The sequence below is a fragment of the Leucopleurus acutus genome, assembly GCF_964270905.1.
Source record: "Leucopleurus acutus genome assembly, chromosome: 9".
Lineage (NCBI taxonomy): Eukaryota > Metazoa > Chordata > Mammalia > Artiodactyla > Delphinidae > Leucopleurus > Leucopleurus acutus.
Genome location: NC_139144.1, coordinates 102476368 through 102537006, shown reverse-complemented (window position 1 = coordinate 102537006; position 60639 = coordinate 102476368). Strand labels below are relative to the sequence as shown.

Here is a 60639-nt window from a genome sequence, read left to right as displayed (position 1 = left end):
CCTTCTCACGCCGGAGCCCACCCCCACGCAGACTCCCTGCATCCTACTGCCCCTCTCAGCTCTATCCTCCGGGGCCTCTTCTCAGCCAGGCTCACCTTTTGAAGGAGTTGATGAGTTGTCAAGTTTTCTCCAAAGAAGCTGTTTGAGCCGGTGCTTTTGCTTTAACTATGAGGGGGAAATGTTTGCACCCTCTGAAACCTCTGATCCGGGAAGCAGATTGGGTGGGGCTAGTGAAGGAACTGTTTGCCTTTAAAGAGACAGAAATATTGCGCCGTAACTTGGTGGGTGCTTCAGCTTTGACAAGTTGAAAGCTTTTTCTCCGTGTGCCTGGTATCACACCAACATTTCCAAAGTTATACTTGTTGTTTGGAGTTATTGTGGTGGATCCAAAAGGCCCTTAGTAAATGACCTAAATCTTGCCCTGAAAGCCAGTCACAGCGTCTGATCATCTCTCCTGGGTGCAGTGGGAGACTGCAGGGCTCTTCGGGGAAGAAAGAAGTCAGACACGTGGCTTGGTGTATCCTCGGGGTAGCGCCAGTCTATTGCTGGGTGGAGAGTAGAACTTGTAAGTGATGAACTTGAATATTTAGCTGAAGAGATTTCTAAGTACAGTGTGGAAGGTGCAGCCTGGTTTCTCCTTACTGCTTATAGTAATATGCAAGAGGAAAGAGACTGGAGTGATGCAGCTACAAGCCAGGGAATGCCAAGGATTGCCAGCAACCACCAGCAGCTGGGAACACACAAGGGACGCGCTCCCCCTGGAGCCTTCAGAGAGCATGGCTTTGCCAACATTTTCAGTGTGAACTCCCAGAACTATGCAGCAATAAATGTCTCTGCTTTGAACCTTCATAGTTTGTAATAATCTGTTAGAGCAGCTCTAGGAATCTAGTCCATCACCTTTCTCTTTTCCTCTACCTTTTCCCCTGCCAGGTTTCTGTTCCTCCTAACGACCCAAAGACTCCCCTCCTGCATTACATGGTCTGAGCGGTGCAAATTTACTAGAATGCGCTCTTCTGCATTCTCTACCCACACGTCTGGCCCAGATGGACCGTGGGAGTCTCAGTGATGGGAGAAGTTGTAGCTTTCTCAGGAGTTTAGCTTTGAAATTCTCTGGAGACTCTAGCTTTTGTCAACAATTTACACAACACTGTCAACTGAAAAAAGTGCACAACCGGAAAGTTGAGAATTCTGTTTTATTCAGCAGACTTTCTGAGGACCTGAGGCCCGGGAGGCAGCCTCTCAGCTAGCTCTGAGGGACCACTCCCAAGACATAAGAGAGGAGCCTGGTACTGGCATCTTTACAATCGACACGGCGCTTTTCTCCACCACAATCCAGTGTCAGTAGATCGGCTTCACTGTGTGCGAGTGAGTGGACGCAAGTTTGCTTCAGTGATAGAAATCGTCTGTCACATAAATGCTATTAAAAATGCATTTGCATAACTGTATTTTCTTTAATTTGCTTTTCTATATCAGTGAGAAGATTTTCAACAAAACTGAAATTTAAGAGTTCTGTGTTTTAGAACTTTAGGGTTTCATTTATCATGCCTTCAAAAGCTTGCCTACGGTAGGTACTCAGTAAAGACCCTCTTTTAAGTGCACAGGTTAGACCAAGAGCAAATCTCTATTGTCACTTTTATTAGCCCCTGAATATTAGTTCTTAGTTTTCCTTTATATTGTACGGTCCCAGGTAACACTATCAGTTTCCTTTAGTTTGTTTAATAAATATTTCCTGAGGGGCAGGTCTATAAGTCCTGTCTTATAATGCCACACAGGGGAAGTAATCCCCAGTGAAACATGTCTATCCTACAATATAATTAAGCAAAAGAGATGTAACCATCTTATATAAAGCCTATTTACATATACCAATATTTATTAACTTTCATCTCAATGTTATGATTTTATACCTTTACCTTTAGTTTCCATTAGGAGGCAATCAGCAGGTCTCCTCCTCTCTGCGCTCAGACCTAGGTGGCGGCGACATGGCTAAATGCACCAAGAAGGTCAGAATGGTGGGTAAATACGGGACCCATTATGGTGCCTCCCTCCGGAAAATGGTGAAGACAATTGAAATCAGCCAGCACGCCAAGCACACTTGCTCCTTCTGTGGCAAAACCAAGTTGAAGAGACGAGCCGTGGGCATTTCGCACTGTGGTTCCCGCATGAAAACGGTAGCTGGTGGTGCCGGGACCTACGACACCACTTCTGCCGCCACAGTAAAGTCAGCCGTCAGAAGACGGAAGGAACTGAAGGACCAGTAGAAGGGCCACCATTTGAAACATTGCTAGCCTACAATAAATGGGTTAATTTAGGTAACAACAGCAACAAAATCAGAAAACAAAGCTTGTTCTTACAGGGACTCCTAGAAGTTTTTGTTTTCTTTTTATCCCCAACCATTTAATCTATTTTGTATAACAGACTCTGGGTTCCCAGGGACTTCCCTGGTGGCGCAGTGGTTAAGAATCTGCCTGCCAACTCAGGGGACACAGGTTCGAGCCCCGGTCCGGGAAGATCCCACATGCCACAGAGCAACTAAGCCCGTGTGCCACAACTACTGCACCGCGTGCGCCTAGAGCCCGCGAGCCACAACAAAAGAAGCCACCGCAATGAGAAGCCTGAGCACCGCAACGAAGAGCAGCCCCTGCTCACCACAACTAGAGAAAGCCCGCGCGCAGCAATGAAGAACCAATACAACCAAAAATTAATTAATTAAAAAAAAAAAAAAGGCTCTGGGTCCCCAGAGAGGAGTTGAGCCAAGGGACCCAGGCCCTGTCGTCAATCTTTAAACTTGACTAACTGGCCTAACCGCTGCCTCAGGTAATCGTTGTTCAGGTATCTCAGTGTAATTTTCCTTCTGCCCTTTACATATATAGATTATTATAGATATACATATTTATTTATTTTAAACTGGGATAAATAGAGTAGACTTGATTGGGGCCTTTTAATGTTGGGGACCAGTTGGGGGGTCCTTTGGGACCATCCAACCTCAGGTCATGTTCTATCAAAACCTTTTCCTTTAATCTTATTAACATTCATTTTACTTACCCATTTTTAAATACCAGTGATAGGGATAGAGTAGGATAGTTGCACAGGTAGTTTTAGAAATCCCACTAGGGGATTATAGTTAGAGAGGGAACTTTGGGAGACCACTCTAAGTTAAAGATCACTCAGGAAAGCTATTGGAACATCATGAAACAAAGCAGGCTTGCTTAACAATAAAGCCATATATAAAAGCACAAGATATTCAAGGTCAGCAAGATACTGATTCTTAGGACCAAGTGGAACGGAGCAGAACACAGAACCCTGAAGTGCCCCCCGTCCCCAACCAGACTGTAGCCATGACATGAGCTGCTCCATCTTGAGCAGTACTGAATCTAGGGGCACAATTCCAGGAACTGGCCTCAAGAGAATGGGATTAACATTATTGCTCATAATAATCTATATCTTTGTGGGCAGCCAAAGAATTGTAGCTTTTCTGCTCATATATGTAAACAGGCAACTAAAATTGTCAGCAAAGAGGTGCTCCAGACCCATCATGTCAACATCTTCCACTCTGAGAAGATGGCATCCTATGTCAGCGTGAAGTTACAGGAGCTGAATCTTTGCCCCTAATCCCACAGAATGGAATGGTCTTTGACAGCGGGGAACTGAAAACAGCTTTTGCTACTTTCCTGTTTGCCCATTTCTGTTCCCCTCTAACCGTAAAATAACCTAATTATAGGAATGAGATCACTAGGCAATTTAACCTAACTCCTGACTTGAGCTCTCCTGAATGCACACCATGCCTCATCTAACCTGTTGATCCTCTTCCTAGATTAAATGAAGAATGAAGAATGAAGTGGTTAAGGAATGACCAGCTCTCTGCCCCCAATAGCCCCCTTGGCAATCCTGCAGGCAGATCACACAGGCAAGATAATATCTGAAGAGATGGGCTTCCCTGGTGGCACAGTGGTTGAGAATCTGCCTGCCAATGCAGGGGACACGAGTTCGAGCCCTGGTCTTGGAAGATCCCACATGCCGTGGAGCAACTAGGCCCGTGAGCCACAACTACTGAGCCTGCGCATCTGGAGCCTGTGCTCCGCAACAAGAGAGGCCGCAATAGTGAGAGGCCCACGCACTGCAATGAAGAGTGGCCCCCGCTTGCCACAACTAGAGAAAGCCCTCGCACAGAAACGAAGACCCAACACGGCCATAAATCAATCAATCAATCAATCAATAAAATCTAAAGAGAGAGCCAGCCAGCCTGCACGCAATGGAGAAGGATGCAGAATCCAACTTCTTGCTTTGACGATTCACTGAGATTCTTGTCCCCCATTTTTCCCTTTAAAAACTGTCATGGCTGAGCAGAGTCTTCAGAATTGGTTTCTGGACATGAGTCCACCTTCTCTCCAGATTGCCAGTTCTTCTGATTAAAACACTTTTCCTTTCTACTAACACTTGCCTTTTAAATTATTGACTTCTGAGCGGCTAGCAGCTGAACCTGGGTTTGGTAACACAAGGACAGGAATATTAAGGGAAAGGTGACATTCCAAAGTACAAGACCCTCATTATACCGAAACCTGAGATGACTTAACGTATTTGAGTATATGTTACCACACTTCTGCTGATCTGAATAGCGCCAGGACGTTCCTAGTTTGATCATACAGGGTCAAAAACTCCCCGCCCTACGTGAAAGAGGAGCTAATGACGTAAGCATGACATCTACTCAAAGAATAAGGAAGAAGGTGGTCTTCTCTCCCTCCCCACTTGTCCTTGGGTTATAAAAATGTAGCCCATTTAGTTCTCGAGGCAGAGCCCTCTTGCTTGCCTACTTGTAACCTTAGTGAGGGTCCTATATTAATAAATCTAGTTCTTACCTGTCATATTGCTTCTTGCTGAATTCCTTCTGCACCAAGACATGAAGAACCTGAGCTTCATTAAGTCCTGAGATGAGTTGTGCAGTTTCAGTTGGAAGATTGTGGGTTCGAGTCCCAATTGAGGTGTGTGGTTTCACCAATGAAACATCTGTTTATAATGAGAGCTTTCTAAAAATTTACCAATTTAGAAGTTTTTCCAATTTCAAAGATCCATCATCTGGCCATTAATGAGATATAATATTAATAGTGATTCAAACCAATAAGATGCAAGAGGCTTCCCCACAAGAGCGTGCAAAGGATGCCCCTAAAAGAGATCCAGAGGGTTTATTCCCCAAAATAGTCTAAGAAAGTACAGGCTGAGGCAACACATGTTAAGATGGCAAAAAAAACAAACAAAAACCCTGAAAGTTGACACAGCCAAAAGACTGCTCAGAATCCGAGTCTATTTGATTGGCTGCTCAGTGTGCACCTATGGGTACCTTTTGGATGGCAGAGACTGTAACAGGAAAGGGCCAATTCTGACTCCATGTTGGATTTGTTTCTTTGACTTTAGTCTTTGCTTTTCGTTGCTTTTGTGATTATAATCACACATAATGGCCTGCTTCAGGGAACCCTACCCACCTGTGAAGGGCTGCAAGACAGAAGAAATGAATACATGCCCTCCCCGAAGCTGGCCATTCCAGGAGATGTTTTGCAAGACTGACGGCCCTTTTTACTTTCTTTCCTCCCCACCTCTCCCTCTCTATTCTGCCTTTCTACTTTACTTCCCTCTCTGATTCTATAAAAGAAACTGGCATCCAGACCCCAATAAGATGGTTATTTTGAGACACTAGTCTGCCATCTTCTCAGTCTGCCGGCTCTCTGAATAAAGTCATATTCCTGGCCTCGACACCTCGTCTCAGATTTATTGGCCTGTCATGCAGCGAGCAGAGCGAGCTTGGACTCAGTAACAAGACCAAGTTTTCAAAACACAGGCGCACACACCGAAAAGCCCAAAGAAGATCAGGTAGAACATTTACATTTCAAAGGCACAGGAAGAGAAATGCCAGTCCCCCCTTGAAGGGCTTTTGTTTCTTTAAGAACAGAATACTGAAAAGATGTTTTTATTAAGCCGGCTTTTCTAATTCCACTGCATAGGTAATAAAAGAGCCCCATCTTAGCCATTTTAAGGGTGAGAGTTCCTTTAATTTCCAATTAAGTAGGTACTTATAAGTATGAGCTCTGTACATACATGAAGCTGGCTGGAGTTTTAGTCGGAGGTTGGCTTTCTGATGTCCCTCATTTTTGTCTGAGAGAATCTATTTCCCATTTTAAAGTTGAATTTATTGGGGATAAAATTTACTAGTGTCCTTTTATCCTGACAAATTCTTGCGAAGATAGCCAATTTGAGGAAAGGTGTCAGGTCAGCCTCTTACCTAACCATTCATCTTAGACCACTCAGTATCCTTCCAACTGAGCAAATCCCAGTGTTTTTCAACCAGGCTGCCCTAGTATCTTTCAACTAGAAGGGGTCACTCCCCAATATCTTTGAACTGGGGAGCCAGGTAAAGACACTGCCAAATAAAACTCAAGATCATCAATCAATAATTGGGAGACCCGAGAACCACGAGGGACTCACGCAAATTTGTCTGGACCCTCCGAGGAGGCAGATGGGCACAAGTGGCCTCTGTTGGTACCGAGGCTCTGGTTCCTCGTAGAGTTCAGATGGAGAGAAATTTGCTCTGGGGCACTTTGTGATTGGTTACCAAAACTGTCAACCGGAAAAAAAAAAAAAACCACAACCTAAAAGTTGAGAATTCTGTTTTATCCGGTCGACTTTCTGAGCACTTCAAGCCCAGGAGGCAGCCTCTTGGCTGTGAGGGGATGGAGTAGGATGGTTGAGGATGGAGTAGGATGGTTACACAGGGAGCTTTAGAAATTCCACTAGGGGATTAAGGATGGAGAGGGAACGTTGGGAGACAACTGTAAGTTAACTATCACTCAAAAAAGCAATGAAAACATCATGGAACAAAGCAGGCTTGCTTAACAATAAAGTCGTAAATAAAAGCACGAGATATGTCCCAGGCCATTAAGTGAAAAAATGAGGCCTGCATCCTGCTGGTCGACATAATGATCCTTAGGACATGTACCTCTGCACATACCAAGGACAGAAATATAAGGGAAAGGTGACATTCCAAAGGGGAAGACCCTCACTATATTGAAATCTGAGCTGATTTAACATATTTGAGTATATGTTACCACCCTTCTGCTGATTTGAAGAGCGCCATGACAGTCCCAGTTGGACCATATAGGGTCAAAAACTCCCCCACATGGTGCAAAGGAGGAGCTAATGATGTAAGCCTGCCATCTACTCAAAGAATGAGGAAGAAAGTGGTCTTCTCCCTCTCCCCACTTATCCACTGATGATAAAAATGTAGCCCACTTAGTTCTCGGGGCAGGCCCCTCTTGCCTCACCTTGTATCCTTCACAGGCATCCTATACTAATAAATCCACTCCTTACCCATCACTTTGTCCCTCACCGAATTATTTCTGTGCCAAGACATAAAGAACCTGAGCTTCATTAAGCTCTGAGATGAGTTGTGTGGTTTGACTCCCAACAGGTAAGAGAGGAGCCAGGATGTATAGGAATTTTGCAAAAAAAAAACCCAGGTGGTCAGAACTTGAAAAGATTACTGTTAACTCAAAAAAAAAAAAAAAAAAAAAAATCAGACAACAAGTCAATGAATTGAGTGCTTTTCTCTATCTGGTAAGATGCAAGAGTCTGGCTCATGGAAATCATGCCTTTGATATGCACCTTAGCTGTCTAGGGCCAGTATCCTGCTCTCTCCCATCCTGAGTCCCCTCAGGGGACCCGGTTGGGGGTCTGCAGTGGCTGGGGGCGTGGCAGCAGGCGGCCTGTTTATCTCCATCCTGAGTTCCCTCAGACTCACCGTGGGGGTGGGGAGGGCGGTGGTAGGGGCTGCTCGCCTGATGGCCGTGGTATCCATTGTTTGCTGATAGGGCAAGCAATATTTTTCTTTCACAACACCAAAATAAAAACCAAAAAATTGTTGTGTTTTTTTTAAAGAGAAGCTGAAGGAATCAAGGCCTGGGAGTGCCATTTAAGGTCTCCTCGGCTCCGGACGCGCAGGCTCAGCGGCCATGGCTCACGGGCCCAGCCGCTCCGCGGCATGTGGGATCTTCCCAGACCGGGGCACGAACCCACGTCCCGTGCATCGGCAGGTAGACTTTCAACCACTGCGCCACCGGGGAAGCCCTAAGGTCTCCTAAACTCTTAAGGGGAACAGGCTGACTGCCAGGATATTATGAGCTCAGTGAGTTATATGACCACCTGCCTTACATCATGTCCCAGCCACCACCAAGAGCCCAGCCCACACTTTTACAGAATACCAAATTCACACAAAAGAATTGTTTTATCTAAAAAAATAAGAAGAGGAGGACATTATCCCTTAAAATAAGATAAAACAAGCTTTAATGCATTTAAAGGTATGGAGGGCTTCTCCCTAGGCTACACTGGCAGTGCGGGACTACCACCTCTGTCTGCGTGGTTTAACGGCATTCAGCATCCTCCTGTGAGCCCATGACACCTGTCTGGTTCCATGAGACTCCGTCGCACACTCTCATTTAGCACATGGGCACCAGGTCTCTCCATTAACATATGAAATGCAGACGGTGGAAACATAGGTGGGTCTTGATTCTGCCACTAGCGAGATCTATGGTTTGAGGGAGAAAAATATGACCCCTCTGAGCCCATCATCTTTACAGATGAGACGATAAGGAAGTATTATTGAAGTCAGGTGCCTATCGCGGAATTGTATCATACTCTAATATTTGGGCCTTGCCCAACGCGAACAAATCCGCAGCCTCTCCCACTGGCACGGGTCATGAACCCTGGCCTGCTTACCCTTACTGCTTCTCAGTTATCAGTTGGTTATAGTTATAAACTTCCAGCAGTGGCGCAGAAAAGGGAGACCACCATGTGGGGGGCACATTCCTGAGGCTCTCGGCTTCAGGGGTTTGGGATGCGGGACCCATATTAGTACAGGCCCTCCCTTCCCGGTGTTCTTGAGTTCCGAGGGTCATCAGAGCAATGGATGGTTACAGACAGTTACATAGATCAGCTTTATTGACCACTTGGCTCCAATAGCCAAAAAAGCAGTCAGCAAGGAAATGGGTTTTTCGACCACAGTTTTCTATTTCTCTCAGGAAACCCACAGTTCCCTTCCTTCTTTGCCTACCTAGATTTCTTAGTCCTACACCTCCAAAGCCCACAATGTCTGCTTAGAAATCCCCTGGATTCTTAGCCAGTCCATGATCCTAGTGGTGGAAGAGCCCGATTAGGAGAACAAGAGCTGGGAAAGAATGTAGAGGCTGCCATAGTCACGCAATAGCCTTCAATGACTTGCTTGCTTTCTGCCGTTTGTAATTTGGTGTGCGTGATTTCTGCTCTCATTTTCATTTCTTCTTTTTGGTTTCAATTTGACAGCTTTTGTTGCTTCCCTTCAATCCTCCTGTAAAGACATTGTTCTTCAGTGCTTTCTTACTAATGATGGGTGCTATAAATAAAACTTTTACAAGGGGTAAGGGAACCACTGCGATGTACACCTCAGCATATCACAGCACAAACTTCTTGTTGTTTTCCGTAAATCCCTAGATTTTCAAGAAGTGGGAGACAGGATGTTCTATTGTACTTTCGCTTGTGCAGAGAACAACCCACATCCTGCCTCAGCTGCAGCCATTTCCTGCTCGCATTTCCTCACCACCCTGTCTCTGAAATTGTGGTCATAGCACAGGCTATGAAAGGCTAGGTTACGGGGTCCAGGTCCCCTCTTGGTACCTGCTGAAGTGTTCAGAAGGGAGAGGAGATAGGCTAGGCCAAAGAGAAATCTCACCATGGAAACTGCACTGAACTCTCCTTGGATTCTTTTCAGACCCCGCCTCAGGCTGCCCTGGCCTGAGGATGAAGTGCAAGGGTTTTCCTGTGAGTCTCCAAACCCACAGCAGGGCCTCATTGAAAGCAGGTCCAGCAGTCAGCACTTTTGACTTTGACTGAACGAAACAAAATAAACTCTGCTCTAGACTTGAAGAGGTGTGTACGGGTGTTGCTGTCTTTCAAAATCCTGACAATGAAGTTCTCAAAGCCTAAGTAGCTAATAAACAGCTGAGCTGCCTCATTGCTTTTGACTGTTGCCTATCATGAAAAAAATATACTTGAAAATGGTACTTAATGACTCATTTCTAAGCTTTGAGAGGCCGCACGTGACTATGTGGAAATATAAGGAGACACTAACATTTTTCTTATCCTCTGCAAGTAGAGCATGTTTGTATTTAGTGGAAAACCAAGGATTCCAGATAAAATAGCAATCTGGAAGACAATGGCGGCTGCCGCCTAGGTCCCTGTTAACTAATGTTCGTTCAACTACAATAAAGAACAACAAGAAGGGGAGACCAAACTCTACAAAACCCATGCACTCAGCAGGAAGGAAGAAGAGCGGAGCTAGCGACATGGCCAAAGTTTAACTCAAACTAATGACAGGGTGTCCAACTCCAGAAAGCATTGTGGGGAGCCCTGCAAGCTTATTACTGGTGAAAAACCATAACCAGTGGAAATTCTTTTTAAAGAAAGCAAAGTCTCGAGACGTTGTCCTAAGATCATATAACAAGTGAATAGACATTTATTGAAAAAAAGTCTACTGAATCTGAGTAAGAACAGTGAGAGTCTGTATCGTGCTTGAGCCGTGACCCACTTTCTCCGTCCCCAACCCATCCTCAGCCCAGCTTGAAGGAAACTCCATTCTAGGCAGGGGTGGCCGAGAAGATGGGGCTCCCTCTCCCCTCAGCTACCCAGCAAGAATATAGTATAGTACCAACAGGGCCAGGCTGGCAACATTTCCCATCCCCTCCAACACTGAGCTGCAGAGACGAAAGTTCTGGTGAGTTCAGCCAGCAGTACCCTATTGCTCCTCTATTCATATGGCAGGCACTCTACCCTAGGCATGACAGGCCCCAACTGCCCACACTCCAGCTCCCTCTTAAGATAGAGGTTTCACGCTAGGAGAGGCAAGTTGAGAACTCCAGAGGCTACCATCCCCTGCTCTGGGCTTGGAGCTGTGCCTCAAAGATTTTGTTCAGGATGAAAAGAAGTTCATAATAACAGAAAACTCTAAAGCCCTCCCCAAAGGAAGCAATTATTTGAAATAGAGTGTGGGAAGTTCAAGTGAAAGCGTATTTCTGAAAATGATAAAGATTTTAGAGGAGACTGGTAACGCTGTGAGAGCCATAAGAGGAACCATAGGCCAACAATTTTACCAGCAAGAACCAGAAAAATAGACAGGTAGGAAGAGTCCTTCTAGGGCCAGAGAAAACCTGAAAAACTGGCCATGAAAACTACCCCTGCAAAGGAAACCAAATTTAATTAGACCAGACTGTGGAGCAATTTATGCTCATGAACCTCGACAAAAACTAGAGTGCAATCAAATGGCAGTTAGTAAGCCTAACAGCGGGGTGTAATACCAACAGAGTCACACAGATGAACAAAGGGATTAGGGAAACAGACATTCAGAGAGAGCGCTGCTAAAACTTTTCATCCCAGCTGACTGTGTGAATGCCGAAGTCTGCACCCTCTGAGGAGCAACATCAGAGATTCCACACTGCGGGGGAAATAGTCTTCACTAGAAGAGTCTAGCTGAGTCACTAAACAAATCGGGAACAACGGCAAATCAAGCCCCAGAAAAGCAGGAGGTGAATCAATACCCAGAGTTGCTATACTACGTTACCTAAAATGCCCAGTTTTTTAACAAAAACTGCAAGACGTACAGAGAAACAGAAAAGTGTGATCCTCGTACTGGAAAAAATCAGGCAACGAGAATTGCCTGTGAGAGGGCCCAGATATTGGATTTGAAGACAGAGCTTCAAAGCAGCAATTATACATATATTTAAAGAGCTGAAGGAATCACACTTAAAGAAATAAAGGAAGCTATGATGACAATATCTCATCAAATAGAGAATGTCAATAAAGAGATAGAAATTATTTTTTATAAAAGAACAAAATAGAAATTCTGAAGTTCAAAAGTAGGACTGAAATTTAAAAATTTACCACAAGGGCTTAATGACAGATTTGAACTGACAGTAGAAAGAATCAATGAATTTGAAAATATAACAATTATAAACATATGAACTTAGCAACTGAACCCTGAAACACATGAAGCAGAAAATGACAGCAATCAAGGCAAAATAGACTATTCAACAGTAATAGCTGTAGAGTCCAATACCTGACTAAGAATAATGCATCGGTCAACTAACCAGAAAGTCAAGAAAGAAATAGAAGATGTGGCCAACACTATAAATCAACTAGATCTAACACAAGATACTCCACCCAGCCACAGCAGAATACACATGCTTTTCAAGTGCGCAAGGAATATTCTCCTAAGTAGATCATTTACAAGGGCATAAAACAAGCCTCAATAAATTTAAGAGGCTTTAAATCGTACATAGTGTGTTCTCCAACCAAAATGGAGTAAAATTAGAAATCAATTAAAAAATTGAGAAATTCAGTAATATGTGGGTATTAAACACCATCTTAAATAGCCAATGAGTCAAAGAAAAAATCAAATGGGACATTATAAATACTTTGAGATGAATGAAAATGAAGAAACAACATAGCAAAATTTATAGAGCTAAAACAATGCTTAGAGGGAACTTTATAGTTGGAAATACCTATATTAAACACAGAAGATCTCAAAACGATAATCTAATATTTCATAATAAAGCAGTAAGAAATTAAGAACAAACAGTGTAGAGCAGTCAGAAGAGGGATATAATAAAAGTTAGAGTGGAAATTAATGAACTAGAGAATATTAAAACAATATAGAAAATCAACAAAACCAAAACTTGATTCTTTGAAAAGATCAACAAATTGACAAATCTCTAGGTAGTCTGGCCAAAAAAATAGGGAGGAAAATTAAATTACTAAAATCACGAATGGAAGAGGAAACACTGGTACTGAGCTTACAGAAATAAAACAATTACAAGGAAATATTATGAACAATTTTATGCCCCCCAGATTAGGTAACTTAGATTAAATGGACAAATTCATAAGCGATCAAAACTGAATCAAGAAGAAATAGAAAGTCTGAATAGACCTATAACACTTAAAGAGATTCAATTACTAATAAAAAATATTACTACAAAAAACAAACAAACAAACAAAACACCCAGTCCCAAATGGCTTTAGTGATTAACTCTCCCAAACATCTAAGACGAGTTAATACCGATTCTTCACAATCTCTTCCAAAACATAGAAGAGGACGAACACGTCTCAACTCACTCCATGATGCCAGTATTATACTGATATCAAACCGGAAAAAGACATCACAACGAAAGAAACTATATACCAATATGTCTTATGAATATAGATGCAAAAATCCCAACAAAATACAAGCAAAGAGAATCCAGCAATATATAAAAAGGCGTGTACACCATGAACAAGTGGAACTTATCCCAGAAATTCAATATTGGTTTAAGATCAATTAATGTAGTAAGCCATATCAATAGTATAAGGAAAAATGATCATTTCAATAGATTTAGAAAAAGCCTTTGAGAAAACTGAACACAGGTTCATAGTAAAAACACTCAACAAACTATGAAGAGAAGGAAAATTCGACAACCTTGTAAAAGACATCTGTGAAAATTCTGCAGCTAGTACCATACTTAATAATGGGAGACTGAAAGCTTTCCTGCTAAGATTAGATATAAGACAAGGATATCTGTTCTTGTCACTTCATTTCAACTTTGTTCCAGAGGTTCTAACTAGAGCAATTAGGTAAGAAAAGACACTGTTCAAAAACGAGGTGAAGAGGATGCAAAGATGGTTCCATAGCCACAAATCAATCAACGTGATTCACCACGTTAACAACATAAAGAATAAAAACCATATGATCGGAACAGGATAGAAAGCCCAGAGATAAACCCACGCACATATGGTCACCTTATCTGTGATAAAGGAGGCAAGAATATACAGTGGAGAAAAGACAGCCTCTTCATTAAGTGGTGCTGGGAAAACTGGACAGGTACATGTAAAAGTATGAAATTAGAGCACTCCCTAACACCATACACAAAAATAAACTCAAAATGGATTAAAGACCAAAATGTAAGGCCAGACACTATCAAACTCTTAGAGGAAAACAGAGGCAGAACACTCTATGACATAAATCACAGCAAGATCCTTTTTGGCCCACCTCCTAGAGAAATGGAAATAAAAACAAAAATAAACAAATGGGACCTAATGAAACTTCAAAGCTTTTGCACAGCAAAGGAAACCATAAACAAGGTGAAAAGACAACCCTCAGAATGGGAGAAAATATTTGCAAACGAAGCAACTGACAAAGGATTAATCTCCAAAATATACAAGAAGCTCTTGCAGCTCAATAACAAAAAAACAAACAACCCAATCCAAAAATGGGCAGAAGACCTAAATAGACATTTCTCCAAAGAAGATATACAGACGGCTAACAAACACATGAAAGAATGCTCAACATCATTAATCATTAGAGAAATGCACATCAAAACTACAATGAGATATCATCTCACACCAGTCAGAATGGCCATCATCGAAAAATCTAGAAACAATAAATGCTGGAGAGGGTGTGGAGGAAAGGGAACCCTCTTGCACTGTTGGTGGGAATGTAAATTGATACAGCCACTATGGAGAACAGTATGGAGGTTCCTTAAAAAACTACAAATAGAACTACCATACGACCCCAGCAATCCCACTACTGGGCATATACCCTGAGAAAACCATAATTCAAAAAGAGTCAGGTACCAAAATGTTCATTGCAGCTCTATTTACAATAGCCAGGACATGGAAGCAACCTAAGTGTCCATCGACAGATGAATGGATAAAGAAGATGTGGCACATATATACAATGGAATATTACTCAGCCATAAAAAGAAATGAAATTGAGTTATTTGTAGTGAGGTGGATGGATCTAGAGTCCGTCATACAGAGTGAAGTAAGTCAGAAAGAGAAAAACAAATACCGTATGCTAACACATATATATGGAATCTAAGAAAAAAATGGTCATGAAGAACCTAGGGGCAAGACGGGAATAAAGACACAGACCTACTAGAGAATGGACTTGAGGATATGGGGAGGGGGAAGGGTAAGCTGTGACAAAGCGAGAGAGAGGCATGGACATATATACACTACCAAACATAAAATAGATAGCTAGTGGGAAGCAGCCGCATGGCACAGGGAGATCAGCTCGGTGCTCTGTGACCACCTGGAGGGGTGGGATAGGGAGGGTGGGAGGGAGGGAGACGCAAGAGGGAAGAGGTATGGGAACATATGTATACGTATAACTGATTCACTTTGTTATAAAGCAGAAACTAACACACCACTGTAAGGCAATTATACTCCAATAAAGATGTTAAAAAAAGAAAACAAAAAAAAAAAACACCATATGATCATCTCAATAGATACAGAAAAAGCATTTGACAAAATTCAACATCATTTCATGATAAAATCTCTCAAGAGACTGGATACAAAGGTAACAAACCTCTAATAATAAAGGTCATATACAATAAGCCCAGAGCTATCATACTCAACAGCGGAAAGCTAGAAGCTCTTCCTATAAGATCAGGACAAATACAAGAATGCCCACTCTCACCACTTCTATTCAATATCGTACTGGAAGTCCCGGGCAGAGCAATTAGCTAGAGAAAGAAATGAAAGACATCTAAATCAGAAAGGAAGAAGCAACGCTGCCTCTACCTTCAGATGACACGATCTTATAGATAGAAAATTTTAAAGACTCCACTCAAAAAATGCCGTAAGTAGTAGGCAAATCCAATGAAGTTGTGGGACACAAAATCATATACAAAACTCAGCTGCATTTCTAAACACTAATAATGATTTATGAGAAAAAGAAATTAAGAAAATAATCCCATTTACAGTAGCATCAGAAAGACTAAAACACCTAGGAATAAATTTAAGAAAGGAGGTCAAAGACCTGCACGTGAAAATGATAAGACATTGATAAAAGAAATTAAAAGACACAAATAAATGAAAATGTATTCCATGCTCATGGATTGAAAGAATTAATATTGTTAAAATACTACCATACTACCCAAAAGCATCTACAGATTCAGTGCAGCTCCTATCAAAATTCCAACGGTGTTTTTCAGAAACAGAAAAAACAATCCTAAAATTTGTAAGGAAGCACAAAATATTTCGAATAGCCAAAGCGGTCAGAGAATGACAAATACTGTATGATACCACTTTTTTATGTGGAATTTTTAAAAGCCAAATTCATAGAAATTGAGAGTAGAATGGTGATTACCAGGGGCTGGGAAATGGGAGAAATGGGGAGATGTTGGTCAAAGAGTACAAACTTCCACGTAGAAGATGAGTAGGTCTGGGGATCCAATGCACAGCACAGTGATTATAGTGTAATTCTGTATTATCTACTTGAGAATTGCTAAGAGAGTAGCTCTTACATGTTCTCACCACCAAAAAGAAATGGTAATTATGTGTCATGATGCAGGTGTTAGCTAATGTTATGGCAGTAATCATTCTGAAATATAAAAGTGTATCAAATCAACACATCATGCACTTTAAACACATACATTGTTATATGTCAATTATACCTCAATAAAGCTGGAGGGTATGGGCAGGGGGCAGAGTTGGGGGGGGTGACCAGGTGGAGTTCAGTGGGAGTTGGGTTCTTCACTAAAGATCTGGCAGGAATGGGTGAACATCACACCCCAGCCCATTAGCTTCAGATGAAGTTAATCCCCTCACTATATCCGTGGAAAGTCAACTCCAGAAGGTTGAAGTGAGTTAGGCAAGATCACACGGTTTGTTAATAATCTAACCAGGTCCAGGGCATGTGTCACCAAAATACTTCTCTCCACACAATGATTGGCTATTTTACTCACCTTTCTCATGACCCTCCTAAGAGGAGAAACAGTCACTTGAGTTGGAGGTACTACCAGAGATGGCTAGGTTAAGCCCTGTATAAAAATTTTCTGTCTTCTGCCGCTGTCCTATTTTTAATAGCTGGAAAAGCCCTCCTTTTCTTTCAGAATGATGAGACTTTGCGTGTGATGTTCCTAGCAGGTAGGACCACTTTGGTGGCATTGTCCACTCTGAGGTTCACTCAGAGATTCCTCTCAAATTCCTGTCCTGGGGAAGGAAGGCCATTTTATTTTGTTTTTTAAAAATGCCTGAAAAGCAAAAGAAAACTGGAGATAAGATTGCTGGTCAAAGGTCAGAAACAAAACGAGTCCTCAGAAACCTAAAGTGCTCTTCCCCACTGAGGTTATAGACCCTGCCAGGGACAAGATGCTGGTGTCACAGGAACCTCTGGAAAACAGTACCATAGCCCAAAGCAGCGGGTGGGATTCGCAATGACAACATTGCACACCCACCACCTCACTGGCCAATGTTTCTGTCTCTTTAAGTCATCACCACTGGGCCCCCCCTCCCTGAGCTTCCTGGTCTGAGAGGCACAGAGACTTCCTCCATGTGTGGAGAGGAAACCGCCCACTGCACCCACAGTCCAAGGGCAGGCGGTAGGTCAGGAGCTTCTGGGAGCCAGCGTTAGAGCCTGTCGCCAATCCTGCAGGAACGGTGAGCACGAGGGAAAAGGAACCAGCCCGGAGCAGGACCTGTGGGGAACAGGAAGAGCTCTGCCTGTGTGAAGCTGGCTGAGTGAGCAGCTGCGTTCCAGTAAGTATGTGAAAGGGGGGCAGGATCTAGAAACGGTAACTTCATGTGCCTCTAGGTTTGTAAGGTTGTTCTGAGTGTCAAACACAGTAAGTTCAGAAGAACAGGTAATCTTCTCGAGCTCTGCAGCGCACATGCTCTTCTTTGGGACTAAATTCTCTCTCCTTCCCTGCTCCCTTAGTCCTTCTGCTAGAACTACTGCAGAAGGCAATGAACACTCCCCAAATGCATGTGCAACAAATGCAAAAGATATTCCTGGGGGCTTATAAGGGAAGCTAACCTCAGAACAAGTTACAAAGTGAAAATTCTGTATATATCTGAGCTGAACCCTCCTAAAACCTCCACTCTCCTTAGCGCTATCCACAATAGTGCAAGAGACAGCTAAGGTTGTGAACTTGGTCCTCAACCCTTGCCCTACGTGATCACTTGAACATCTGCTCCCCACCCCAAACTGGGCTCTGTGGGCTGCTCTGGTGTCAATTAAGGGAGTTTGTTGATTTCTAGACACAAAATAACGAATCACTTTATGTGATTTAGCCCTGGGGTAAACTTTACAGAAGCTTTGGGGGGGTGGGGTGATGGGGGTGGGGTGGGTAACGGAGTGGGGGGGGCGGCGGCAGGAGAGTTACTGCAGAGACACCCACAGCTTTGGCTTGAGCTCTAGGCAAACCTACCATCTGAGTCCTTTGGCCAGAGACAGGTTACTCAGCCAACCTCTCCCTTGGCTTTTGCTTCGTTGTTGGTGCCAATAGGGGGAGAACACAGTTACCTGAGGAACCAGGTGGGCGACCTGAACAGGTAGAATTTGACACGGACGTTGAAGCACAGACAGGACTCAGGCAGAAATGTGCGGTGGGTTGAATGGTCCACAAGGTGGGTTGGAAAAGGCCCTGAAATCTGCTGTTTGTGGAGGGGCTGACTGGGGAGGGGATTAGGTGGGAATGAGGCTGGAGTAGACTGAGGAGAGACTGTGCTGTCGTGTTCAGGCGCTCGTGTGATCAGGCAAACTTGACCACAGAACGTTTAATTATATTAAATAATGTTCGAGTGGGTATTTTCCTTCAAAAAGCCTCAGGTTTGAGGCAAGAACATAAAGAGCTGGAGGGGAGCATCCCAGTCTCTCCAGCACACAGATTATATTTAGACTTATTTATTTACTTACTTTTTACTGAAGTATAATTGGCTTACAATATTATATTACTTTCGGGTATACAACATAGTGATTCTGCATTTTTATACTTATGCTCCATATAAAGTTAATATAAAATATTAATTAACTATATTCCCTGTGCTGTGCATTACATTGGTGTATCTTAGTTATTTTATACCCAGTAGTTTGTACCTCTTAATCCCCTTCCCCATCTTGCCCCTTCCCCCACTCCTCTCCCCAATGGTAAACACTAGTTTATTCTCTGTGTTTGTGAGTCTATTTCTGTTTTGTTATATTCCTCTGTTTGCTTTATTTTAAATTCCACATATAAGTGGAAACATACAGCATTTGTCTTTCTCTGTCTGACTTACTTCACTAAGCATAATCCCCTACAGGTCCATCTATGTTGTTGCAGATGGAAAGATTTCATTCTTTTTTATCTTTTTCATTCTTTTTTTATGAGTAATATTCCATTATATCTACCTGTCTGTATATATATGACACCTTCTTCATTCATCTGTTGATGGGCACTTAGGTTGCTTCCATACCTCGGTTATTATCAATAATGCTGCTATGAACATCAGGGTGCACACGTCTTTTTGAATTCGTGTTTTCATTTTCTTTGGATATATACCCAGGAATGAATTGCTGGATGATATGGTAGTTCTCTTTTTAATTTTTTGAGGAACCTTCATACTGTTTTCCACCGTGGCTGTACCAATTGACATTCCTGCTATCAGTGTACTAGGGTCCCCTTTCTCTACATCCTCGTCAACAACACCAGTTGTTTCTTGTTTTCGGATGACACCATTCTGACAGGGGTGCTCCGTGCTTCCTGTACCTGATATCTGTTTCCCTTTTCGGGTTAGGAAAGTTTTCAATTACAATTTCACCAAATACATTTTCTACCCCTTTCTCTCTCTTTTTCTGGGACCTCTATCATGTGAATGTTAGCACACTTGACCTTTTCCCAGAGGTCCCATAAACTCTCCTCATTTTTTTAAATGTGTTTTTGTTTTTGCTGTACTGATTGGATGATTTCCACTAGTCTGTCTTCTGTGTTCTTCTACATCGCCTAATCTGCTCTTAATTCCTTCTAGCGAATTTTTCGTTTCAGTTATCGTATTCTTCAGCTCTGACTGGTTTTTGCATTTTCTAATTCTCTGCCGAAGTTCCCACTGTGTTCATCTGTTGTTTACCCAAGTTCAGTTAGCATTTTTATTACTATTGCTTTGGACTCTTTGGCAGGTAAATTATTATCTCTGTTTCATTAGGGGTTTTTTCCTGGGGTTTTATCTTGTTCTTTCATTTAAAACACATCCCTTTGTTTTCTCATGTTGTTTGACTTTCTCTGTGTGTCTCTATGAAATTAGGTGAAACGGTTACCTGTCCAGGTCTCAAAGGCATGTCCTTGTGGGTAGCAACCCTTTGCAGTGTGCCTGTCACCAGTGGCTTTGGTGGGAGAGCTGGGCGTGAAGTGAGCGGGGACTGCTTCTTCTCCCACAGTGTGCTGGCGGCCACCACCTTGGTGGGAAGCAAGGCTGGAGGCAGAGGGCTAGAGCCAGAGCCAGGTGCCAGCCAGGGCTTCTCCTCGGCTCAGGGCTAGTTGTTAGCCTATTGTGGGAGGAGTCAAGGACCAAGGGGCTGGGCAGGAGTCCTAAGGGAGCTGGGCTTCCCCCAGATGTGATGACAGTCTTCACCTTGGCTGGGGGTGTGGCCAGGGCCTGAGAGCCTGAGGCTGCACTTCTGAGCTGCCTCTACTTTTTCCTCAGTGTGTACCCCTTGGTTAGAGGCAGGATAGAGAGCCAGAGGGGTTGGAGCCACACACCGGAGCTCTCTCTGCTCCTTCCCTGGTGCGCACATGCCCACTGGCAATGGCAGCCTCGGCCTTTGTGGGGGGCAGTGCTGGAGCAGTAGGGGCTGGAATGGGAGCCTGGAGAGGGCTGGGAGGCGCTCTGGGGCAGTCCCGGCAGGCTGGCCAGAGCACCAGGCAGTCTTCAAGGTACTGCCTCTGCACTGGGACTGAGAGCAAGCATGCTTGTGCTCTTCAAGACCAGAGTGTCAGGTTCTTACAGCCCTCCAGTAAGCCCTACTGATTTTCAAACCAGCTAAGGGGGCTCATCTTCCCAGTGTCAAGCCCAGGCCTGCGGTGCCTAGTATGTGGCTCAAACTCCCCACTCCCCAGGGAGGATCCCCAAGCCTGGGATAGCCCCTTCCGCTTCTAGGTCCCCACTAGGGACTCAGGTCCCAACTAGATTGCGTCTCCTCCCCTGTACCAGACTCCACGTGGTCCTTTCTTTACAGCCTTGATTGTGGAAAAGCCATTTTGCTAGTCTTCAGGTCATTCTCAGAGAGAGTTGCTCTATACGTAGCTGTAGCTTGGATGTGTTCATGGCGGCAGGTGAGCTCGGGGTCTCCCTCCTCCACCTCCTGGATCCCACCTCCTAGACGTATTAGGACGAGCCAAATTTTGTGGTTTTCTGAGCACAGAGTCAGGAGCTTTCCAGGTCAGCTTGGGAAATATGTCTGTTTTCTGATTTCCAAAACCAAAATTCCAAGTTTCTTCTTGTTTCCCAGGCCAACAACCCTAAGGTAGGTCTTAAGTCAGTGAGCAAACTTTCTTGTTCTCAGGGTTTGACAAACCCCCCACCCCACCCCCAGATGCTGAACCTCCAGGGAAAACTTATTTTCTACAACTTACCTCACTGACGTAGAATTACCTGGGAAAATGAACATCAAAAGCTTATTCATTGACATAGAGTAAGTGTTGTCATCTCCCCTCTGCTCTGTGCATTTCGAGGCCCTGAAAAGACAGCACAAGCTCACCAGGTGTTCTCATAGTATCGTCCCAACCACAGACCGAGCTCTTCCACTGTCTTCCCTAAATTCTGATGCTCGGAGAGGGCAGGAACTATGACATTTTCACTGTGGTGTCACCAGCATTTGGGGCTTTGCCTGACACCTAGTAGGTAGTTTTACCTACGAATGAATAATGAACGAGTGAACGAATGAAAAAATAAATAACTTGTGTTGGGGACACTTTCAGGGAATCATGAGAGGACAGAAGACAGCAAGAGATGAAGAAAACGCCTATGGTAAGAACATGCCTCACAACGCGTGTTTGCCCCCAGGTATGAGCTCTGGGTAGTAAGGGGGATGGGCTAACTCAACACTGAACAGAGAGAAGCCCCAGAGGTTTCTCGATGCTGGGATGAAACAGCAAGAGCCCTGGGGCTGGCATTTGACCTAGATCTCTGCCCCTGACCTGCTGTGAGATACTGAGTTCTTTGACTAACCCGCACCTCCGTCCCTAAGGTAAAATGAATAAACCTCCTCTGATCTCCACAGAAGGGGGTGTAGAGGGAATCCAACTATATACTAGAGGGAACATGACTCACCAGGTAGAAGGTGTTAGGGAACAAGGATGGAGGGTTAACCAGGTATCTTATTAGGCAGCAGGTTTAAGAGAGAGGAGAGGATGAGGAGGGAAAGAGGGAGGGGAGAAGAGATGGTCTCATCTTATCCTCCCAACAGCCCTATGAGGACGGCGCTACATTAATGATCCCATTTGTGCAGGAGAGGTTTAGCACTTAGATTAAGCAGCTTCCCAGGGTTACACTGCTGGCAGGGGGTGGGGCTGTGATTCAAACCCAGGGTGTGGGACAGCAGACAGCCCTCGTGGCCAGGCTCACTGGCCCTCCTGCCTATCTTCAGTAAGAGGGTATCTGGGGAAGTAAGGCAGAGGCCACTGAAGTTGTCCAATAGGGAGCAGCTATGCACAGTGTGGATGACAGGTCATGTCACACGAAGTAATGGCCTGTATTATACAGGGATGTCCTCTACAGAAACGTTCACCGGGTGCTGGTGCACCTACAGGTGCATGTGTGACGCCAAAGAGGGAAGAAATAGACGGGTAGAGATCCCCCGGAGTTCACAGATCTCCGACCAGGGCACTCAGTAAAGGTTTGGTCCGAAAAGCAGAAGTCGAAGCACTCTGTTCTCCTTTGTTCAAAGGCATCCAGGGGACCCGGGTGCCAGGATATGTGCTTTCAGGTTCGGGAGCTTACAGATCATTGGTGCTCACAGGTTTAGAAGCCCGCGAGTCTGCCCTGCAGGAGCCCAGGCTGCGGCTCCTCCTGGCCGGGAGGTCAGGGACTGGGAAAAGCGCCACGGGAAACAGCATCCTGGGCCAGAAGCGCTTCCTCTCCAGGCTCGGGGCGACGTCGGTGACCCGGACCTGCGCCACGGGCAGCTTCAGGTGGGCCAAGTGGGACGTGGAAATCATTGACACCCCGGACCTCTTCAGCTCCAAAGTCTCCCAGACAGACCCGGGCTGCGCGGAGAGAGGCCGCTGCTACCTGCTCTCGGCGCCGGGGCCCCACGCCCTGCTCCTGGTGACCCAGCTGGGCCGCTTCACGGCCCAGGACCAGCAGGCCTGGAGTGGGGTGAAGGCGCTGTTCGGGGACGGCATCGTGACGCGCACCATCGTGGTCTTCACCCGCGAGGAAGACCTGGCTGGGGGCTCGCTGCAGCATTACGTGCGCGACACCGAGAACCGCGCGCTCAGGGAACTGGTGGCCGAGTGTGGGGACCGATTCTGCGCCTTCGACAACCGAGCCGCCGGCGGGAAGCGGGAGGCGCAGGTGATGGCGCTGATGGGGCTGGTGGAGGAGCTGGTGAGGCACCACGGCGGCGCTCCCTACACCAACGACCTGTACAGCCTGGCGCAGGCCCTGGGGGGCGCGGACCCCGCGGAGAGGCTGCGCAGGGTGGCGGAGCGAGTGGCCTTCTGCGAGCAGAGGCGGCGGGAGCGCTGGCCGCTGACCTGGCTGTGGCGGTGGCCCAAGGCGCGGGGGAACTGGCGTAAGCTGGGCGTGTGCACCCTAATGGGCGCCCTGGTCCTGCTCTACCTGCTCTACAGGCACCGGCCAGAGGCCGTGACAGGGTGATACTCAGTTTTGCAGGTAACCTGGCAAGAAAGGAACTGAACACTTGGGTCTGAAGGGGGATTTCAAAGGAATCAGTTTTCAAGAGTTTCATATTTCCTCCAGTAAACAGTTTTAAAATAAAGTTGTGCCATTTTAAAACGTCCTTAAAACGTGTTAGTGAGCTTGATGTTTCGGTCCTCTCTTGAAAAATAGTAGAATGACTGGTGATTTTTAGTAGAAAATGGGTTCATAGCAAAGGGAAAACAGCTATTTTTATTTTGAGCTTGTGTTTGTTTGTTTAGACACTGCCTTCCTCCCTTTGGACTGCTATTTAAAAAACAAAAACAAAAAAACACAGACTGCATGGCTTAGAAACCACAGACATTTATTTCTCACACTTCTGGAGGCTGGAAGTCCAAAATCACGGTCCGGTTGGAGGGAGAGCCCTCTCTGAGATTGCAGGCTGCCAACTTCTGGCTGTGTCCTCACCTTGATGGAAGGGGCACTTTGGCAAGGGCACTAATCCCAATCATGAGGAATCTACCCTCATGAGCTAATAACCTCCCGCTGACCCCATCTCCTAATACCATCCTCTCCAGATTAGGTTTTCAACATGTAAATGCTGGGGAGGGGGACACAGACATTCAGAGCATAGCCTGCACTCTCTCTTCTTGATGTTTTCTGGTTCTTATGGGTAGATATCTCCCTTCAGTGATCCTTGTAATTTTTTTTTTTTTTTTTTTTTTTTTTTTTGCGGTACGCAGGCCTCTCACTGTTGTGGCCTCTCCCGTTGCAGAGCACAGGCTCCGGACGTGCAGGCGCAGCAGCCATGGCTCATGGGCCCAGCCGCTCCGCGGCATGTGGGATCTTCCCCGACCGGGGCACGAACCCGTGTCCCCTGCATCGGCAGGCAGACTCTCAACCACTGCGCCACCAGGGAAGCCCCTGATCCTTGTAAATTTTTATTACCATCAAGGAAAGAGATGTCACAGTCATACATATTAATGTTTACTTCTGATACATCGGTTTATTTACCAGTACAATGGCTTAGTACCAAGAAGTTAAATGTAACTACACTGAAAATAACACAGTTTCCAACTTTCTAGCATGTATTATGGTTCATGTCTGTCCAAAATGAAGTAAGATTTGGGGAAAATAACATGCAATGTCTTCAATGTAGTCATCTATCTGGATTTTTTAAATAATAATAATAATAAAGCGCCTGTCTCAAAATGGAGAAGAGAGGGGTGGCAGGGTCATCGGCAGAGAGCCACAGAGCACTGGAGGTTAGGTGTGGCTGTACCGTGGGGTTTTTACAGGGGATGGGCCAACCCACATAAGTCTGTGAATGCCAGCCTTACGTTGTGTAAGCAAACGCTAGGATCTGTTTATTTCCATATTTCTGAATGTGACAGAACACTTTAAAGGAAGTCTTTCTATCAGCCATGTGCTAGTTAGGAGGTGTGGATACAGGAGGAGGCAGATATCCCAATACTACCAGGGCTCAGGGGTGCTAAGGGCCGGGAGGTTGTGCGCAGGCATCCTAGGGCCATCCCAGCTCCACGTGGAGAAGGGGCCTATGCACATGCACTTCGATGCCACCTCGGGTTAAGGGCCTGCAGAGACTCAGGATGACTATGGGCTTAGAGTGGCCTGCAGTTGGGTGGGGGGGGGGGGTACCTGAGGGCCATAGTAGTGGGGCAGGGAGTTGGGCTCTGTGAAGCCTGGCTGGAAAAGAAGTCCATTATCAATTCCTGCCTTCAGCGTCGTGCTGGGCCCATGCAGGAACTCTCAGCCATGGAGGCACTCTTTCCACACCCTGAGGGCCCCAGGAAGGGGCCGACGTAGCGGAGACCGCCTGTGTCCGCAGCTTGCCCATCCAGGGCCACGTGCGTATGAGCGTGCGTTGTAAGCCAAAGACTTCGCTTACCATGGGGTTGATTGTCACCTGCTTGTTCTTTCATTTTTCGTTTTCTCACGTCAGGGTGTCCACATATGCCCTCCAGTTTCTGTCATTGCTTATTATTTTTGTCTTGTTTGTAAATGGACATGTGATTTTTAAAATAAATATGAGTGTTAGGATTGTAAAATTCTCATGCGGACTGTAGCATATAGAAATGTGTAGGATCAGAGGAAGGCTTGACATCCGTGGGTGAAACACCCTGCTTGGGGCATCACCAGGACCATTGTGGGGGACAGTGGAAAGAGCAGGAGATGTGCAGAGGGCTTGTGTGACAAAGCCGGTCCCCTATGAACTTGCTCCAGGACCTTGGGCACAAGGGGATTCAGCTTTTCTTGAGATGTATATATTAATATTAATCCTTATAGCTTTCATGTATGATGAAGTAACATGAGTGAAAGCACTTTGTAGGTTAAATTCCATAAGAATATAGTACAGAAACAAAAAGTCTAAGACGAAACTTCTCATAATAATAATCCTCATAAATAAATCTCATACTCATAAATACATAAATTTCACACTCATGAATACTCCGCATTTATTCTTCATAATAATAACTACTCCACATTATTCTATGTATAGAGTTGGGAGCTAGTGGTAATATAAGGTCGGCATGATTAGTCATCAAATATATTTACAAAGTGCAGTCAAAGTTGTATTTGTTCTCTAAAATATTGCTAGTTTCTAATCCTTAGATTTAGAACTATGCAACATGGCTCATAAGTAAATGGAAGACACGATTTTTAGTTTTTAAAATGTAATTTAGGGACTTCCCTGGCGGTCCAGTGGTTAAAACTCCACGCTTCCACTGCAGAGGGCACGGGTTCCATCCCTGGTCGGGAACGAAGATCCCGCGTGATGCGCGGGCAGCCAAAAAAATTTAAAATATATACAATTTAATGTTACACATGTAATACAAGATAGATCATAAAACAAAATAATATAAGACTGATCATAAAATAGAAAACAGAAGCTGTAGAGAGAACACTATAATATAATAACAATTTATTGCCTTAATATTTTATGATGAAAAATACCTCATGAGGTATGAAGGGTAATTATCATTAACAGCCTTTTATTTGAAGAGGAAAGTAATGTACTGAGAGTCAAGTGATTTTCTAAGGGCAAAACGTGGCAAATCAGAATTGGAACTTATTTTTCCTTATTGTCCTATAGGAAGAGCTTCCTGAACCAGACACAGGGTCAAAATGCTATAACTTCTCAAAAACTGTCTATTTGAGTGAATATATATATATATATATATATATATATATATATATATATATATATATATACACATATATATCTCGACTACTTACATGTCCTCTCATTTTCTTTCCTTTTTTTCCTCACCTTTTCTTTTATCTCTTCAAGAATAAAAATTCGTTGATCGTGTGCTGATGAAGTTTCTTTCATATTTCCATGCCCTGCTGCCTGGATCAACTGTCATTTTATCTAAAGAGGTTCATATTTGACTTACTTCTGAGAGTTGTTTTTGGTCATGATGAGTTTTTCTTTTTTTTTAATTAATTTATTTATATGTTTGGCTGCACTGGGTCTTCGTTGCTGCGCATGGGCTTTCTCTAGTTGCGGTGAGAGGGGGCTACTCTTTGTTGCAGTGTGCGGGCTTCTCATTGCAGTGGCTTCTCTTGTTGCGGAGCACGTGCTCTAGGCACGCGGTCTTCAGTAGATGTGGCTCACAGGCTCTAGAGCGCAGGCTCAGTAGTTGTGGCACACAGGCTTAGTTGCTCCACAGCATGTGGGATCTTCCTGACCCAGGGCTCGAACCCATCTCCCCTGCATCAGCAGGCGGATTCTTAACCACTACGCCACCAGGGAAGCCCCCAAGATGAGTTTGTCAAGCAGAAGATTTCAAACAATGCATACCCTCTTACGTAGTCTTGTACAATATTCATTATTGTACAATATTCAATTCTTGTACAATATTCAATATTCATCACCTGGCTGGGCAGATGCCACTACGCCTTCCAGAGAATATCTTATGGATTGAACTCCCTAGAAGAGGAATTCCTATAACTCCTTGGGGAAGCCAGAGCTAGACTATGACCCAAGACTCTTTTTTTCTGCCCCGGGAGCCTTCATCTGATAGTGGCAATGTTTGCCTTTTCTTATACAACTGCATTTGGGCTTGTTTATTCCAGCAATAAAATATTTTGAGATTTTTTCTAAATTTGTCTTTTACCTCTTTTTTTTTTTTAAGTAGTTGTCTTCCAAAATGATGTAGTGTTTTGTTTTAATTATTATTGGGGGTCATCATTATTTTTATACCTTACATTCAATCTCCTTCTCGGCCCATTTCTTATTTATTTTATATTTCCTTTCACTCTACACCATTAATTTTAGGCACTCCTTTTTACTTTGGAAATAGTGTTAAATCGTGTATATCCCTTGATTTACTACATCTGAAAACACCTAAGATCTATTCTTCCACTTGCTGGCGAAATAGCTCATGGATACGCTGAAGAGAACTGCTTACCACTCCTCAAACATCACACACACACCCCCAAGAAGAGACACCCAGCCCCAAGAAACAAAAGACAAGGGTAGTCACTTTCTGCCTCCCATCCCTGGGGAGTTTCTGGAAGGGAGGAAGGCTCCATTCTAACATGTTCCACATCTGGGCTCCAGCTTTGCACGAAGGTAGACAAGTCCTCCTTCCTGAAAAGCCAGTGATTCTTTCCTGTGCCAAAGAAAATAACTAATTTTCTCAGTAGATCTCTTTGTAGGTGCTTTCACAGGGAGACTCAGGTCAGCGTGGTCTGTGTTAGAGTGAGAGGTACTTGGACTCAACAGGAGAGATGAAACGTTGATCTTCCGGGAATGGTGGCCGGAGAGCACGACACGCCCGCGGAGGCAACAGGGCTCTTTAGCAACGGGGGAACTGGGGGGATTGGGGCCCGTGTTCTTCTCTTTCACGCTCCAAACATCACTTCTTTGCACACGTCTTAAAGAGGAAATGGGAGTGGGCGAGGGAATCGCGGGCTCCGACAGGAAGCATCCCATTAGGGGGGAAGCACGCTCCGAACTCGCTGCTTTCCGGTTTCCGCAGCAGCAGTTTCGCCCCATCCGGAGGGGGTGTCCCCAACTGCGGGGACAGGGGGCGCACTCCGTCAGCCCCATTTTCCTTCTTGCCCTGCAGCCGTGCCCTGGAACCTTAGGCCGCGCGCTCGCGCCAACCCGCCGGCACCCAGCCCGCAGCGCCGCGCCTGGTAAGGGGAACCCGGCGGGGGTCCCAGCGTCCTGGGTGGAGGCCCGGGGAGGGGGGGCGCGTCCTGGAGGCCGCGGCTGAGTCAGGGCTACTGATTTCTCGTGGGATCTGACACCGGTTACCGTACTTCTGGGCTCTCCCATCAGTGAAACGGGGCGCCGATGGTGAGCGTTATGGGCAACCGCGGATTCCTAGCGGGAGGGAAGCGGCTTCGGGAACCGCTCACCCCGCGTTCACGGCCCACAGCTTTCCACAGCGTGGAGGTCTTTTCCGTCTAGTTGCCTACTTCTTAGCTCTTCTGACTTTCATAAGCTTCACGGGGTTTCATAAAGCTTCACTAAGATTCTCAACCCATTTGACAGATGAGTAAACTGAAACTCACCAGGTGCCCTAACTAGGTGGGGCGGACGTCTCAGTTTTAGCTCTTCACTTCCCCGTACCAGCCCCGCCCCATCCCTGACAAGCACCACGCCCCCTGAGGCCTGGGTACCGGGAGTCTATTCCTAGGGGTCCACAGGACAAGTTCGGGGTCATTATGTTCCCGCCCTCATTGAGCCACGTGCTCCAAACGGAACCTCTCAGTGAACATTGTTCATTGATCTGAAAACCAGCCCATTCTCCCCCAAATACCCACACTTTTCCTACAACACGATGTAGAACTCGACCGTATGGCAGACAGATTCCAGTGTGTACAGGAACCAACCCTTTGCTAAAGCTCCTGTGAGAGCCGCGTTATGAAATCACAATACCAGGAAACAGAGGGAGGGGGCAGGTGGGCGAAGGAGAATATGAATCAGGAAGACAGAAAATATTTTTATCTTTCCTAAAACAGCATGAGAGAGCCTGCTTTCCAATGGTTTGATAAAGTAAGGTGCCGTCAAGATAAAATCAGGTTCGTGTAGTGTACAAATCAGGAGGTACATTATATGCTCATTGGCTTCAACCTCCTACCTAAGCTACATCCTCCTGCTGCTCCTGTCAGATACTCTTATAATCTCTGCCCGCATGCTGCCCGCGACTCTCTCACGATTCCTGATCCCACCTGGGGGAAGATTTAAAGGGTTTTCCTTGTGGAGAAGAAATGTGCCTCCACTCCCGATTCTCCCTCTTCTGTCTACTATGTGATTGACACGTGTCACGTTCCTTCGAGTTTAGGATGTTTCCCGATCTTTTCTTAGGCTTGATTCTGTCCTTTTAATATTCTATGACTCATTTTAGCATCTCCATCAATATTCTTTCTGACTAGCCTCTGCACACTTTATTATTTGTTAATATCTGTCCAAAATAATCTACTCCTCGGTGGGACGTGTCTCCCCCAGCAGCCTGACCCACTCAGAAGACGGTTCAGGAGGACCGTGCGCGCCTCTGCTAATGTAACCTGAACTTTGACTGGCTTTTGTGAGGCCACAGAGCTCCATTTGGGTCACACTGATCATCAAGTCATGGGAAAACACCAGATTGCTTTAAACTGAAATACTTCCATTCCGAGCAACTTCTGCCCCTGCGATTTTACCTTTGAATAATCTTTTTTTTTTTTTTTGAAAACGTGCACTCAAGATTTTGCAATACAGTTCCCTTTGTTAGTTTTAGGGTAAGCTTCCAGCCTGCCTGCCTCAGTTTATGTCCTGACCATGGATGGCAGCATGGTATGTGGTGTTCCAAGAGGTTCATTGACTGTATAATCTCTTCTCCACCCTGATAAATCTAGGCGAATACACAGGCAAAATGAGCCATGTTTTGGTCTTAGCTCCATGGAAGTTGTGTGATCGTGGGCAGGTCAGTTGAGGCTCAGTTTCCTAATATTTTAATAGAAATTTTAATACCTATCTTGATCACATCATAGGGAATTTAGGAGAACGATTCAAAGAATGGACATGAAAGAAACTTGAAAATTACAAACGGCTGCACAGAGGATTATTACCATGGTAAAGTTATCATCAACATTGTCACCACTGTCGTCATCGTCTTTTCCGCATCGATATATTGATTCCAATATATAGCAACTGCCGTCTGAAGTAGAAAAGATGTCAGAGGATTTGAGCAGTTTCAGCGAAAGCTGGAGTGTTATTGGCCAGAGGCCAGGACAGCGCGTGGGAGAATGTGGCGAGGAAAATGCTCTTCTCCGGGCTTAAGGAAAGGAAAGTGGCGCAGAAGCAGAAGGAAGGAAGGAAGGAAGTTGCCTTAATAAATTCTGAGCATGTGACAAGGGCTGGTTTCCCTAATGAGGGCCATTTCTGTTCTTCCCTCCTGAGGGAACAGAAGCATGTGAAAGAGGCAGAAATAACAGAATTGACCTGAATAGCAAATGAACTATGAAAACCGTTTTGAATTCAATGTTAATCAATAAACTGCACCTTTAAACCAATTAAGACATCCTAAGATATGCCCATCAGGGTGACCAAAAAATTAAAAATCTAATATCACCAAGCGTAGGTGAAGATTGGGGGATTCTCACCCATGGCTGCTGCCAGTATGACTTAGCACAAGCTTCTTGGAGTCACATTTGGCAGTATCTTGTCAGGTGGAAACTACATATCCCAGAGAAATCGTCCATGTGCACAAGGAGGCGTGTAGGGGGATTCTTCTGCAGCGTGGTTTGTAGTAGCAAGCACGTATTTTGGCACACCAAGTGTTTGTTAATAACATTGAGTTGGATAAAATGCTACATAAATAATGTCACTGACATAAAAGATTAAAATGCCAAAAAGTACTATATATTACCTATACATACATGTGTATCTCAGAATATTGGTTGCCTCTGAAGGGAAGAGGGAGAATGAGACGGGTTGGGGGGAGTCAAAAAAATAAATAAATGGAACTATATGTGTAATGTTTTAACTTTTTCAGTCAAACCAAACAGCAGCAGTGAAAATGCCAAAATACTTAGATCTGTTCACTGCAAATAGTGGGCATTTGTTTCATTACTCTGTGTATTTCTCCCCTTAAAATGTTTGCTTCAGAACTGCATAATCTTTAAAACTGAATAAATAAAATACAGTCTCAGAGATCATCTTAATTATAGTGGCACACTGCATGCTTGCCTTTTCTAATGCTCACCTTTTCTAGCACCAAGAAGAACGACACAATATTATGTCTCATCTGAATGAAACATTTATCCCCATAGTTTTGCCAATTTCTGGTTATATCTTCTGGAAAATTTTTTAAGTGGTTATTGGGAGACCCACAAGGAAAGACATGTGGTTTAAAACTGAGCAGGAAATGAATTTATCTTGAATTTGTCCTGAATGTTGACTCTGTCCCTCAGTCATGGCACCAGCTTCTCTCCACCAGCTGCTCAGAGGGGAGGGAGGGTGGTGGCCGTGCTCCTCCGTCTTCTACCTCGTCCTCTCATGTCTGTGCTCAAAGGAGCCCTGGCTCCCCAATTCCACACTCCCATTAGAAGCTACATTGTACTTTCTTCCTTGCCACTGGGATATCCATCTGGTACAAAGAGTTTCTGGGGCTGGAAATGGCCAGTACTTCAAACAAGCCAATGTCATTTACAGCAAGGCAATTTTTATTCTGTAGTCTAGCAAGTTTGCTTACTTTGATTCCAATAACAATAGTAATAATAAAACAATAAAGAAAATCCTGCTTCTCATTCCACAGAAGAAGACTTTCTTTATTTCATGCCTTTTCAGGTAGAGGGGAGATAATCAACTGACTTGTTTTCAAACATTTCATGCTTTCCTATAGGATGAGGAAAAAGCAGGAGTTCATTGTGCTAATATAACCTAGCATCACCTGGCTTGCTTAAAGTTATATATGGATATTTGAAAGTAAACTATAAGTTAGAAAATTAGCGATGGAAACGGCTCATCTAAGGATAATTATTCTTGGCTGTCTGAATTGGAGGTGTTCTCAGGCCTTACCAAGTCCCATATGGACACCTGCTTTTTATTCCTTTCCTTTTTTTATTCCAGAAGAGAATGGAAGGGCTTCAGAGGAGCAGATACGGGACTATGGCTGAAGGTAAGAAAGCCTCCAAATTCTCAAGAGCTCTAGGCATCGGGGGAGAGTCACTGTTTTCTCTCCTCCTCTCCCTCACCTCAAACACAGTGACAGAAAAGAAACCCAGTTATTTTCCACTGCAGAAGAAAAGGAAGCTACCATGTTCTTATCTTCCCCACCATCATCACAGCACACACACCGGAGTGTGAAGCGCTCCCCTGTGCCGTGATGTATGGGAAATGAGGAAATGAAACTTCAAGTCAGAGGTCAGGGGACTTGGAAACGAATTGTGAAAATGATATCCTTCCCTGCCTGCACTCAACTGAAAAGAGGAAAACTTCCCCATAAAGATTTAGTGATCGTGTTTGCTAAAAAAAAATCCAGGATACTTAAGAAAGGGAAGAACCAACACAGGGTAAAAGGAATAACAATAACAGATTTTAGGAGACTAAAACAACTTAATTCATTTGAGCTCCTAAGAACTCCAGAAATCCTCGGATTCTCGCTCTCTTCATCCCTTGAAGATTTTAGCTCTGATGCAGGGTCACCCTCGACAACACCACTTTTGTTCTAATTTCCTGTCATTCTATCAGCCAAATTGACGATCTTTCCAACGCATGTATTTCTTACACATGATGGTCTTATCATCTCTTCCTCAGCCACCGATCCAGGGTCATCTGTCAGACTGTTGCGGTCTCACACACACCTGCGAACTTCCCTCGGAGAGGAATCAGAACCAAGACAGAACACCAATATCCAGTGCAAATCCAAAGTAGATTAGTGATAGGCGTTTATTACGCACAAAAGCGCAAACCGATCGGGGCCTCACCAAAAGCAGGGTGAGACCCCGAGTCTTGTACGGGTGTGGTTTTTATATCCCAGGGTAACAGGATGTTCGTTCTAATTTTGAACGATTGGGTCGGCCATCCGGAACCCAGCGTCTTCCTGTTCACATTCTGCTGGCAAGAAAAGCTCAATTTCACAGCAGCCAAGTCAGGCGGTTAGCAATAAAAGCAGTTACGGTGCAAACAGTTTTAAACCAAAACATTCCATCATTAATTCCAAGTATTACAATCGAAACTGTATGTTCTGGGACAGCGTGTCCCGTCACAAGACTCCGTCCTTGACTTTAACGACAAGCCTTCTGTAGGCTCACGTCCAAACATCCAACTCCCCACCCAAAAAGAGGAAACCCGGGGACATTCAGCTGGTCCTAAGTGGGTGGTCACTGGAGCTCTTACATCTGAGACTTCCTTAACCCCCAAGGTTCAGATGAATGTGATTGGCAGCCTGTGTACCTGGGAATTAATTGGTGGGGGAAAGAGAGGTGATAATAGTTTCTCACTGATGACTTCTCATCCTCCACCTCTTTCTAATCTCACGTTTATTTAGCATGAAACTGGGCTAAGCACCTTCCCTGGAAAAGCTCAGGGACCAGCTTTCTGAAAGCTGTGTTTTCCCTGGTCCTGACGAAGTCCCTGGAGCATCCTTCATAGTGTAGCGGTTCTTACTCCTGGCTATGGGTCCAAGTTCGGGCTCCCAGTGTGGGCTTCCTGCCATTCAAGAGTCGCCTCAAGTTGTCTGCAAACATTTGTATGTATTTAAATATCACTGTTTGGCAGGGAGAGAGGTCCATAGCTTTCATGAGATACCATGAAAGGTCCGTGACCTAAAAATCTTAAGAATCACTAACTTTACCAACAAGGACCTACTGTATAGCACAGGGGACTCTGCTCAATATTCCGAAATAACCTAAATGAGAAAAGAGTTTGAAAAAGAATAGATACACGTATATGTATAGCGTAATCATTTTGCTGCACACCTGAAGCTAAGACAACATTGTTAATAAACTAAACTCCAAGATAAAATAAAATTTTTTTAAATCACTGACTTAGTAAAACACGAAAAACTCTTTTTTTTTTTTTTTATAGGCGAGATAGAACATAAGCTATTTGCAACCTCGTCCTCATTGAGGATCATCCTGGTGGGCAAAACAGGCAGCGGGAAGAGCGCCACCGGGAACAGCGTCCTCTGCCAGCCAGTGTTTGAGTCCAGGCTGGCGGCCCAGTCGGTGACCAGGAAGTGTCAGGGCGCAACGGGCACGTGGGATGGGAGGAGCGTCCTGGTGGTGGACACGCCCCCCATCTTTGAGGCGAGGGCCCAGGACCAAGAGGCGTACGAGAACATCGGGGACTGCTACCTGCTCTCGGCCCCGGGGCCTCACGTGCTGCTGCTGGTGACCCAGCTGGGGCGCTTCACAGAGCAGGACGTGGTGGCCGTGACCAGGGTGAAGGAGGTCTTTGGGGCGAGAGCCCTGAGACACACGGTCATCCTCTTCACCCACAAGGAGGACTTAGGGGACGGATCCTTGCGTGACTACGTAGCAAACACAGACAACGTCAGGCTGAGGGGCCTGGTCCGGGAGTGCGGGCACAGGTACTGCGCCTTCAGCAACCGGGCCTCCGGGGACGAGCAGAGGAAGCAGCTGGCCGAGCTGATGGCCGTGGTCGAGGGGCTGGAGAGGGAGCTCCAGGGCGCCTACCTCAGCAACGACCTCTTCTTTGATGCACAGCGGCTCCAGCAGGGCGGGGGCGACCCCCATGGAGAAGGTCACGTGCGCTACCTGGCCAGGGTGCGGTCGCATGTTGCAAAGCAGAAGCAAGACCTGAGAGAGGCCCAGAGAAACCGCGCCTTCAAGGCGCTCCTGCGGGTCAAGCGCTCGATCGCTTCTCACATCGGAATATTTGCTGTTTTTGTTATATGCTTTTTGAGTTTTGTTGCCATTTTAATTAGCTTGTGTAGCACTCACGAATGCTGAGCATTTTCAGATGATACCTGCCATCAGCTTCCATTTTTTCAGAGTCAGTATCTTTGTCTATGTTGATAAGGAACTTTATTTGCTTTTCGTGTAGTTTCACTTTCAATTTCCCTTCCTTGCACCAGACACACCATCCATTTTCTTCAGTTGCTTTATATTTTCTATCCACCTGACCCATCCATAGATCAGTCCAGAACAGGCTGTTGTCCAATGTCTGGAAACAGTTCTTTTACGCAGGCATACCTCGGAAACATCGCAGGTTTGGTTCCAGACCACCACAACAAAGTGACTATCAAAAGTATCACACCAAGTTCTTGGTTTCCCCGTGCACATAAAAGTTATGTTTATGCTACACTGTAGTCTATTTAGGGTGCAATAGCATTTTGTCCAAAAAACAATGTATATACCTGAGTCTAAAATTACTTTACTGCTAACCATCATCTGAGCCTTCAGTGAGTCATAATCTTTTTGCTGGTGGAGGGTCTTCCTCCATGGTGACGGCTGCTGACGTTTGGGGCAGCTGTGACAATTCCTTAAGATAGACAGCAGTGGAGTTTGCGACATCAATTGACTCTTCCTTTCACAAATGATTTCTCTGTTGCACACAATGCCATCTGATAGCATTTTACCCACCGTAGAACTTCTTTCTACGAATGGGTAGAAAGAAGAATTGGAATCAGTCCTCTCAAACTCTGCTGTTGCTTTATCAATTAAATTTATGTAATATTCTAAATCCTTTGTTGTCACTTCAACAATGTTCACAGCACCTTCACCAGGAGTAGATTCCATCTCAAGAAACCTCTGTCTTTGCTCATTCATAAGAAGCAACTCCTTATCTGTTAAAGTTTTATCATGGGGTTACAGCAATTCAATCACATCTTCAGTCTCCACTTCTAATTCTAGTTCTCTTGCTGTTTCCACCACATCTGCAGTTACTTCTCCACTAAAGTGTTGAGCCCCTCAGAGTCGCCCATGAGGTTTGGAATCAGCTTCTTCCAAACTCTTGTTAATATTGATGTTTTGACATCTTCCCATGAATCATGAATAGTCTTAAGGGCTTCTAGAATGGTGAGTCTTTTCCAGAAGTTTTTCAATTAACTTTGCCCAGATCCATCAAAGGAATCACTATCGATGGCAGCTATAGCTTTACGAAGTGTATTTCCTAAATAATAATACTTGAAAGTCAAAAGTACTCCTTGATCCATGGGCTACAGAATGGATGAAATCTCAAACTGCTTAGAACTGCTTTTACGGCATCCCATAGGTTTTGGGTCATTGTGTTGTCGTTGTCATTTGTTTCTATGTATTTCTTTATTTCTTCTTTGATTTCTTCAGTGATCTCTTGCTTATTTAATAGCGTGCTGTTTAGCCTCCATGTATGTATGGCTTTTACAGCTTTTTTCCTGTAATTGATTTCCAGTCTCATAATATTGTGGTCAGAAAAGATGCTTGATACGATTTCAATTTTCTTAAACTTTCCAAGCCTTGATTTGTGACCCAAGATGTGATCTATGCTGGAGAAAGTTCCACGTGCACTTGAGGAGAAAGTGTATTCTGCCATTTTGGGGTGGAATGTTCTATAAATATCAATTAAATCTATCCGGTCTGTTGTGTCATTTAAAGCTTGTGTTTCCTTATTTATTTTCATTTTGGATGATCTGTCCATGGGTGTAAGTGGGGTGTTAAAGTCCCCTGCTATTATTGTGTTACTGTCGGTTTCCCCTTTCATGGTTTTTAGCATTTGCCTTGTGTATTGCTACTCCAGCTTTCTTTTGATTTCCATTCGCATGGAATATCTTTTTCCATCCCTTCACTTTCAGTCTGTATGTGTCCTTAGGGCTGAAGTGGGTCTCTTGTAGACAGCATATACATGGGTCTTGTTTTTGTATCCATTCAGCCAGTCTGTGTCTTTTGGTTGGGACATTTTTTTTTTTTTTTTTTTTGTGGTACGCGGGCCTCTCACTGTTGTGGCCTCTCCCGTTGTGGAGCACAGGCTCCGGACACGCAGGCTCAGCGGCCATGGCTCACGGGCCCAGCCGCTCCGCAGCATGTAGGATCTTCCCGGATGGGGGCACGAACCCCTGTCCCCTGCATCGGCAGGTAGACTCTCAACCACTGCGCCACAAGGGAAGCCCTGGTTGGGACATTTAATCCATTTACATTCAAGGTTATTATCAATATGTTTGTTCCTATTACCATTTTCTTAATTGTTTTGGGTTTGTTTTTGTGGGTCTTTTTCTTCTTTTGTGTTTCCTGCCTAGAGAAGTTCCTTTAGCATTTATTGGAAAGCTGGTTTGGTGGTGCTGAATTCTCTTAGCTTTTGCTTGTCTGAAACGCTTTTGATTTCTCCATCGAATCTGAATGAGATCCTTGCTGGGTAGAGTAATCTTGGTTGTTAGGTTTTTCTCTTTCATCACTTTAAGTATATCCTGCCACTCCCTCTGGCCTGCAGAGTTCCTGCTGAAAAATCAGCTGATAATCTTATGGGGATTCCTTTGTGTGTTTTGTTGTTGTTGTTTTTCCCTTGCTGCTTTTAATATTTTTTCTTTGAATTTAATTTTTGTTAGTTTGATTAATATGTGTTTTGATGTGTTTCTCCTAGGGTTTACCCTGTATGGGACTCTCTGTACCTCCTGGACTTGGGTGACTATTTCCTTTCCCATGTTAGGGAAGTTTTCTACTATAATCTCTTCAAATATTTTCTCAGACCCTTCCTTTTTCTCTTCTTCTGGGACCCCTATAATTCAGTCAGAACACACACATTTATCAATTAAGTTCACTGTCCTATATGGGTGCAGTTCGTGGCACCCCTAATCAATTATAACAGTAACCTCAAAGACAACTGATCACAGATCACTGTGATGGAAGGGGGTATGGGGAAGTCATTCTGGCTTATACGTGATTTAACTTGAACTTTATGCTAGCTAGAACAGCCTGTTTTGTGGCGTATTAAATGTACATTGTACATCTGCTTTAACCATTAAAGAAAAGAATGCATTTAAAAATCACAATGGAGGGAAATTCCTGGTGGTCCAGGGGTTACGGCTCTGCACTTCCACTGCAGGGGGCATGGGTTTAATCCCTGGTCGGACAACTAAGATCCACAGGCTGCACAGTGCAGCCAACAAATAAATAAACAAAAATAAAAATGAAAATGGAATAACTGTGGTTCAAGTATTCAAAATGGAGCCGGGTGGCCATCGTGGATGTGGTTTAAGACACACTCTTGCATCACTGAGAACTTGAATCTGCTGAAATGTATCAAACTCAAGGATACCACCAGTTGTTCTCAAAATATATCTGCTAGCCACTGCCAGCTGCATCTTTATGGCTTCAAGGTCCCCCTTGTAACTGTGAAACCATTTTGGTCCCCAACCAAACCTTGCTTAACAAGCACCTTTACTTCTTGCCAGCTCCAATTATAATTCTTGACAAACAATTATGTAATTTTACGATTCTTGCCTTTATAAGCCCCCCATCTTGTAGTAGCAGAACACAATTTGTAGCAGAACACAATTCAAATGCTTTTGGATCTGTGTCTCCCAGGCTATAGTTCTCAGTTTGGCTCAGATAAAACTCTTTTCTATTCCTATTGTAGACTGTTTATGGATTGCTCCCATCAACACCATAACAAATACAATAATATTGAAAAAAGTTATAAATATTGTGAGAATTACCAAAATGTGACATAGAATGAGCAAACACTATTGGAAAAGCGGCACTGATAGACCCGCTGCACGCAGAGTAGCCACGAATCTTCAATTTGTAAAAACCACAATATCTGCAAAGCACAATACAAAGAGGTCTGCCTGCATATCTTTCTCTAGTTTTCTGCTTGTTAATGGAAAAAGGTAAATAATAATACGAGTTACTCCATCATAGCCAAAACCAGAAGACTCCTTCCTCATTTCCTCTTTATGCAAAGTATTAATTGAAGACACTAGACATTTGTACTATTGATTCCCCACATTCTGAATTTTGCTGCTTACATCGTTATGATGTCATTTAACGTGTTCCTCTGCCTCACCATTTTTGTAAACTGGAAGTTAGTTGTGGTTAGTTTGATCAGACAGATCAGAATAAAGTTCAATTTTTTTTACAATGTTACTTAGAGATGATAGTTTATATTTCCATAGGGGGTACTCAACGTCTGGTTTTCCCTCTTTTTATGTTACCACTCATTGGTGATCATTGTGTAGATCCATTATTTTAATAGGTATTAAAAATGGTGATATCCTGGGCTTCCCTGGTGGTGCAGTGGTTGAAAGTCTGCCTGCCGATGCAGGGGACGTGGGTTCGTGCCCCGGTCCGGGAAGATCCCACGTGCCACGGAGCGGCTGTGCCGGTGAGCCATGGCCGCCGAGCCTGCGCGTCCGGAGCCTGTGCTCCGCCAGCAGTGAGAGGCCCGCGTACCCAAAAAAAAAAAAAAAAAAAAAGGTGATATCCTATTCTAAAATTTCTTTTTCATTAAGTAGCTAGAATATTTCTATTAGGATATTCTTTCCTTCTTCATGTATTTAGTAACCTGAAGTGTAGTTTATGCAGGAAAGACAAGATAAATGCTTGATAAGCACCAGGATATATTACAAATGAATAAATGATTTAAATGTTAGCAAAAAGGAAAATTTTAAAGTCCTAGAAGGAAACAGAAAAGTGTTCCACTACATGTAATCTGTACATGTGGAAGGTCTTTCTAATGGTGACTCAAAACCCAGAACACACAGATAAATTTATTGATTAATTTGCCTATATAATAGTGATACATATCTACATTACAAAAGTAAAATTGGGGGGACTTCCCTGGTGGCGCAGTGGTTAAGAATCCACCTGCCAATGCAGGGGACACAGGTTCAATCCCTGGTCCGTGAAGATCCCACATGCCGTGGAGCAACTAAGCCCGTGCACCACAACTACTGAGCCTGAGCTCTAGGGCCCGCATGTGGCAACTACTGAGCCCACGTGCTGCAACTACTGAAGCCCGCACACCTGGAGCCCGTGCTCTGCAACAAGAGAAGCCACCGCAATGAGAAGCCCGCGCACCACAACGAAGAGTAGCCCCCGCTCGCTGCAACTAGAGAAAGCCCGCGTGCAGCAATGAAGACCCAACACAGCTAAAAAGAAATAAATAAATTTAAAACGTTAAAAAGAACATTTTTTTAAAGTAAAATTTGAATGACAAGCTAGAAAATAGTATTTGTAACTCATCTAATAGGCAAATGTCTAGCCTCTCTAACATGCAGAGTTCCTAGGAAATTGAAAAATAAAAAACCAACAACCCATTGTAAAAATGGACAAAACAATATAAAGAGAATCAACAGAAAAACAAATATATTAAACATATGAAAATAGGCTTAATGCCACTCACATGGAAAGAAGGGCATATCAAACAGTTCTTCGATGTGATTTCTCTCCTATTTGGTTTTCAAAACTCGAAAGTATGAGACCAACAGGTGCCTTCGTACTTCATTAGTGAAAATACAAAACTGCATAACACGTGTGTAGGGAAATATAGCAAAGAATGCAATGTTATTTCAAATAGCAAAGGTTGGAACAATCCCCAAAGGGCCATCAACTGAGACATGTGAAAAAATAACCCCCTGCATAACTACACAAAAGACTACTATGCAGCTGTATAAAATGAATAAGCAAGCACTCTAGATACTGATATGGGAAGATCTCCATGACATATTGTTACATGAAAAGAATAAGATGTGGAGCTGTAAAAATAGTACACCACTTTTTACGTTTAAAAAGGAGAATAAATTAAGAATATATGCTTATATTTGCAGAAAGAAACAGTGTAAGTATACACAAGAAATAAAGTGATTAATTTTAGAGAACTGTGGGAGAATCAGGTGGACAAGGTAGAACCCAAATCTCTTAATATATGCTTTTCCATAATTTTTTATTATGGTAAAAAACTCGTAACATGACATACACCCTCTTAACAGAGTTTTCAGTGTATAGTACTATATTGTTAACTATAAGAACAATGTTGTGCAGACCTCTAGAACTTTAGGTATGAGAGCAGGCTGCCCCAATAACCAGAGGTTATTATTATACCTACATATGATTATTCATACGGAATTTGATTCTCAGATTGAACCTCAAGACTTTTACTATCTGTTTTATTTTAACTCACAAATGTAAGAAAAAAACATGGATTTTTCAGAAACTATCACCCATTAAAACCTTAAGTCTAACACAAACATCAGAAGCCCTAGAAATCATTAAAAGATTTTTGTACCGGAAGGAATTAAGTAGTTGGTAGCTGGATTAATTCCTTAGTTCATTCATTTTTTTAAGAAAGGAACATATTATAATGTAAACAGTTGAAATCAGAGCTCATTTTTTTTTTTGCGGTACGCGGGCCTCTCACTGTTGTGGCCTCTCCCGTTGCGGAGCACAGGCTCCGGACGTGCAGGCTCAGCGGCCATGGCCCACGGGCCCAGCCGCTCCGCGGCATGTGGGATCTTCCCGGACCGGGGCACGAACCCGCGTCCCCTGCATCGGCAGGTGGACTCTCAACCACCGCACCACCAGGGAAGCCCCAGAGCACATTTTGAGGAAGACAAATGAGACTGAAATATTTTGATAAGTTCTTGCAGTGCCTAGGCCACCAAACATGACCCCTGACAGCCTTAGAAAAACCGTAGCTTGCAATGCCGTTGGCTTTGTGCAAAACCATTTTTTAAAATATTTGAATCTGAATGTTACCTTGATTTTTCTCTTTGCTTTTCTCTTGTAACTAAACATATCTTACTTCCCTAAGGACAGATGGGTGCCTCAGACAGACTTTACCCACGTTCACGTGCTTAGAAAGACAAAATAGTAAGCGTGTTAATAAAATTTGAACTACTATTCACATTCCAGATGTTACTGTTTAGATTCAGAGCGTCAATGAGCCCCTTCTTCCCTCCATAGCTTTGACTCACAGCCATGCATACAAAGAACTGGCACCACAGCCCTGCAGCTCCTGTCTTCCTAGCAGCACTGCCTGGGCCTCCAGAGGCAAGAGGCTATGGCAGGAGCTGATGACCCTCAGAATGTCTGATCTGACAGAGGAATTTCTACCTTCCCTGAAGCAGACAACTTTTTCAAATGGGTGGGGACCATCCATGGCACAGCTGGCCAGTATATGAAGACCTGAGGTATATGCTCTCCTTGGAGTTTCCCAGGGGCTATGTGTCCACCACAGTGACGGTCCTCAAACCCTGCTACCACCCCATCGGGGACACACAGGGTAACATCTGTCTGAACATCCTGAAGGACAAGTGGTCCATCCTGTACGACGTCAGGACCATTCTGCTCTCCATGCAGAGCCTGCTAGGAGAACCCGACACCTATAGCCCTTTGAACATATGCTGGCAACCTCTGGAAAAACCCCACAGCCTTTAAAAAATATCTGCAAGAAACCTACTCAAAGCAGGTCTCCAGCCAAGAACCCTGACCCAGCTGTCTGGCTGCTCTCCTTGTATTGTCTTTTTATATTTTCCTTAGATGGTCTGTCCTTTCCTTGATTTCTGTATAGGACTATGTATCTGAAACTGTGCTGTTGAGGATAGGTTGGGACCTGGGACGCTTTACCAAAGTGCTTGCACTTGGCCCTGGACAAACAGCTACTGCAGCAACAGCGTACAAAGAAACTATAAGGAAGTAAAAATAACTGCACGCATGTGCAGTCGAAGTCGGGGCAATTATGAACAATACGATACACTTCTGAGTAGGGTACTGGCATGATCCCTGCACACAGCATCACCAAGGGGGAGGGCAGACCACCTAAGCCACCCCTCCAGCCCGACCCACTGATCTGCCTCTACCCTCACCACACTTAAGGGACCAGCATGCCTTCCTCGGAGAGTGAACAAGGGCACCTGTTTCTTGTTCACACTCCCTCCTGCTGTAGCACGAGTCCCAATAAAACTTTGCCTGAGTTTCTCATCTGGCTTCTTATCAGTTTCTATTGATTAAAGTGTCCAAGGACCTGGGTTGGTAACAGTGTCATCTTTGTTTTGTTTCTGTTTTTTGTTTGTTTGTTTTTGTTGTTTTGCTGTCTTTTGAGATGATTTTTTTTGAATTTTATTTATTTTCTATACAGCAGGTTCTCGTTAGTTATCTATTTTATACGTATTAGTGTATATATGTCAATCCCAATCTCCCAATTCATTGTTTCTGCTTTTTAATTTTAAGTCTCTGGTTGAGCCGTTGTGATGAATATATTAAATCAATACATTTTGGATTTGGAAAAAAAAAAAAGACGAGTCAACTGGGCCAACTATCACCTTTTCATCCAAAGCACAGAGCCCCCTAGTGCTGGGGTGAAGAAGTGCAGCAGGAATCAAAGGTCATAATGGCATTTCGCAAACCACCTCCCTGAATGGGAGAGGGCTGGTCCAGAGCTGGTCTAACAAACATCCAGACCATGTGAGACTCAGAAGAGTAAACCTGAGGAGGAGAGACTAACCTGAGTCTGCCAGAAACAGATCTTCTCTGGTCAACTTAGAGCATGGAAACAGGGAGCACCAAGCAGACTGCACATGGGCACAGGGGGACCCAGGAACACAAGAGAGGGGATGTGGAGCCTGCTTCCTGATCTGAGGCAAAGAAACTGTTGCAGAAACTCAGCCTCTGTTCACCCGTGCCGAATAGAAACGCGGAGACAGGGTTTTGGGTGACGTAGAAAAGAGTAGCTTTTATTGCTTTGCCAGGCAAAGGGGGCCACAGTGGGCTAATGCCCTCAAGACTGTGTGACCCACCCTGGAGGGGGTAGTGAGGAGTTATAGTGTTCAAGGAGCAGGGTGTGATCGGCTCATGGACAATTCTCGGATTGGTTGGCATCAAGGTGAAGTTTCAAGCATCGTCAACCTTCTGGTTCCAACCAGTCTGGGGTCCATGTGCTTGTGGTCAGCAGTTTTCATCTGGTGGGTCAGCTTCCTGTACAAACAACTTAGGAATGTGTGTCAGGACTTTATCTATGTCTTTCAGGGAACTGGGAGTTCCGTGATTCTGCAATGTGGCAGCATTATAGTCTAAATTGTTACCAGTTCCCCAGCCCAACAGCTATTGTCTCTACATCTTCACATTTCCCAATCATTCACTCTTGAGTCAGCATTTTGCTTCAAAAGACAAGGACTTTTGTACACGGTTTCAAAACACTAGTCCAATGTCTGGATCAGTGGATGTCAGGCTTTCCCCCAAGTTCTTCCCCCTAAATTACTCCTCATTCTATGACAAGGAGTGAATACTCTTCCCAGGGAGTGGAATTTAAATATGTATTTCTCTCCTTTGGAAACTGAGGTGCAAGCAATTCTCTCTGAAAAGCCTAGGGGGTTCTTGGAAAGCTGTTCTTTGAACAGTCCCTCTCAGAACCCAGCTGCCATGCTATGAGAAGCTCAAACTGTATGAAAGACCACACACATGTGGGCCCTAGGGTAACATCCCAGGCATCACTGACCAGCCATGTGAGTGATGCCTCTTGTACATTGCAGCTCCATTGAGATCCCAGATAACTGCAACTCCAGCCAACGTCACGTGGAGCAGAACCAGCTCCTGTCAATCCACAGATTCTTGAAAGATAATAAAACGTTGGAAATGTTATAAATAAATTATGACTATATTAGATTATATATTACATATAAATTTAGTTGGCAAGAAAGATCAATGCTTTTGTATTATCCCCAGGACCTCAACCGTACAATCGGATGTGTATGTTCCTGAAAATAAGGGTACGCCTTATTTTATTAGAGTAAATCTGCACCTGACTTTGGTGGATATCATGAAACTTTCACCACAAAAGTGTCTACAGCCAATAAAAATTCAGAGCTATAGAATGTAAAACTACTGCTGTGCTGCTAATAGCTAGCACAGATGTTGCCAAAACAACAGTTTCCAACTGTGGATAACAAACATCCTTCTACACTGCAACAAATGAAGCAAGTGCAGTAAAGCAACTACCAAAACATGACCCCATTTATGATGAGTTTGACCTTCTAGCCAAACTCTTGTCAAAGCAAAAATGTGCTTGTTGCCACTTGCTATGTGATTGTAAATCTCACTTTGGAACCGGTTTTGTAATGCAGTCTAGTGAAAGCTTTCATACAGCCATTAGTACTAGATGGGTTTGGAAATCAAGGAGACAAAGGGAGGTGCGAGGTGTAAAGAAAGATATTTTCAAACCAGTGGCCTCTACTTTACAGACTCTGCAGATGAGGAGGGGCACAATGTAACTGCGTTCTACCAGCTTTGTTTTGCATAGGCACAACCTGTAATCAAATGCAGAAATACAGCCGCTTTCTTAGCAAACATTTTCTTAGTATTTCCAGTGGAATCAGTAATTTACAAAGCAGTTCTAAGTGAAGTACCCAGTGAAGAGCTTGGAATGACTTTTAGAAATTCAGCTCTAAGAAACAAACAAGTACTCCTCTCAAGCTGCATGAGAAACCACCCCAGAATATGAAACCACAAAGGCAAAATAACCAGCCATTATCATAAACAGCCCCTACAAAATAAAGAAGAATGAGGCCGAAAGCTGCAAAACAGGAAGCACATCGCAAAATATCTTCTCTCAGTCAACATCGCGAGACCCTGAGACAGAGGGGGAAAAAGCAGGAACCTGGAGAAGGAACTGAAAGTGTTACCGACCAGGGTTCTTGACCTTCCCCAGTCAATAGAAATTGACCAGAGGCCGGAAGAGAAATTCAGGCAAGGCTTTATCGGGGCCGCGCTGCAGCAGGGGGGGGGGGGGGACAGACAGCAGGCTCCCCTGCTTGCTCGCTCCCCGAAGGGGGGCAAGCTTGTTTCTTATATGGGGTGAGGGTAGGAATGTGTCTGGGGGTCGGGCCAGAGGGGTGGCTTAGATGTTTTGCCCCCCCCCGGTGGCGTTGAGTGCAGGGGGCATGCACAGTGGCCTGCTTTTGCTCCCAACACCCTGTTTTTGCTCCAGGCTCTTCAAAAGTGGCAGTTGTGGGTTTTTTGGTGTTTTGTTTTTTGGGGGGGTCTCTTTGTATCCTTTGGGTCCAGAATTTGCCCCAACTGGGCATGCACGCAGTTATTTTTAGTCCTATATAGTTTCTTTGTATTTTGTAGCTTGAGGAGAGGTGTGTCCAGGTGCAATGTTTGCAGCATTGTAGCAAAGGGTCTCAGGTCCCAGCAGAAGGTCTCAGGTCCCAGCCTGTCTCAAAAGCAATCAAACAACTTGAAACAACAGGCAGCAAACAGAAAAAAACAAACAAACAAAAAAACAGTTGGAGAAAATTCAAAAAGAGACAGACCTTCTCCAGGAGCTAGAAGATTTAGAATTGAGTCTTTTAAATATTCATAGAAAACAAGTTGGATACCAGAAATAAGTACAAATATATCTTTTTGTTAAACCTCATGGAGTACCTCAAATATTCTTTGGCCCACATTTGATGTTCATCTTAGTTTATTTAATATTCTGAATACACGGGAAATGTTTCAATGTTTGTTCAATTGATTTTTCCAACCTTTCAATATAATGTGGGAAGGATGAGGAGTAAGGTGTTTTTTTTTTTTTGCTGTACGCGGGCCTCTCACTGTTGTGGCCTCTCCCCTTGCGGAGCACAGGCCCGGGACGCACAGGCTCAGCGGCCATGGCTCACGGGCCCAGCCGCTCCGCAGCATGTGGGATCTTCCCGGACCGGGGCACGGACCCGTGTCCCCTGCATCGGCAGGCAGACTCTCAACCACTGCGCCACCAGGGAAGCCCATGGGTTTTTTTTCTATATTGAGTTGTATGATTTCTTTATGTATTTTGAGTAATAACCCCTTATCAGGCACATCATTTACAAATATCTTCTCCCATTAAGTAAGTTGTCTTTTTGTTTTGTCGATGGTTTCCTTAGCTGTGCAAAAGTTTTTAAGTTTAATTAGGCCCCGTTCGTTTATTTTTGCTTTGTTTCCCTTGCCTGAGGAGACAGATCCAAAAAAACATTACTAAGACTATGTCAGAGTGTTCTGCCTATGTTTTCTTCTACAATTTTTATGGTTTCCAGTACTACATTTAGACACTTCATCCATTTTCAGTTTGTTTTTGTATACAGTTTGAGAAAATGTTCTAATTTCATTCTTTTACATGTAACTGTCCAGTTTTCCCAATGCCACTTATTGAAGAGACTGCTTTTTCCCCATTGGATATTCTTGCCTCTTTTGTTGTGGATTAATTGACCATATGTGCGTGGGTTTATTTTTTGGCCCCCTCATCTGTCCCATTGATCTATGTGTCTGTTTTTGTGCCAGTACCATACTGTTTTGGTTACTGCGGCTTTGCAGTATAGTCTGAAGTCAGGAAATGTGATACCTCCAGCTTTGTTCTTTTTTCTCAGGATCTTATCTTGTAGGGTAGCTCTGCAAGTAATAAATTCTTTCCACTTCTCTTTATCTGGGGATGTTTTAAATTTCTTCTTAATTTTTGAAGAACAGTTTTGCTAGATAAAGAATGTGGGGTTGATAGTCTTTTCTTTCAGCATTTTGAATATACCATCCTATGGACCACTGGCTTCTATGGTTTCTGATGAGAAATCAGATGTTAATCTGATTGAGGATCCCTTGTATGTTATGAGTCACTTCTCTCTTGCTGTTTTTAAGATTCTTTGTCTTTGTCTTTTGTAGTTTGATTATAATGGGTGTGGGTCTCTTTGAATTTATCCTACTTAAAGTTCATTGAGTTTCTTAGATGTGTACATTAATGGTTTTCATCAAATTTTGGAAGTTCACAGCCATTATTTCTTCAAATATTCTTCCTGCCTCTTTCTTCTCTCCTCTGGCAATGTACATCACATTGCTCAGCCCACACATTCCCCACCTCATGCAGGTCCAGTGTCACCTGCTCAATCATGGGTAGCACTCTGGGATTTGTTCCTGCCTTCAAGCTGAAGGGAAGCTCTGGGAAGAGGCACAGAATGTCTTCTAGACTTCATTCTTCCCAGGTACCTGGCTCTAACACTGGTTACATCTGTTTGTCCTTGCTGTAATGACATGCTCAGAGTAGAAGATTCCTGAACTGGCAGAGGCCTAGTGAAGTGACTGTCACCCAGTTTAAAGGTCTTCAGGCATCAAAGATGCAAAAACTTCACCAGAGTCAAGGGATTTAAACATTTTCATTTCCTCTCCATGGAAGCATGCTCTTCCCCCAAGTCAGAAAAATAGAAATCAGAAGGAGGAGGTGAATTCATAATATAATTCATCTTTATTATTTCACTCAACTGAATATATTTATACACACTTACCAGAATTTGTCATATTAAGGGTTATGCAGAGTACAAAAGTATTAATGGTGACAGTCCATGCTCTTATAAATGGGTTAATCTTGAGGTAACCTGATACTTTGAAATTTTTAAAAAGCAGATGATGACATAGATCATGTCCTCAAAGCATGTGTAAAGCGGTTAATATTGAAAACATCTGACCTTACATCTAACTGGGAGAAGACTCCATAGTTCTCATATGTCACCCACACCAGGCAGCTCTCAATATAACCTGCTTAGCCGTGAGTAGGACACCACCATCTTGGAACCATAAGAAGCAACCTTAAGTATGGAGGCTGCATGCCGTTGGGTGGGGGCAGAAAGGCAGAAAGAAGCTGGAACGTTGATGCCACACTGGTGTCAGACTGCCTACTCCTGGACTTCTTAATGTAAGACACTATAAACCCCTAATGTGTTTAAGCCATTATTATTTGACCTCTTGGAGTTTTTTGGGATTTTTTGGTTTTTTTTTTTAGCGGTACGCGGGCCTCTCACTGTTGTGGCCTCTCCCGTTGCGGAGCACAGGCTCCAGACACGCAGGCCCAGCGGCCATGGCTCACGGGCCCAGCCGCCCTGCGGCATGTGGGATCCTCCCGGGCTGGGGCACGAACCCGTGTCCCCTGCATCGGCAGGCGGACTCCCAACCACTGCACCACCAGGGAAGTCCCTCTTTGAGTTTTAACCTAATTCCTAAGCCTCAGGGACAAGGAGGGTGGGGGAGAGAGGGAAAAAGAAAGGGAAAGAGAGAGAGAAGTATAAAGGAGTTCTCAATAACTTTTTCTAGAGGAAATCTAGAATTTTACTTAGAATTTTAAATTTTTGCAAGATCGTCTAATCTTGGCAATTTTACCATGCTTCTAATTTTTGTTCTAGTCTATTTCACTGTGAATGATTGGCAATAAAATCTTTTGATACTTCACAGACTCCTGTTCATTTCCTCAGGGACAGCAAAGGAAGGTAGACTAGGTCCCACTTTCCATTCCAGCTTGGACTGGGGAAAGAAGTAAGGAGTAGCCATCATGTGAAGAAAGGAAGGCCCTGAGTGCTGCCGCAGTGGAGATGGAGAGCTCAGGGCACCTGGCAAGCAGTGCTGGGCATCAGAGAGGCCCACAGGAGTCCAGCTTCTCCATTCTGCCACACCCAGGAGTTGACTGGACATTGTCTTACCTTCATGTATCTGAATCCTCTGGTTCTTGTGTGACTCTCTGTATTCTGACCCCAGGCTGGCCTTGGCCTCAGTCCCAGTGTCTGTCCTGACTCTGATCTGTCTACACAGATGAAGTGATTCTTGTGACTTGATTCTGATCCTTAATATCAGCCTAATTAATCTCTGAAGCCTTTGCTCAGATTTTCCCACCTTATTTTTTCTTTCTCCTTTATTATCCCCTACTACCAGCCCCAACCTGACAATTTATTTACCTACAAAGAGCTGAAGCACCACAGTGTGATATGCATTCACCTCTCAAGCCCTCAAAGTCATGGACCCTCTTCCCATCCCACCAGTCCTACCATTGCCGCCCCCCCACCCCCTCACCCCCCCCACCGCCCCCACCCCCCCCATGCTTGTAGCCTGAGGGTATCTCTAACTTAAAGAGACCTCAGGCATTTCAGCTTGCTATAGCAACTTACCTTTTAAATTATTTAGTAATGTGGGGCTTCCTACACTAACTTACCCTTTAAGTTATTTAGTAATTTTATAGCAATGTACTTTTTAAATTATTCAGTAATTTTAGGGGCTGAAAATTTTTCATTGTTTTGCCTACATTCCCCCATGGATGGCGATATTCATGCTCTCCACGGCACTTTATCAGGTTAGTAACCTCTGACAAAAGCTCTCTTGCCTGCTCTTCCCTGGCTTGGCCAGTTTCTCTGTTATTAAAAGCACAATATCTCCCCTTACATTTTTCAATTATGTCCCTAAGATAGCTGTTATTTGTGTTTTTGACATAATCTTCAAGCTTCCCAGTCTCTAAGTCTTCCTTCCGGGTAAACAGCACAATCGTGTATTTCATAACTTCCTCTCCAAAGATGGTCTTTAATTCCGCCACTGCCTTTTTGTCCTCTCGCGTGATCCGTCCTAGCTGTAATACCAGGACCAGAACCGTACTCCCTTCTTTATAGTAGGACAAACAGCGTTTGACCTCCTCATCGACCTGGGATGGATCCCCTTCAGCTCCAGACACCAGGCAGGGCAGGGGAGTGTCCACAACCACAACATCCTGCCCATCCCACACCCTCCAGCCGCTCTGGCATGTCTTGGTGACCAGCTGTGCTCCCAGCTGAGATAGGAACTCCGGCCTCCCGAGGATGGTGTTCCCACTGGCACTCTTCCCAGTTCCGCTCCTCCCCACGAGGATAATGCGCAGGGACTCTGCAGAAGAGAAAGCAGGAAAGATTCGTGACCATGGGCTGATCTGGCTACAACTTTCATCTCAAGACTACTGCCATTAATCACAGCAGAGGACGCTCAGAAAGTTCCACCCCCAAGCACTGGCACAGCCTGTCACAATTACACAGTCCGGGGCTTCCCTGGTGGCGCAGTGGTTGAGAGTCCGCCTGCCGATGCAGGGGACACGGGTTCGTGCCCCGGTTCCGGAGGATCCCACATGCCGCGGAGCGGCTGGGCCCGTGAGCCATGGCCGCTGAGCCTGCACGTCCGGAGCCTGTACTCCGCAACGGGAGAGGCCACGACAGTGAGAGGCCCGTGTACCGCAAAAAAAAAAAAAAAAAATTTCCCTATAAATGAGATGATAGATGCAGAAAGATCTTGCAATTTGTATTACTGGGGTTTTCCTTATGACTTTGCACTTGTACTGTGATCTCTCTCTTCCGTTCAGGTCTCACAGTTCTCGATTGTGAGTTTTTACCAAGTTACTGATATCTGCCTCAAAACAAAGAGAGAGGAAAGCCCATCCCACGTTCTTCCTTCTGGGAGAAATTACTCAATTGCTTATCCTGAACCCACAATCTCATAGTTAAACATACAGGATTTAAAAATAGATTAAGTCCCTCTTCCATGCCCTCGGACAGTGTGGTTCTCACCCCCTCTGCAATCTGGTCTAAACTCCCCATCCCACATCCAGAGGTGTGAGCCCTCATCTCCATCAAGACCACGCCCCTTTGTCCTCTCACAAGTAGACGCTCAGTTCTGCCTCCTTGCTTCCAGTTGCTAGTGTACTCTCTGGAGCGCTGTACTCAGCCATGCAAACTCTACCCATTCTCCAAAGCCTGTTTCAAATCGTGCTTCCTCCACACAGCCCCTCCCGACTTTCCCACATGTCTGTGCTTTTAGGAGGCTGCCCAGCACCCGGCTCCCCATTAAGAATGTGAAAGGGCACAACAAACAGATACGCCCCTTTTGGTCTGATGTTCTTCCCAGGTGAGGATCTTTGAAGCAGAAGAGAACGGGATGAGTAGAATGGGAAGAATCTCAGCTCAGGTCAATAGAATTTGTAGCACTGAGTGGACTACAAGGGGGCTTCTGCTTAAGCAGTAGGTAAGGCAGTGTGGCTGGACTAATAATGCCCACCTAGTGCCATGTGGGGCATGACCATCATGAGGATTCAGGCTCCCTGTCCTTGTCCGGTCAAAACAGCCCCCCTTCTCCAACAGAGGGAAGAGTAAAGGACCAAGAGAGTAAACAAAGAGGTCAAGAAAGGCGGAGGGCAGGGAGGAAAGGAAGAGGCGGGGGGGTGGGGGAAGGGGAGGAAGAAGGGAAGGGTAAAACCAGGGAACCAGGACTGTCTCAGCACCACCACTGAGTGCTAAGCCCCGGGCAACAGACATGCTGTGGGGACGACAAGAGACCGGAAAAGGCCAACTCCTTCCCTCAAGATGCTCACCACCCAGTTGAAGAGATGGGAGAAAAGTCAGGAGAAGATTATAGACCAGGTCAGGACAGTGCACGCACAGGTACATACATTTAGTAAAATTTGAGACAGAAAGGAGAAAGAGTCAGCTAACAGAAGAGACCTGTCCTTTGGACCTCCGCGATGCCCTTCAGAAAACAAAGTTCCTGCACATTTATATCTATTTTTAAGTATGCGGAAAAGGTTTTCTAGACAGCGTTTACCTTTCCCCCTGAAGGTGCACGGCTTGCCCCCATGCTGCTGCACCACGCTCACAATTTTTTGCAGGAGCTCGTCCACCTGGCACTGTTCCTGTTCTCCCGTTGCGCTATAGTTGAAGATGCTGCGTCGGTCTTTGCATTCCTCGATGAGCTTGTAGAGACTTTCAGCTCTGATTTTTAAGAACGTATCTAGATCCTGATTCCCTAGATCTTCTTTCCTGGTGAGGAGAACAATCATGTACTGAGTGACGTTATCTCCAAAAATTCTGCGGATGGTACTCAGCACCATGAGATCTCTCTCATTGAAAGAGCCCAGTGGGGTCACCAGCAGGAAGGCATGGGGACCTGGAAAGGTGTGGTTCAAAAGGTCTTGTTCAACATCCTTTGCAGATGAGAGGTCTGGAGTGTCAATGATCAAGACTTTCCTCCCTCTCCAGATTCTGCTCTCAGACTTACACCTCTGGGTTACTGGCTTTTCGCTGTATTGGGTCTCAAAGACCCGCCTCCCCAGAAGGCTGTTTCCGGCTGTGCTTTTTCCCACACCATGCTTCCCCACGAGCAGGACCTTCAGTGCTGGCAGCTCGTGGTTCGGCTCACATCCTCTAGCCTGGTGATGCTCCGCCCCTGGCCCTGGGACAAAAGGACAGATTCAGAGTCTCTTCTTACATTTGAATACAGAGATGTGGATGGGTTTTAGGATTTCTCATACATCTCTTTTGAGATTTTAGAAATCTCTTGTCAGATTTTATAGAGAATGGCAGTGGTCCTCTGAACCAGTAGAACTCTAGACCCAGTCAGAAGCTACCCATCAAAGTGAAAGCCAGGAAAAGGGCCATGAACAACTTAAGAGAGGTGTAAAGGGCTTCAGATTTCCCGGGAACATGAAAATGTTGAACTTGGCCTTCACTGGTCATGAGCCTCAGGAGCTCTCTTATTTTGCTGCCAAAGTTAACTACTGGGGTGTGAAGCTCATGGGCTAAGGCAGAACTGGGGAGAATGAGTTTAAAATGCATCGTAGTGGGGGGCTTCCCCGGTGGTCCAGTGGTTGGGACTCTGTGCTTCCACGGCAGGGGGCACGGGTTCGATCCCTGGTCAGGGAACCGGGAGTCCCACATGCCGTGAAGGGTGGCCAATCCAAATAAAAAAATAATAATTCAATTTTTTAAAACTTAAATAAAAAAATGCATCTCAGGGGTATGTTCATAAAATAGAATACAACTCGGCAAGTTAACAAAAAAGTGATGTACTGACATGCAGCCTGGATGGATCGCCAAAACATGCTAAGTGAAAGGACCCAGACACAAAACCACATGCTACAATGATGTCATTATCTGAAGTTGAAGAACACACAAAATTAATCCATGTTGATAGAAGCCTGGAGAGCGGTTCCCTTTGGAGAGGGACAGTAAGAACTTCTAAGGTGATGGAAATGCCCCCATCTTTATCTAGATGACGTCACATATGTGTAGGTACGTAAACAACCCTTGAGTTGTACACGTAAGGTTTGTGCATCTCACTCTATGTAAATTATACCTCAGTAAATTACTGTAATAACCTGCAGCACAAAACTGTCTCTCCACACATACACTGTCCCCACCACTTCTCCCATGATCCCAAGTCAATACCAGACCCACTGGGCACATGACAGAGCCCACAGTTACGAGGATAGTCACCGAGTCTGTATCACCCAGGGCGCTATCAGAGCGGATGATACTCGGCGTCTGAGCCCCAAGTCTGGGAAGGGGAAAGAACACAGCATTTAAAGAAAGCAGCTGAAATGCTAGTGACACCATGTCCGTGTTATGCTGCCTTGGGAGGGTTTCTACTTCCCCCCAAATCACTTCACACAAGCCCACATCCCATAAAAAGTCTTCGCCAACACCCTCGTTCTGAGATGCTCCTTGGTCCCCATGATGTGCTATGTTCCCTCACTGCCACAAGTCATTCCACCCAGTTTTGTTCAGTAACAGGAATATTCCTGGGGGTCTTGGCTGACGGGCATCCACAGAATTTTAACTCCCTACTGCTGTCTAAGTTCACGTGTTTCTGGCTAAATTTACTCAACTGTAAAACGAAAATAACACCGTCTTTATAGGATTGTTATTAAGGGCTATATTGTGAGGTTATGGGGATTATATATTATATGCTACTAGGATTGAATAATTTATATTCTCTCTCTATATATATATATCTCCCAGCATATAATGTCAGTTGCAATAATTATCATTAAAATTTTAAATTATTTTGGGAAGTCCTACAAGGACAGAGATCTCATCTACCTTATTCACTACGAAATATTCAGTTCTTGCACAGAGCTGGCCCAGAAATAACCCGAAAGTCCAACAACAAAGAGATGGGTGAATCTGTCACGTATGCGCGTACCATGGACCACATTACGTCCACCGAACAGAACAAGGTAGATCTACGTGTATTGACGTGTGCAGTGTGCACGAGGCACCATTAACGGCAATCGTCACACAGACACTGAGCTCCATCACTGAATTCTGCAGGTGTTATTCTGTTTAGTGTTATCCATGAAGAAGTGATTTCTGCCTCCCGGTAGGAGTCCAAAATTGGGTAGTGCTCGGTCCCAGGCTGGGGAGAAGAGGCTGAGTCAGGAAAGAAGCTGCAAGGGACAAGCCCAGCTCTGTAACATTTCAGGGAAGGCCGGGGACACCCGCACGGGTGCCGCACCTACTCACAAGTGTTAGCAGTTCCCTGGGAGACAGACTGTGGGCACCAATCTGAGCCAGAGCTCCAGGGCGCATTTTTGTTCTGACTTATCTAGATAATTTTTCCACTTCATTTTGATGCATGATGCATTCAAAAGAATACAGATACGAGCTTAACATTTTTTTAAGAATTATCTTACCATGTGGACGGTCCTCCCTCTGAGACGTAGCTTCATTCACACAATCCTACAAAGAAAATAAAGAGGAATATGATGCACACAGACCTAAAATCTCAGCTTTTCACAAAGTAAAGGAACGGAGACACGAGTATATAATTCAGAGTAATTCGATGATTAGGATGTGGTCAAATGAACGTCATGGTCATGGTCATGGTCATGGTCGCTGCTGGCACGTGTAGTCCTGTCCATGATGAAGCTGACCTTGAGACCCCGCTGCTGCTGCAACGGATTTCCCAGAAGTAAGAAGGTGGGTTTTGTTCTCAGAGGAGAAGCCCCACAAATGCCATCTAACCCAGGCATTGTTCCTGAAGCGCTTTCTAACTTTACTTCTCCGCAGCCGCCAATAGTAACAGTAATTCTTTCCAGTGTCTCCCAGAGTTCCTGCTATTCCTGGAGAAAATCCAGACGCTTAAGAAAAGCTTCTGGACTCCCTGGAAGAAGAAACTAGTCAAGTGATGGACGTGCGGTGCATTTGAGGGACAGGGGAAGGGAGGAGATTGGAAATCAAGCTCCCCATGTATCTCCAATGTCTTCTTCCCTTACTGCACCCCCCGTATAGAGATGAAGCTTCTTCAAACGTGAGATCCAGTAAAATTTGGAACGTTCCCCATCCACATGGGCAACTGGAGACAATGAAGGATGAAGAGCTAAACACATAATTAACATCCCCTTCACCTGCCTGGGGAAGCCTCACTCCCAACATTTAAATTGGCATGAAATCAGAAGTTTTAAAGTCAACTAAAATATCAATCTGGCTATCGTGTGTGAAATGGATGGGGGTGGGGAGGGTAAGGCACAAGAATAAGTGAGGGGAAAATTGTTATGCGAATATGTGTCAAATAGTACAGGCAAGAAAAGAGGTTGCCCTGGACCAGATGGTGGTAGTGGAGACAGAGAGAAGCAGGCGGATTCCAGGTGCCTTAATCACACAAGACGATGATCTCCTGGAAGTCAGATGCAAGCTGGCCGTGGTATCAAAACTGACATCTGGGCTTAGGTTTGAACAGCATGATGGGCAGGACAGCCATTGACAGAGCTGAGAGGAAAACTGAAGTCTCAGAGATTCAAGAGGGAAAAACAAAAGTCTGGACGTGTTAACTCTGAGATTCTTTAAGAGAGCGATGTCAGATAGCAATTGGATGGACAAAGGAGTCAGAACTCAAGAGGAAAGACCTGGACTGGAGTTACTAATTTGGAAACTGTTCGCAACAGATGAAGCTCAAAGCTGTAAAAATGTGGAATCACCTGAGGACACAAGTATAGAGAAGGGAGGAAGGGCAAGAACAAAGCCCTGAAGATGCCAGCTGTCGGGTCATTCGAGGAGGACTCAGCACTCTCTGGAGTAGCAAGTGAGGACGAAGAAACAAGAAGAGGATAGTTTTACTGAAGCCAAGGGAAGAGAGGGTCTAATGAGTCATTTATCTGTCCGATACTATGAGGGGTAAAGTCAGATAAGCTCTTAAATATATCCATTAATTTGCCAATAAAGTATAATACTCAAAGTAGCCTCATCTTTCCAGTTTACAGATAAACATCGCTTTAAACAGAGCCTCTGCAACATTTCACTTATTTGTGCCTTTATCCCGCTAGCTCTAACAACAGAGACCCTTGGAGACCTTCACAAGAATCCTCACCTGGAATCCACTGTCTTCATTTCTGAAGTTCACCCAGTATGGTCCTTGGTTCTCATCCACCAAACACTGGACCTTGCAAAGGAGGTCCTTCACCTGGGCGTCCCGCTCATTCTCACTTGCCTTGTTGTTGAAAGCGCAGTATTGGCCGCCATGGTTTTGAACCAAGTCCCTAACAGACTCGTCACTTTCAATGTAATCTTCCAGCAAGCCATCCATCAAATCGTCCTTCCAAGTAAAGACTATAATGACGTGCTTCCCGGCTTTAGCTCCAAACACCTTCTGGATGCCCTTGATTATTTCTCTGTCCTCCTCCTTATAATGGCCGATGGGAATTACCAGAAGCAAGGCGTCGAGGCTGGGAGCTGAGAGCTCCAGGCAGCGCTCAATGTAGCCTCCCTTGTCATTGGCACAAGCTATTGAGGAGAAAAGGTCAGGGGTGTCAATGACCACAACCTCCCTCCCCTGCGTGGCCCCACTCTCTCTCTGGCACGTTTTAGTCACCGTCTGCTCACTGAACCTGGACCTGAACACAGCTTTGCCCAGAATGGTGTTTCCTGTGGCACTTTTCCCTGCGCCATGTTTCCCTAAAAGAAGAAGCCTCAGTTCCGACATGGAGCAGTCTGGCTCTGGCTCTCTCTCCTGACACAGGTTTCCACTGGTTCTGTTGGGACAAAAAGCAACACAACAATGTTCAACTCACAAACAGAGTGGATAGAGGAACAACAAGAAAGTACCTTCTGGGCTTCCCTCGTGGCACAGTGGTTGAGAGTCCGCCTGCTGATGCAGGGGACATGGGTTCGTGCCCCGGTCCGGGAAGATCCCACGTGCCGCGGAGCGGCTGGGCCCGTGAGCCATGGCTGCTGAGACTGCGTGTCCGGAGCCTGTGCTCTGCAATGGGAGAGGCCACAACAGTGAGAGGCCCAAGTACCGCAAAAAAAAAAAAAAAAAATTACCATATGACATAGCAATCCCACTACTGGGCATATACACAGAGAAGACCATAATTCAAAAAGACATGCACCCCAATGTTCATTGAAGCACTATTTTCAATAGCCAGGTCATGGATGCAACCTAAATGCCCATCAACAGACGAACGGATAAAGAAGATGTGGTACATATATACAATGGAATATTACTCAGCCATAAAAAGGAATGAAATTGGGTCATTTGTAGAGACGTGGATGGACCTAGAGACTGTCATCCAGAGTGAAGTAAGTCAGAAAGAGAAAAACAAATATCGTATATTAACGCATATATGTGGAATCTAGAAAAATGGTACAGATGAACCGGTTTGCAGGGCAGAAATAGAGACACAGATGTAGAGAACGAATGTATGGACACAAAGCGGGGAAGGGTGTGGTGGTGGGATGAATTGGGAGATTGGGATTGACATATATACACTAATACGTATAAAATAGGTAACTAATAAGAACCTGCTGTATAAAAAAATAAATAAAATAAAATTCAAGAGTTTTTTAAAAACTTCAAAAAATGAAAGAAAGAAAGCTTTCTCCAGAACTCTTGTGAAACTCTAAAGCAGCCTCCACCTTCTTCCCAGGATAGAGCCCAAGCGGGACGAGGCTTCAGGCACCCAAGCAAAGCTTCCAGTGATGTAGGGATTCGTCCCACGTCAGGGGCAGTTCAGGTGCACAGAAAAAGGTGGTCAGAGAAGCTTCCGGAGCTCGGCCTGGAGAGAACTCAGTCCCAGCCCGGCAGGAGGAAGGAAGAGAGTTCATGGGTGAAAGCCCAGGAAGCTTAAATTTAGATAAAATCAGAAAGAGTGTTTTTGGCAAACACTGACCACTTTCAATGATCAGTTAATGGAATCCTGATGGTGCAAGGGTTGGGAAATATCGCGAGAGTGAATGTGGAAAATCAGTGTCCAAACGGCCAGCTTCCCTGCCCGCTTCTGCTCAAGGAGGCAGGCAGCTCCTGCTGACTTCCCCGGGGTGAGGGGGGGAGTTTGCTTTGTGTCACAGTCGTGAAGTCAGGGGATGCCGGAGGAGCGGACCTACCCCCCTTTTTCTTCCAGGCCTTCATCTCAGCCCTGGGTGGGGCGAGCAGCCCCCTCCCAGACCCGCCTCTTCCTAGGAAGGCTGCGCACAGACACGACTCCCCGGGGAGGGGGGGTGACCTCTGTGCCCCCCCCCAGGCTGCGGAGACCTGCGAAGGGGCGGGAAGAACACCCCAGAGCCCCTGAAATCAAGCCTTCCAGGTGGCTGTCTCCCCTCCCTGCGTCGGCCGCCTTTCCCATCCTCATGTTCACGTGTCCAGCACAGAAACCGCCACCACGCACACACGTACCTCGCTCCTGTCCCCTGAGCTGTCACAGTCTCAGAACCTCCGGGTTCCGCGTGCCTCCGTCTCTGCGTCGCTCGGCTGGGTGAAGCGGCTACTCTATCCCCTCAGAGGATGGAGCAGCGGCGCGGGGAGAGGAAAGCAGGGTCTGGACCAGCTTCGCAGGGTCAGGATCTTCCTGACACAGTGTTTCTGAGGAGGAAGAGGTTTTTAGAAATAGGTGTCCAATGCAGTCGGAGGGGAAGTTCAGAAGTGATGACAGATCACAGGGTGAGAACGTCTGGGTCACGGCCGTCGGAGCCAGGAAGGGACCGCGCCCATCTACCCGGCGCGGCGCGGTCAAAGGCTGGTGGGAGGTGGAGGGCGGAGGCTCCGCTGGGGCTGAGGGGACCCGGGCTGAGCCCCAGCCGAGCTTCGGACGTGTCCCTCGAGAAGGATCGCTGTGCCGACACAGGCGACCGTGCGGAAAACAATCGGGGGCCTTTCAAGGCTTTGCGCGAGCTGGGGGTGGGGGGAGGGCCCGGAGCCCGGAGCAGGTGTTTCTGCCCCAGCAGGTCCCAGCCTTCACTGCTCAGCCCTGCCCTTTCCCGAGATTGGGGTGAAAACCGAAAGACATAGTTTACCTTCTCCCACCAACTCCTCGCCCTCCGTCTGCCCTGCAGCAGCCCGTACAGCTTCCTGTAACAACTCCTCTCCTGCCTTCCAGAGGGCTCTCCCCGAACGCCCCCTCCGGATAAACTCGGGGCCTCGGACAAACGCTGCTTCCCAGGAGAAAGTGTTCTTTCCCGGAGCTAGACAAACATTTGAAATGCTAGAACGTTGATGCTTTCCAAGAGTTCATAAAACGAA

At 45.0% G+C, this 60639-nt stretch overlaps 5 protein-coding genes and 1 pseudogene across 7 annotated transcripts in view; 3 read left to right on the top strand and 3 right to left on the bottom strand.

Annotated features, from left to right (window-relative positions):
* The window catches only part of LOC309966197 (GTPase IMAP family member 7-like), a 7929-nt gene extending 7763 nt beyond the window's left edge, over positions 1–166 (bottom strand). Inside the window, exon 1 of the mRNA XM_082846169.1 lies at positions 96–166. The gene's annotated coding sequence lies outside the window, so the exon portion shown is untranslated. The remainder of the gene's footprint in view (positions 1–95) is intronic.
* Positions 1–4882, bottom strand: part of LOC309966193 (GTPase IMAP family member 4-like) — a 43523-nt gene extending 38641 nt beyond the window's left edge. The window contains exons 1-2 of the mRNA XM_082846163.1: positions 4854–4882; positions 96–247 (exon numbers count right to left, since the gene is read on the bottom strand). The gene's annotated coding sequence lies outside the window, so the exon portion shown is untranslated. The remainder of the gene's footprint in view (positions 1–95; positions 248–4853) is intronic.
* LOC309966198 (large ribosomal subunit protein eL43-like) lies at positions 1980–2258 on the top strand (the record flags this gene model as incomplete). Its single annotated transcript, XM_082846170.1, has 1 exon — positions 1980–2258. One exon carries the CDS (start codon positions 1980–1982, stop codon positions 2256–2258), a length of 279 nt encoding a protein of 92 aa, XP_082702296.1.
* A 12200-nt stretch (positions 4883–17082) lies between the features above and the next one.
* LOC309966667 (GTPase IMAP family member 8-like) lies at positions 17083–35616 on the top strand (the record flags this gene model as incomplete). Its single annotated transcript, XM_082846870.1, has 8 exons — positions 17083–17583; positions 21777–21825; positions 22745–23667; positions 25491–25566; positions 28779–28848; positions 29291–29333; positions 32771–32819; positions 34730–35616. Exons 2-8 carry the CDS (start codon positions 21783–21785, stop codon positions 35614–35616), a joined length of 2091 nt encoding a protein of 696 aa, XP_082702996.1. The 5' UTR covers positions 17083–17583; positions 21777–21782.
* Positions 35617–42650: 7034 nt separating this feature from the next.
* Positions 42651–43066, top strand: LOC309966183 (ubiquitin-conjugating enzyme E2 C-like; annotated as a pseudogene). Its single transcript has one exon. The product of its transcript is annotated as a ubiquitin-conjugating enzyme E2 C-like (transcript).
* Positions 43067–50514: 7448 nt separating this feature from the next.
* Positions 50515–59934, bottom strand: GIMAP8 (GTPase, IMAP family member 8). 2 transcript variants are annotated; one of them, XM_082847043.1, is made up of 5 exons: positions 59797–59934; positions 57493–58153; positions 55820–55865; positions 52951–53577; positions 50515–51249 (listed from the first exon to the last, which is right to left on the bottom strand). In XM_082847043.1, exons 2-5 carry the CDS (start codon positions 58102–58104, stop codon positions 50573–50575), a joined length of 1962 nt encoding a protein of 653 aa, XP_082703169.1. In that variant the 5' UTR covers positions 58105–58153; positions 59797–59934; the 3' UTR covers positions 50515–50572. The 2 variants fall into 2 exon arrangements, with proteins under 2 accessions (XP_082703169.1, XP_082703170.1); XM_082847044.1 differs by lacking the exon at positions 59797–59934 and having other exon boundaries at positions 57493–58557.
* Between the last annotated feature and the right edge of the window lie 705 nt (positions 59935–60639).

Coding starts and splice junctions, on each gene's coding strand:
- GIMAP8 (XM_082847043.1), bottom strand. CDS start 58,104: ATGTCGGAACTGAGGCTTCTTCTTTTAGGGAAACATGGCGCAGGGAAA. Junction 55,866..57,492: donor ATGAAGACAGTGGATTCCAG/GTGAGGATTCTT, acceptor TTTTCTTTGTAG/GATTGTGTGAATGAAGCTAC. Junction 51,250..52,950: donor GTGCACCTTCAGGGGGAAAG/GTAAACGCTGTC, acceptor TCTCTTCTGCAG/AGTCCCTGCGCATTATCCTC.